This window comes from Grammomys surdaster, unplaced genomic scaffold, assembly GCF_004785775.1.
Source record: "Grammomys surdaster isolate TR1022 unplaced genomic scaffold, NIH_TR_1.0 126133, whole genome shotgun sequence".
NCBI classification, from domain to species: Eukaryota; Metazoa; Chordata; class Mammalia; order Rodentia; family Muridae; genus Grammomys; species Grammomys surdaster.
This window is the reverse complement of record NW_021620941.1, coordinates 1,694,755-1,763,736: the sequence shown is the minus strand read 5'-3', so window position 1 is coordinate 1,763,736 and position 68,982 is coordinate 1,694,755. Positions and strand designations below refer to the sequence as shown.

At 50.0% G+C, this 68,982-nt stretch overlaps 4 protein-coding genes across 8 annotated transcripts in view; all 4 read left to right on the top strand.

Moving 5' to 3' along the window:
* Nucleotides 1-14,534: 14,534 nt before the first annotated feature.
* On the top strand, nt 14,535-48,148 carry Fam102a (family with sequence similarity 102 member A). Its single transcript, XM_028757088.1, has 11 exons — nt 14,535-15,437; nt 37,156-37,276; nt 37,495-37,524; nt 39,277-39,393; nt 41,869-41,915; nt 42,054-42,211; nt 43,905-44,009; nt 44,096-44,312; nt 44,785-44,906; nt 45,000-45,069; nt 45,769-48,148. The coding sequence occupies exons 1-11, from the start codon at nt 15,292-15,294 to the stop codon at nt 45,812-45,814; spliced, it is 1,179 nt and encodes a 392-aa protein (XP_028612921.1). The 5' UTR covers nt 14,535-15,291; the 3' UTR covers nt 45,815-48,148.
* A 1,114-nt stretch (nt 48,149-49,262) lies between these two features.
* Dpm2 (dolichyl-phosphate mannosyltransferase subunit 2, regulatory) lies at nt 49,263-52,226 on the top strand. Of its 3 annotated transcripts, none has more exons than XM_028757086.1 (4): nt 49,263-49,327; nt 49,619-49,708; nt 50,875-50,977; nt 51,623-52,226. In XM_028757086.1, the coding sequence occupies exons 1-4, from the start codon at nt 49,325-49,327 to the stop codon at nt 51,679-51,681; spliced, it is 255 nt and encodes an 84-aa protein (XP_028612919.1). In that variant the 5' UTR covers nt 49,263-49,324; the 3' UTR covers nt 51,682-52,226. The 3 variants fall into 3 exon arrangements, with proteins under 3 accessions (XP_028612919.1, XP_028612918.1, XP_028612920.1); XM_028757085.1 differs by lacking the exon at nt 51,623-52,226 and adding an exon at nt 51,225-51,532; XM_028757087.1 differs by lacking the exon at nt 51,623-52,226 and adding an exon at nt 51,279-51,529.
* Nucleotides 52,227-54,438: 2,212 nt separating this feature from the next.
* Nucleotides 54,439-62,411, top strand: Pip5kl1 (phosphatidylinositol-4-phosphate 5-kinase like 1). Its single transcript, XM_028757188.1, has 10 exons — nt 54,439-54,609; nt 55,379-55,579; nt 56,622-56,675; nt 56,859-57,013; nt 57,213-57,337; nt 57,636-57,670; nt 57,759-57,814; nt 58,628-58,740; nt 58,967-59,117; nt 61,897-62,411. The coding sequence occupies exons 1-10, from the start codon at nt 54,469-54,471 to the stop codon at nt 62,153-62,155; spliced, it is 1,290 nt and encodes a 429-aa protein (XP_028613021.1). The 5' UTR covers nt 54,439-54,468; the 3' UTR covers nt 62,156-62,411.
* A 3,034-nt stretch (nt 62,412-65,445) lies between these two features.
* Nucleotides 65,446-68,982, top strand: part of St6galnac4 (ST6 N-acetylgalactosaminide alpha-2,6-sialyltransferase 4) — an 11,860-nt gene continuing 8,323 nt past the window's right edge. For 2 of the 3 annotated variants that reach the window (XR_003709940.1, XM_028757142.1), the window contains exons 1-2: nt 65,895-66,016; nt 67,951-68,136. Coding sequence is in view for 2 of the 3 variants with exons in the window: in XM_028757142.1 (XP_028612975.1) it covers nt 66,005-66,016; nt 67,951-68,136 (198 nt within the window). In the remaining variant the exon portion in view is untranslated. Of the gene's footprint in view, nt 65,568-65,894; nt 66,017-67,950; nt 68,137-68,982 lie in introns of those variants that run through there. The other variant, XM_028757144.1, reaches the window with a different exon arrangement.

Below are 68,982 nucleotides of genomic sequence, written 5' to 3'. Positions count from 1 at the left end.
CCATCTGTAACTCCAGTCTCAGGATATCTGATCCCCATTTCTGGCCTCCAAGAGCACCAGACATACACATGGTGCACATACACACAGGTAAAACCCCCATACACATAAAATAAAATGAAAATAGAAACAAAACCAATCTGACTACAAAACCACATCCATTAACCAAGAGTGTGACCAGGCTTAAAGACCAAGAGAACAGCAACCAGAACTCAGCTCAGCAGTCAGCCCTTGTGGGTGTGGCCAAATAATCTTGGCAAGTTGGTGAGATCCCACAGGAGGACACAGTCCTTCAAGGAGCAGTACTGTAAAACAATTTGCATCTAACACTGGTAACAAACATTAACTCAAAATGGATCAAAGACCTCAATGTTAGACCTGAAAACTATAAAACCCTCAGAAGAAAACAAAGGGCAGCAGCCTCATGACATTGGCTTTAGCAAGGACAACCTGGCTATGACATCAAAGGTAACAAGAAAAAAAGATCAATTTAGCCCAATGAATACTTTTTGAAATCATGCATTAACAGTGTAACAGTATCAGGGGGCTGGAGAGATGGCTTCCTGATTAAGAGCACTTGTTGCTTTTGCAAAGGACCTAGGTTCAGTTCTCAGCACCTGTATTATGGTCTCACACCACATGTAAATCCAGCTTTAAATACTTGTCAAAAATCCACTTCTAACATCACTTCTAACTTCATAGAGAACTGGGAATGTTCCACACAAGCCTTTGGAGGGAAGCCAGCCCCTGATTCCATCTCCCTGCCATTGCCTTCCTCTGTCAGACCTGATTTCCTTGACTCACCGTGACAAAGAGCCAGGAGAAAGCAAACGGCCGAATGGTCCTTTTAGATGGGCTCCTCAGAGGAGAGAAAACCACAGAAGCACGGTGTGAAACCGTGCTGGCCAGCCTGGCATGAAGCAGAATGGACGGTTAGTGTGGAATGTATGCATGCTTTCAGGATTTTTACTTTTTACATGTTATTTTTTTTTTTTATTTGTGGTGGTTTTAATATGCTTGGCCCAGGAAGTGGCACTATTAGGAGTTATGGCCTTGTTGGAGTAGGTGTGGCCCTGTTGGAGGAAGTGCTAGCCACCTTCAGATGAAGATGTAGAACTCTCAGTTCCTCCTGCACCACGCCTGCCTGGATGCTGCCATGCTCCCACCTTGATGATAATGGACTGAACCTCTGAACCTGTAAGCCAGCCTCAATGAAATGTTGTCTTATAAGAGTTGCCTTGGTCACGGTGTCTGCTCGCAGCAGTGAACCCTGACAATTATTTTTATTAATGTGCATGTGTACTCATTTGTGCATGTGTGGAGGTCAGAGGTCAGAGGATAGCTTTTTGGGGGTCAGTTCTCCACTTCTACTAAGTGGGACCTGAGGATAGAACTCACATCGTGAGACTCTGTGGCAAGTGCCTTTCCCCTGCTGAGCCATCCCACGGCCCAGTGCATTCTCTCTCTTCCCATCTGGCCTTGTTTAGAGATCAAATAATGGGATGTCGGGCAAAGGCTCTCTCACTGAGTTAGGTCCCTTATGGCTTTGGTCAAGAGTTCAGGCTCAGGCTTGGAAGGGCCTGGATTTGAAGCCAGTTGCATCAGGGACTCCTCAGGTGTGATGGGCACAATGCTGCCTCTTTGTACCTCAGTCTTCTCATCTTTCCTCCCCATGGGATTGCCAGAAGTAGGAAGGCTTCCATGGAGGGATGCCACGCTTAACCTCTGGGCAGCATCCTAAGTGGCCAGTGCGGTGCAAAGTCCAGTTACGCTAAAAGTAGGAGGAAAAGAAGAAGGCGGGCCCATTGCAAACTGGGTGCTTCTGCTAAGCCCCACAGCAGCCACAGACTATCTTAATAAGGAAAGCCCCTGCCCTCTGGGAGCTTCGGGGCTCCTGACTCTTGATTTAACAATTATCCCTTAATATCCTCAGGCTCCGTTTTGGTTACTTTCTGGTCCACACTGTAAGGCCCTAAGCAATGTGGGAGGTAAAGCCTCGCCCAGCCTTTATTCCTTCTGTGAAATAGAAAGATGAATCTGTAGCGGTAGCAGATCTTTTGCTGTTTTTTCATTATTATTTATTTACTTTACCCCCGATCCAGCCCCCACTCCTCCCAGTCTCCTTCTCATAAGACTCTTCCCCACCTCCTACGCCCTTCTCCTCTGAGGAGGAGGAGGCCCTCTTGGGTACCAACCCACAGTCTTGTGCCTTATGAAACAGTTGCAGGAAGGATTGCGGGGCCTGGAGGGGATAGAAACTCCAAGGGAAGACCAACAGAGTCCACTAACCTGGACCCTTGGAGCTCCCAGAGACTGAACCACCAACCAGAGAGCATTCAAGGGTTGGACTTAGGCCCCCTGCACATATGTAACAGATGTGCAGCTTGGTCTTCCTATGGGTCCCCCAACAACTGGAACTGGGGCTGTCCCTCACTCTGTTGCCTGCCTGTGCATCCTGTTCCCTTAACTAGACTGCCTTGTCTAGCCTCAGTGAGAGAGGGTATATTCAGTTACAGAAGATCTTAATTAGCCCAAGGCACAGTGTGCAGGCTGAGGCCAAAGCACAGAATCCATTGCTATTGTTTGTGATGAACATGGTGGGGAACATCAAGACTTTTAAATAAAGCAGAGTGGCCAACACCGTGCTGCCTTGGGGCTGTATCACAGGTGGTGATTTGAGTCTCTCTTGCCAGTAACAAACCTCAGGTCTATGGTTGACCTTTCTCTCCCAGTGCCTATAACAGTATTCAGCACACACAGTGTACTCCATTTTTTACATTTATTTTATTATAATTTATTTTTTATTATGCATAGGGTGTTTTGCCTGCAATTATATCTGTGCACCGTGTGTATATGGTATCTGTGGAAGCCAAAAGAATGTGTTTGATCCCCTGGAACTGGGGCTGCAGCCAGCTGTGATTGCCTACAGGGGTGCTGGGAACCGAACTTGGTTCCCCTGGAAGAGTACTCAGTGTTCCTAACTATCGAGCCATCTCTCCAGCCCTCCATTTTTAAATTCACTGCTCACAACACCTTCAAAATGGTCATTAGGATGATTTATATTTTTGAGCTCCAAAATGGGAGCAGAGAGAGGCTAAGCAACTTGCTCACTCAGTGGCAGAGGCAGGGTTTGAAGCTGAAAAGACCCTTGTTGGCTGAATGACTGGAGAGAGGAGGGAGCTAGGCACAGAGTTAGGACCTGAAAGATGGAATCAGAACACCGACTCTGGAACAAGCATCAACTTATCCATTCTACAGGGTCTCCCGAGTGGAGACAGAAATTTGGGGGAGGCAGCAGGGTTCTAAGGTTAAGCAGGACATTAAAAATTTAGGGCACTCAGATCCCAGGACCTGATCCCAGGCCGTTAGGAAGTTAGGATTCATGGGAAACCCCAGCAGTGTAAGTTCCCTACTATCCATGGGGAGGGTCAGATGAGTAGAAACGGTACATTATGCAGCAGTGAGGGCAGGGCTGGGGCTGTACCTCAGTTGGTAGAGTGCTTGCCTAGCATGCACAAAGCCTGGGGCTGGATCCTGAGCTCCTCATAAACCAGGTGCAGTGGTGCACATCTGGTGGCACACATCTGGTGCCACATATCTGCAACAGGAAAGCTGCAGAGGAGGGTCGGGGTCTCAGGGTCATCTTTGACTGTGTATCAAGTTTTAATTCAGTCTCAAATAAAGCTGAACCAACACCAGGCTGTTAACAGCCATGATCCGATGAATGCTTCCAGTTGCCAGGTAACTTGCAAAGCCCTTTATATATTCTACAATGCAGAGAGTATATCCTACATTATAGATGGTACAAGCTGTTTGAAAACTGTCAGATCCACACGGCTAGTATGGCCACAAAATCCATCTCATAAGTGAGAAAACTGAAGCTCAGGAATGCCACACCTGGCTCCAGGACCCAGAGTTGAGAGGCACAGAGTTTGCTAGCAATATCCTAAGTGGCTGTTCATCCCCAGGGCTCCTGGGTCCTGTCTATTCTCCATTATTCTTATCTTCTCAGTATTTCACCACTATACGCTACCACCAAGCTGTCAACATTTAAAACCGGTCTCAGTCTGAGGAGTATGACTAAGAACTTAGCAAATATGCAGAGCTCAGTGAAGGCCGCAAGGCTGTGTGTGTGCAGGTGTCTCAGGACAGGGCGGTGACCCTGGAGCACTTCTCCATGGTACACACAGCCCTCATCAGTGGGTGAAAGGTCCTGCCAGGTTATGTAAGCTCCATGCCCGCAGCCTGCATCTGGCCTCTGGGAGGGAGTTTAGAAAGATCCAGAAGACCCACTCTAGAATAAACAGGCCTCTTTGGAGGTAGCCTAGCCTTTGGATAGGCTGCCCAAGAGAGATCTCAACCAGCTCATCCTTCCCCATCTCTGGATGTCTCCTGGGTGTATGGGTATGTCTGGATGACTTCCTGGGTGTCTCTGTGGTGTTCCCTTTTTCTCTGGTGCCTTATGTAACTGTACAAAGAAGGTGTCCTTATCTTCCTTCTCCAGTGAGGACAGGGAAGGTGAAACAGGTTAATGATTTCCTTGAAGCTGTAGGGCCAAGGAATGGCTGGGCTGGTATCTGAACCCAGGGCATCTTAGAAAGAAGGCAGCTCCAGACAAGTGTATTCGGGAGGTATTTTGAGACCTGGCGACAGGTAGAGAGAGGAAGGGTGAATGAGGATACATTTCTGATTCCCACGGGAAGGCAAAGGCCACACGGATCTGGTTTGGGCTTACCATCTTTCCAGTGATATCTTCCACGACTCTCCACTGTAGAGATCAGAATGCAGCATCAGGCTGTGTTCCCTGCTGGCCGTGCCCATCCCTCCACAAGACTCTGGACTCTTACACTTTTTTTTCTCTCCTGTTATGAGCCAGCTGTCTCCTCTCCACCAATGGCGCCTCCCCTGGCTGACTTCTGCTACTTCCTCTGAGAAGCCTGCCTTGACTACCCATGCTATAGCAAGCTTCATTTTTGCCATATCAGACCTAGGCTTTTATGCATACTCACAAATCAAAACTGCTGTGAATGCTACTGAACAGATAAGGGGACCAAGGCTGAGGAAGCTGGAGTGAGCCCACCCAAGTCACGTAGGGGCTTCTGATCCCCTACCTGATATATTACTCTATTCTGTAAGTCCTTCAGAGGCACGGGCCCTCTACACCTGGCCTGTTCAATACTGTGGCCATCGGCACTTTGGGACTATTTATATTTTAAAGTTGAGCTAAATGAAATTGAAAACTTAGTTCTTCTTGGAAGGTGGGGGCAGGAGGCTTGTCTTGCATGTATGAAGCCTAGGGCTCCATCTCCAGCACCATGTAAAGCTGGGCATGGTGGCACATGCTTGGAATCGCCGTGTTCACATGGACGTTAGATGGCAGCATAAGACTATAATTTCCAGAATTTAGGAGACGGAGGCAGGAGGATTAGGAGTTCAAAGTTAGCCTCTTCTATATAGCAAGTTCAAGACCAGCCTGACCTATGGGTGAGACTGTTTAAAAACAACAACAACAACAACAAAACCAAAAACCAAATAGGAGCATGGTGGGGCACACCTTTAATCCTAGCATTTAGGAGGCAGAGGCAGGTGGATTTCTGTGAGTTCAAGACCAGGCTGTTCTATGACAGCCTGAGTTCTGTTCCTGGAATCCATGTGGTAGAAAGAGAGAACCAGCTTTTGAAAGCTGTCTTCTGCCCTCCACAGATGCTCTGTGGTGTGCTCTCCCGTGCGTGCTCTCCCGTGCACATACATGTAAGCAAATAGTAAAATGAACATAGTAAACAAACAAACAACAACAAAAAGACAGAGGTGAAAACCTATGCTCTTTGGCTGGGTGTGGTGGCACACAACTTTAATCCCAGCACTCCGGAGGCAGAGGCAGGCAGATCTCTGAGTTTGAGGTCAGCCTGGTTTACAGAGCTAGTTGCAGGCCAGCCAGGGCTACATAGTAAGACCCTGGCTCAAAAAAACAAAACATAAAACTAGTCTCTCAATCTCAATCCAGTGTCTGCTGAAGTCAAACGACTCCCGGGTCTTAGTTGAGGCTCGGTGCAGCATTCCCATGAGACAAAACAATACTAAACCAAGTCTAAAGATGGGTTACTACGTGAGAGCAATACTTTAATACATATATCACAGCGGTTGGCATTTATATATAAAAGCCACTACAGGTAAATTAAGAAAACATTACCTCAGTTTAGAAACAGACAACGGAAATAGACAGTTCATAGAAGGACTACAAGGAGATTAAAAAAAGTTCTATTCTTGTTTGTTTATTCCAACAGGTCAGAAAAGATCGAAGACATACGGGAATGTGCATGGTCTTGAACATTGGTGGGGCATGTCAATGGCATTGCGCCCTAGTTAGTGGGCAGCTTGGGGCATCGTTCAAGTGTCAATTTGCAAACATCCTTTGACTCAGTAAGCCTTGGGCCCAACACAGGATGGCTGACTCCAGGTCTCGTGCTATGAACCATGACTCCCCGGTGAGTGATGGTCAGGCTTGGGCTGGAAAAAGCAGAGTTGGCAGATTATCCAAAGGACTGTGGACTTGGCCGTGGGAGGCTTAAGTAGGATGGATTGCTGTGGGCGAGATCTTTGGAGTCTTTATCTTTCTGTGTGGCTGGCTCAGATGATAGCAAGGAGCCCAGGACAAATCAATATGCCCTTGGTCAGCTGCTTTTGTGGCTCCAGCGACATTCTGGTTCTACAAATAATTGGAGTCCAGTCACCAGTGAATCAGCACGGACAGCCCTTGGCAAGCCGGACCAGGAAGACTGCTTGGCATGGCATGACTGGGTGGAGGCGGCTCTGTGCTAGGGAGGGTCAGGTGACAGAGAGCCTGGGCCAGCTGGGTAGCTACCCTCAAGGGGATTTGGGCCACTGACATTCATCATGCCTACCTTAGTTTCTCCTGTGTCTGGTTCTCTCTTTTGATGATTCTCTTCCCACTCCAGGGCCTCCATTTATTTTCTTCAATGTGGCCAGATATTACTCTAACCCTGGGGTGGGAGGAGAGTAAACAGGATTCTAGGCTCTTGTTGCTGTGCATGTGGGTGTTTGCTATCATGAGGACAGAGAGTAAGGAGCAAGCATTGATTCAGAGGGGGAATGAGGAGGTTTGGAGACAGGAGCTAGTTCCAGACAGTGATATTATTAGATAGGCAGCAAGGGTCTGATGGAGGAGGGCAGAGGGTCAGAGCAGTTGAACTTGGCTTTTTATCCAGAGAAAGGCAGGAATATGGAGGGATTTTTGTTTATAATTAATACTGTTAAATGGCAAAAACTAATTCAGGTTTTGGGGTAGAGTGCTTGCTTATCATATGAAGTCATAGGTTCCATTCCCAGCACCAAATAAACTGGACCTGGTGGTACGTGCCTGTTATCTGAGTACTTGGGGGGCAGGGCTAGAGACAGGATGATCAGAAGTTCAAGATCATTTTTGGCTACATAGCAAGTTTGAGGGTAGCTGATGCAGTATGGGGATCCTGTCTCAAATAACAAATCTAACTCATTCTAATATTAAAAAAAATCAAATGAGGAGAGTATTTCTTCTAATAAACTGTGTGTGTGTGTCTTAGTAAATTCGAGGTAATGCTTTACCGCTGAGCCACACCCCCGCTCAGAAGAGCCAGGAAGGATCATTCAAGTAAACAGCTTTTCGAAACCTCTCCTCAGACGGAAGCTTCTGCTCACAACGCTTCTGGGTGTATCCCTCCAAGATTCTTTTCTATGCTCACATAAACAGCTCTTATTTTTCTTCACGAAAACAAGCTTGTCCTTTAACACACTGTTCTGTGAGACCATGGCCACCTTCCACTCCAGCACATACCCACCTCCTGGTCTCAGGTCTCTCAGGGGGCCATTAATGTCACCTGCCTTCACAGGACATCCTAAGTGTCCACGATGAAGCAGGGGACAAAACACAGTCCTTGTCCTGGAGGCCTCCCTCTTCCTCCCAGTATCTGCCTATACTACACAGTGTGCAGGGCTGTCTTGGTTTTTGTAGGCAGAGTCTCACTCTGTAGCACTGGCAGGCTTAGAACTCATTATGGAAGCCCGGCTGGTATGTGTACCTTCCCATGCATATGGAAGGATTACAGATGGGCCATTTGTGGAAAGGAATTTTGAGAGCTGGGTGTTGTGACACATGTTTATAATCCCAGCCCTTTGGATGCTGAGGCAGGGGGACTGCTATGAGTTAAGAAAACTCTGGGCTACATAGCAAGTACAAGGCCAACCAGGCTGCATAGTGTCTCAAACCAAAAAGAAAAAAAAAATGCAAGATTTTTTTTGACAGGGATACACCCAAAAAAAAATCTTGCATATTTTTTTTTCTGATGTGGGGCCGTTTGTTGGCTAGGCTGGTGTGGAACTCTCAGAGCAATTTCCTGCTTCAGCCTCCACGTGACTGGAACTATACACATTGAATTGTTAAAATTTTAAAAAGTTAAGTGTGTGTGCGTGTGTGCATGTCTGTGTGCTTGTGGAGGTCAAAAGTGTGTCTCTCTTATCACCATGGGGTCTGGGGATCAAACTCAGGTCTTCAGGCTTGTACAGTGAGCACTTTTACCCCTGAGCCATCTGTCTAGCCCAATGAATCCTTATCACTCTGTATTATTATTTCAAGGAGCAGAAGTATAGTCATTCATCCAACCACTCATGCACCTGTCTACACATCCACCTGTGCATATGCCCACCCATGCACCTGTCTACACATCCACCTGTGCATATGCCCACCCATGCACCTGTCTACACATCCACCTGTGCATATGCCCACCCATGCACCTGTCTACACATCCACCTGTGCATATGCCCACTCATGTATCTGTCTACTATGTAGCCATCTAGCTGTATCTCCACATATACATATGTTTGGTCAGAGTTTTGAAATATGTATTATGTAGCAGGCTTTGAGCTAGATAAAAGGAGCCCATGGGTGAAGTGAGTCTGTGCGGTTCCTGTTATAATGGGACAGAGCTGTTACCAGCATCACAGAGTATATCCATGGCCAGAGGCAGTGTATTAATTTGCTTTCTACTGCTGTGACAAAGACCATAACCAAAACCAATTTGGGGAGGAAAGGGTTTATTTGGCTTACACTTCACCACTGAGGGAAGCCATGACAGGAACTTGTGCAGAATAGGAACCTGGAGCAGAGACCATGGAAGAACCCTGCTTACTGGCTTGCTCCCCATGGCTCCCTCCTGCTTCCTTTTACAAGGCAGGACTACCTGCCCAGGGGTGGCACTGCCCACAGTGGACTGAGTCCTTCCATATCAATCATTATCAAGGAAAACGCCCTACAGACTCATCTCCAGGCCAATCTGACCGAGGCATTTGTCAACTGAGGTCTCTCCTCCCAGACGACTCTAACTTGTGCCAAGTTGACATAAATCTCATCAGCACAGAAGGTGAAGGTTCTCTGGGGTGCCCTGCTTCCTCTGGCTGCCCTTCTGTTCTGAAGGCTGTGATCATTTCTTCATTCTTGTCTACTCCCATGCAAAGTCTGAACCTTTGCCAACTTTCACTTAACTCTAATCAAGAACACCTCAGAAGGCATGCAATCAAATTAAAGACATCAAAGCTGTTCAATCGGTGGGAAGTCCTTCTTGGACTCTCTAGTCTTAACTGGGACTTTGAGTAACTTTAAAAATGTTTATTTGGGGGACTGAAGAGATGGCTCAGTGGTCAAGAGTACTGGCTGTTCCTCTTCCAGAGGACCCAGGTTTAACTCTTAGCACCCACATGGTAGCTCACAACCATCTGTAGTTTCATTTCTACTTCAGGTGATCTGATATGCTCTACTGGTCTCCTCAGGCATGAATGTGAAACACAGATATACATGCAGGTAAAACACACATACATATAAAGAGAAAATGTATTTGATAGTCACTTATAGAGGGCAGCCATGCAGCTCTGTAAGTCTGCCTACCTGGTCCTTCTCTTCATGTGATCTTTTCTCTAGACATCCTTTTCCTAACACAGGGGCTTCACTGCCTGTCTAAAGTTACTCTTTCTACCCTGTGGCTGCTTGTAGACCATGTGGCTGACCTCCATGTCAGCCTAACTCAAGGCAGGGTACTGTCTCTCTCTTCCACTGCAGCTTGTCACTTCTGGTTTTCCTTTTAAACACTAATAGGAGAACTTGTAGGAGTCAGTTTTGTTTCTCCATGATGGGTCCTGGGGATCAAACTCAGGTTGTCAGGTCTACATACAGCAAGTGTTTCTCCAGCTAGAGCACTTCTCCAGCTGCTGCCAGCACAACTCCCCAGTGAATAGTAATATAAGATCGCAAGAACTGTGTATCGGTGCTTCCTGTGAAGTGTGTCCTCTCTCTTCCCATCATTCTGTCTCTATCCATAGGACCGGCTTCAGCCTCCTGTGTGTGTCCCTGGGGCTTGCTATATAACCCCAGCCAGCCTGGAAACTGCTATGTAGATCAGGATGACCTGTGGAAATGCTCGTGCCCCTCTGTGCTGGGATAACAGAAGTATGTCACCACTATCTGGGTCCCCTTTGGAACTACAGTGAAATCTAAAGTTTTAGCCCCTCAAGGGGCCTTGTAATTAGTGGCCTGCCTGCCTCAACCCTTTTTCTACTCCTTCTTACTCCAGTTCAGTCACAGAGTTCCCTAAATATACAAACTTATGCCTCTGTTCCCAGTGCTTCACATTCCTGGGGTCCCTGAATAAATAAAGCCTCAGTTGAGATGACAGCTCTGAGAGGTGTCCCTTAGCCACTGTACCTGAACAGAGCCCCCAGCTCAATCTCCCTGCATCTTTTCTCCAAGACTGTCTGCCTGAGATGGTCCTGCCAGGTTCCTTATTCATCTGAAGGAGGCCTCAGCAAGATGGAGCAGTAAAGGGCTGGGAACTTGGGCTTTGGAGGAATGTGAACTGCTGGCTGGAGATTGCCACAGACACTTGTTCAGCTCCCTTTGTCTTTCTAGGCACAACACTCTAGAAAAGTGAAGTGGAAACTTCTAGTTTGTTTAAAAAGTCAGTTATGTCAAATGATGTTTTGCTGGGGCACACAGGTAAAAGGATGTCTTGCTGAAGCAGACACGGGAAAAATGTTTTCCTGAAGCAGACAGAGGTGAAAGAATGTTTTGCTATAGCAGACAGGTGAAAGGATGTGTGGTGAAGGAGTATAAATATGACCCCACAGACAGTGGGAGAGGTATACTGGTTCAGGATTGAACTACAGCTGCTGGTTAGTGTGTGGTGTTTGCTATAGGACTGAACTGCTGACAAAGAAGATTGAGCTCGCCCCCAGAGAACTGTTGCTAGCAGGTCCACTTCCCCCATATCCTCAGGACTTTTCTCTTCCACTGCCTCTGGTGGGTGGTGGGCTAGAAGAGAGGTTGAACATTTATTAAAATAGGCTGCAAAAAAAAAAAAAAACTTTGCCTACAGAAAAGTCTCAAGGGGAAAAATGACAGCTTAGAGGTACAAAAGTTCTAAGGTGTCTCCTTTGAGGTTCCCTTCCTGCTCTGCCCCTTCCTTTCTGAGATAGGATTGGCCTTGCTAGGATCCTCTAGCTTCAGCCTCTTGAGTCTTGGGATTATAGTCATATATTACCATCCTTGGCTCATAACCATCCTGGCAGGAGTGAAGGGACCCCATTACCTATACTGCCTACCCTCTATTTAAACCTAACCCTCACATTAGTAGCCTGGTGACTTCGGGAGGTCATTGGACTTACTCGTTCCTTTCCCCAGTGTGACCACATTGAATAACCCTACTCTCCACGCTTGTCTCTTTTGCTGGAGTATTGAGGAGGGGCAGCCAAGGCTAGCCTCTCTTAGAAGCTTTTGAACATTCTTTCCTGTGCATGCATAGCTTCACCCAAGCTTGTGTGCCACAAAGAGCCAATAGTATGTTGCTAGCTTTTGAGCTCAGTACTGTTGACCCCAAAGCACTTAGTCCTCACTATACTATACTATTCTATACTATACTATTCTATACTATTCTATACTATTCTATACTATACTATTCTATACTATTATATTCTATACTATTCTATACTATATTATTCTATACTTTACTATTCTATACTATACTATTCTATACTATACTATTCTATACTATACTATTCTATACTATTCTATACTATACTATTCTATACTATACTATTATATTCTATACTATTCTATACTATATTATTCTATACTTTACTATTCTATACTATACTATACTATTCTATACTATACTATTCTATTCTATACTATTCTATACTATACTATTCTATTCTATACTATACACAATACCTCATCGCTATCTGTGGATCCTATGCCTTGGGGTTACAAACTGAGCCCCCATGTTGGTTCTTTTTTCTTTTGTTTTTCAAGACAGGGTTTCTCTGTGTAGTCCTGACTGTCCGGGAACTCACTCTGTAGACCAGGCTGGCCTCAGAACAGCCAGTATTCTGTCTCACACCAACTCTTGTACCATGTCCTGTTACCACACTTCTTGCACTGTCTGGGAAGTGAGAAGGGACACTTCCAGGGTTCCTATCTTTAGACTGCACAGAATCACATGGAACCCAGCCTGATGACAAATCTGTTGGAGTGGCCTAAGATTACACAGCTGAAACTGAGGATCCAGTCAGGCATGCAGACATCTTGGCTGACTTCTTGATATCTCACTAGGGGCCACAGGCTCCTCCTCTAGGGAGCATGCCTTGCAGGGAAAGGTTGAGAGTCCAGCCAAAGAATTTAAACCCTCTAGGCCAAGTCTGGTGTAGAAGTACAAGCCTGTAATCCTAAGGCTTAATCAGTAAAGGCAGAAGGATCATCCCCAGCCACACTCAGTTTGAGGCCAACCTGGGCTAAAGACATGAAGATACCAACTCTAAAAAACAAATAAACAAAACAAAAACTAAACACAGCCAGAGCTGGCAAGAAGACTCAGTTGGTAAGTGTTTGCTGCCAAGTCTGATGACCTGAATTTAATCTCTAGGACCCATGTGGTAGGAGAGAACTTAAGTTATTCTCTGTCCTTCACTGTACTGTGTCCCATGTGCCCAATCACATCAATAAATGTAACTTATTTTTAAAAGATGAAGCCTTCAGGCCTCTACTTCCTCATCTTTAAAAGGAGAGCTCTAGTTACATCAGGGAGGACTGGATAGATTGGTTTGTTTTTCTCCGATCTGACTGAGTTTTCTACATTATTGGACAATTAAGAGAAGCAGAGATTGCCACCCATGCTTCTGAAATGTAAGCTCAGAAATGAAGTCTTCATTCACATATTCAAACATGATGTCATGCATGGTATCAAATATGATGTCCTGCAGAGAATTTACATCTCAAATCCCAATCAGCCCAACTCTCTTTAATCTTCCACAGGGAAGTCCATGAGGCCTTATCTCCTGCCTGGATCAAAAAATGACCTCTCACTCACTCATTCCCCATTTTCTTTCCTCCAAGTTATCTGATGTCAGAACAATCAAGTCACTATCTAGCTCAAAAAAACAGGTAATGGCTCCTTCTTTGCTCTAGTCTACAAGATTGGGCCAGCCAGATTCTAGCCTGATCTGCTTTTCTCTCAAATTAGAATGTGTCCAGGGGTACTCCAAACTTTTTGAGTACCATGCTGTCTGGCCAGCAGGTCTCTAGTGGTTGCCACTGCCTGTACCCTGATGCTTGGACTACTTTGTGTCAGAACCCTTTGAGTTTCCGTCCCAATCCAAAAGCACACGCCTCCTCTGACCTCCCCTACTTGAGCTCTTCAGCAGACTGTAGCTACTTCTGTGATCCAGTCTTTCCACAGGGTGCCCGCCTGACTCAGGACAGAGTCTCTAAACACTGGTGGATTGGATAAAAAGAATTACAAAATGCCGATGGCTTGGAGACTACGAGGTCCCCAAGGTGTCCTTTGTCATAACTATCCGCGAAACTGAAAACAAAAGCCTTAGATAACAGCCTGGAACGAGGCAGGCTGAGTCACAAGGCTGCCGAGTTCCAGTGGATCTTCATAAGCGGCAAGGCAAGACGCCAAGGCAGACGCTTGTCACTTTCAGAGGCGAGAAAGACCTGCGTAGGTCTTGAGACACCTCTGCGGTTGTTTCCCTGAGAAATGGGGGTGCTGCCTCCTCAGCCTGTTTCATTGCTCACTGAGCTCAGGTCTTTGCGGGATCCAGGCAGGCCGTTCCAGTTTCCAGATTGTTTGCCCTAGTCATTGTTTCTCTTTTTCTTGGGCTCGTGCTCTCTCCTCCCGTTCTTTCCAGCGCGGGCCCCCACACCCCGCGACCTCCCACCGCCTCTCCGTCCACCCCACCCCCTACCGCGCTTCTCAAGGAGGCGGGTCCAGCTCCGCGAGGACTCCAATCCGAGCGCCCTCAACTGGCTCTGCCTCCGCGAGCCCCGCCCCACGCCACCGCCAGCCAATAGAAATTCGTGTTCGTACATTCGGGCCGTCCAATCGCAGGTTGGCTGTGAGCCTCGCGCGCCCCTCCCCTGCTGCTCTCGGCCGCGGCACCGCGGGCGGTCGCGCCGGGGCTTCGGCATTCTCCGAACAGCGCCGAGCTGCGTCGGGCTCAGCCAGCTGCGTCCGGAGGTGCGGGCGACGGCGCCGCTGTGCTCCTGCGGTGCTAGCCGAGGCAGAAGCCATCCGGCCGGGTCGGAAGGCGCCTCAGACTCGGTCAGGGCAGGCGCGGCGTGGGTCCCAGGACTGAGCGGGAGGCAGAGCGGCACACGTTTCCCGCCCGGCATAGCCTCCCAGAGCGGTTCCTGCAGAGCCCGGGCGGTCGCTGAGGTGGCTTCCGCTTCCCGCGGCCTCACCTGCGCAGGCCGCGGTGCGCCAGGTGCGGAGGCGTGTGCGTCGCCTGGGCGCCTCCCCCCGCAGCCAGCAGGGCGGAGGCGGGGCCGCAGCCCGGGCCTCCAGCGGCTCGCCCTGCCGTCTCAGTCAGTCTCACCGGTCCGCCGGGCCCCGCGGCTCGGGATGCTGCTCCCCGCTCGCGAGCTGCCCTCCACGCCAGCCCCCGCTGCCGGGGCCGCACCTCGCTGTTTACATGCCAGTGGAGCCCGGGTCCCCCGCGGGTGAAAGCAGCCAGCTCACGGGACTGATCCCTCGGACCTGGGGCTCCGTACTCAGATCCTCTCCTGCCCGCAGCCTCCGCCGCCATCTGGACTGGATCCGGCTCTGGTGTTTTTGAGGAGGGGGGGTGTGGTGTCAGGAAAGGAATCCTAGGGTCTTTTTGTATCCCCCTCTATTTTTTTCTTCTTTTTTCTTTTTCTTTTTCTTTTTTTTCTTTTTGGCCCTACGGGCTTCAGACTCAGGGAACTCGCTCATGGCTTTTTTGATGAAGAAGAAGAAATTCAAATTCCAAACCACTTTCACCTTGGAGGAGCTGACTGCGGTCCCCTTCGTGAACGGGGTCCTTTTTTGCAAGGTCCGGCTGCTGGATGGCGGGGATTTTGTCAGCTTGTCGTCCAGGTAGGCATTGAGGCTTTCGCGTTTGCAGGGGAGGGTGGGGAGTGCTGATGAGTGAGATCTAGCTACTTGGCAAGTGTGGAAGACTCAGCTAGGGACGGACGGACAGACAAGGGATCCGCCTGGGGAAAGACTTGGGTTTGAGTGAGCTGGCAGAGTGCCTGGCACATGTCTGCAGGTGACCAGCCGGAAACATTTTAGGGCCCCGCATGCATTCTTCAAGCTGTCTGTTTGCAGACTAGTATGAAGAGAGCTGAATTAGACTTGCACTTCTGAGGGATTAAGTAGGGGTGTCCCAGGCCACCTTGCCACCAAGCTGGCCCTTGTGGCTGTCATTCGATTGAGAGCTTGAGCCAGCCACAGGTTCTCTCCTTCTGGTTGGGAAAGCCCAGTCCCAGGCACTCCTTGGATTTGATTGAGGGAGGTGGCTGGATTTTGGGTTGCCCAGCCCCCTCTTGAGTGACTGCCCTCCACTGGCTGAAGCTGGACTGCTTTGCATTGCAAATACCCTTGCCAGGAGACTGCCTTCCCCTTTGAAAGAAGCCCTCGGGTTTGATTTTGTGTGGTTCACTATCCTGGTTGGTCCAGCTTCCCAGTTTATGGCTGAATGAAATCTGAATTCCCAGTCGTTTTTTTCCAGATTGAGCTCATGGGGGTCACATAGTCCTGGCCTGCCCGCAGAGGTCCGTAGAGTCCAACTGATGGGGAAAGGGAGTCAAGTTCTGGCTCCTTCTGAGTTCCTGTTCCTTCTTCGGCACACTGGTCCTAATACAGGTTTCTCCATCGGTGTTGTAGAGGGAAGTTGCAGTAGATAAGCCCCTGGCCCAGCTCCCTAGATGCTTCTTCTTCCCAGCTTATCCCTTGCTCCTTAGGTCTTGTGGGCCTAGTTAGCTCAAACTGCTCTATTCAGAGATCTCAGAGGTGTCTTATACAGATCAGGATAATGAGCCCCAGAAAGAGGAAGTAAATGTGTAGCCTGAGACTTTCCTGGAGGCAGTTGTCAACTAGACTTGGCCAGTTGGGAGACCTGTTGGGTGAATCTGTTGGGAGAAGATCAGCTATGTGGTCTGATTCAGATTTTGGAATCTGTAGATAGAGTGAGGTGCCTGCTCTATGCGCTGGGCCTCCTGTTCTGCTCAGAGCTGCTTATCTGAGGAATTTAGACAAGGGCTGCCCTTTGTGGTGGGGGTGGCTGCAATCCGATGCCTGTGAAGTCTGTAATCCCTGCAGTTACCCCTCCTGAGGCTCAGTGTCAGAGGGTTGTGCTCAGATGGGTCTGGAGTCTGCCACTTTTAGGCTAACTCCAGGCTTTGGGTGAATTACCCAGCCTCCCTGATCTCAAGTGCTAGCAATTACTGGTGCTCTGCTCACTGCTTCGCTAGCACCTCTCAATACCACCGAGCAGGAGTAGAGGTGGGGGCCCTGACCGGGGTGGGGGGGCATTCTTACAGAGGTGAGAACAGAGGCTCAGAGAGAGTGGCTTCAGCTGCCTACACTGTGCCTTTGCCCCTCTGTTTCCTCTCACTATAAAACGGGGAAGTAATACTCACCTTTCAGTTGTGAGGGAAATGGAGAGTGTACCACACATGACCAGGGGAGTTGCTACAGCAGTTGTGATTACTGTATTGTAAGGGACCCAGGCCCCAGCCTTTCCCAACCCCAGGTCATGGGAGGGGGGACACCCCTTAATCAGCAGAGATCCTTTATGTTATCTGGGATTGAGTACAGTACCAAGGGATTTGTACCAAGTCCAGGCTAAAGTTTCACCTGTCTACCTAGACCCTTAGCCAGCCACTGTGACCCTACCTGTCAGCTTTTCTCTTGCCTCAGCTTGCCCCCACATCCTGGAAAGTCTGGAAAGTTCCAGGGCTTAGCACACATACTCTGGATTTCACCTCTGATTCCCTTCTTCCACCTGGCAAGAGACCACAGAACCCAGCCAAGCCCATGCAGCCCTTCCTGGTTCCCTTCCTGAATAAAGTCTCGTTTGGGTGGGTGGCTGGGGTACTAAAGAGGAAAGAGCTGGCATTGAGGCCCAAATCTGAGTGCGTAGATCCTGGACACCTGGGTACTGCTGGGCAGGTGTGGCTGCAGAGAGCAGTGATGTTGGAACCCAAGCCACTTTAAGGTGGCTTTGGCTTCTGTGGACTTTTACCCAGGAGATGGGGGTTCCTAGGCTGCTGTTCCCTCTGCCAACACTCCTCCCACATTAATCCTGTACCCTAGAAGCCTCAGCCATCTCTCTGCTACTATGACCCTGTTGTTTATAAGTTGGGGTAGGTACTGAGATGACTGGACCTGTTTAGATCTCCTGGGGCTAGATGTAGCAGCACAACTTCCCAACCCTAGGGACCTCTGGATGGCTTTTTTGTGCTGTTGGCAACATGGGTGGTGTCAGACTGACCCCACCCCTGCAACAACCTGTTTTCTAGCTGGTATTTCCCAGTGTGTTGAGTGCCATGGCAACAGTTAGTATTCAGCTCCATCTGACCCAGTTGGAACAGGTGCAACAGGTGATCCCTGGACTGTTCCTTAGCCTTATCTTTTGACACTGCCTTAGGAACAACAGTTCCCACAGCAACCAGACTCCTAGTGCCCAGATTGTGCTAGGCATCACGCTGAATGTTTTGAGCAGGGTATTCCCACTAATCCTCCCAGCCATCTGGAGAGGAACTGAGGCCAAAGTGGTGAAACCACACGCTAGAGGTTACCAGGTAGTAAATGGCGCTGGGGAAGCATTCTTTTCTTATAGATGGTTTCTTCAATTGTATGCTTGCCGATGCCAGGGACTTTGAGCTACTCAAATACCTGACTATCTGCTGTACTTGTGGGTGAAGACACTGAGACAGGAGGATGAAGTGACTGGACCCATGCCACTGAGCCAGAGAGTAGCAGAGATAGAACTTGATTGCAGCAGGTCCAATGCAAACCCTGCCTTGGTGGTATATGTTAGAGGCAACTACAGATCCATGTGACATTCCAGACTCTACAAAGGCTTCTTTCAGTGGGTTGGGTGGTACAGCAGAGTCTGGAGCTGGACAGTTTTGAGGCACTGAACTGGGTTTTGTGAAGCCCAAGGTAAATATGGAGTCTCCATGACTATAAGGTGAGGGTGGTACTAAAGGAATCACTGTGTATTTGTGGTTGGGCATAGGCAGTCACTCAGCACAGTGGGCATTTGCTATGTTGCCTGGGGCCTTCCAGGAGGATAATGCAAGTGGTGCCTGGGAGGGTGTCCAGGAGGATACAGAGGTCACATCTAAGTGTGGTGATTCTGGCAGAAGCTAACGTGTCCAAGTGGCTGTCAGGTCAGAAGAATGGTCCTCCCTGTCATTGGTCCCTTGGCTTGCCACATGGATGTGGGAACTGTGTCATCGGAGAGGAGAGCAAGGAAACACTGAATTACCTCACAGGATGGAGAAGAGAGAAGAGTCTGTTTCCTTAGCCAGTGGATGGGGAAACCAAAGTCTGGGGCCGAAAAGTGTCTTGCCAGGGTTACTTCATAGGAGGAATAAATGACACAGTTGGCCAGACTGTAGTCTAGCTCTTACCTCTGTCCCCTGGGATTCAGTCCTCCTCTTTACACTAAGAAAGTAGGTAGAGCCAAGAGGAGAAGAAAGATCTCTTTCAAGGCCACCTCCTGCTCTGTACTTGAGTGCTAGGTTGTCTGAGAAGCTATGACTTGGAGCAGGCCTTCACTCAACCCTTGTCCTTTCTTCTTGGCCAACTTTGAGTCCTCAGTGGGGTTTTATTTTTGTAAGTAGAGCCTGGCCACTATTACACAGGCACTGCCAGCTTTCCCTGACACAAACATGTGCCCATCATTCAGGGGTACTCAGGAGCTTTTGGGATCTTGAGTTAGCTCTGCATCTGGAGGTCTTGTGTCCAAGCCCAGACTCTAACCCAGGGGACAGGCAGACAGGCTTGATTGTCTCTTACCCAAGCCACATATTTGGCCAGGGTTCCATCCCTCAGCCTTTCACACTCTCTACGAAAAAAGCTGTAGAATGTCTCTGGGTTTACAGCCATGCAAGGCATACTCTGGGATAGCTTGGTATGGGGCTCTGAGAAAGCAGAATGGAGATTCCTAAGGGGGCAGCAGTGTGAAGGTACAAGAGGACTACCAAACTGGGTGAGGCATTTATTGTCCTGCTCAGAACTGGGTCACTGTGGGTTGAATGAATTGGAAAGGTAGGGAGTTAGTAAACATGGATCTTTTCTTCCTCCTTGACTGAGACTCCTTTCTACTGGCTTCCAGAGTGAGCAGGACTAGGCAGTCCTGTTCCTTGGAGCTCCCAGTTTGGTGGTGACAGTATGCCTGGTAGGTCAAGCTAATCCTTGTGGATCCCAGTGGACCCTGGCAGACCAACCAGTGAAAAATGTTTCTGTTAAGACATCTGTCCATCTTTGTTTTCTCTAGCTAATAATTCTTTTCACCCCTTTCCCCAAGCTTACTGTCACCTCAGGAAGGAACATTTTATGGGAGTCTTAAAAGCTGAGAGAGATTGAGCTGAAGATGAAGAAGGCCCTGTAAAGAAGCCTCTGGCTTGAAGGCATGTCTGCCTAGGCAAGGTGGGATGGGGTGTGAAAAGAGTTGTGAGGGGCTAGAGAAAACAAAAATGGAAGGTTGCCTGACTGGAACTGTTTAGTCTTGGGCCCAGGGAGCAGGGGAAGAATGTATCATTAACCCATTAAGATGATGGTTCTTGGGTGCTAGAAAGAGACAGCAGGCAGTGCTGACCTAGCCTGGCAGAGAGGTGGCACACAGAAAAGGAACAGACTGGAGAGGATAGCAGGCAAAGTGGGTAGGAGGGTTCCCCATTCTAAAGGCACACATGGCATCATACTTTGAAGGTGCTAGGTGATAGATATTCAAAAGGTGCATAGTGGTCAAAGGTGTCCTGGAAAATAAGACTCATGTAAAAGTCCAAATTTTCAGTTTCCTTTAAGTGGAAAATCAGACAATGCTATGAGGCAGCATTCAACACTTGGGACTTTGAAATTGTCTCCTCACCTGTGTTTTGAGGGCTCTTCCTCCTCTCACGGCTTACTCTGAGATCCTTGGCATGTTCTGAGTGTCTCTTATTGTCAGTTTGTTTCCTGAGACCCCTGTGGAAGATCTTTCCTGTGCCAGCCCAGTGGCCAGGGAACCTATGGTAAGAAACCCAACTGTCAGGAGGAGATGGGGAGGAGTGGGCCTTAAAGATCAGCTGGGCCGTGGTAACACCTTACCTGGCTCTCTTTAAAGTCAGATCATACTACAGTGGCCTTGGTAAGAAGCTTCCCAACCTGGTCTCATGCCTTAGTGGCTACTGCTTGGACCTGGCCTTTGCTGCCAATTGGCTACACTGTTGGCATGTGCCACTTTGGCTGTGCCTTCGCCTGCCTGGTAGCTTGGCAGTAGCCCTGACCTGAGATGATCTGGTTGTACAGAGCCAAGGCCCCTTAGGCCTGCTCTTTGCTTGGAAATCCTGGTTGGCTGGGGCTTCTTGGCAGCAATAACATTGTTGCCTTTAGGTCCTGCTTACCTGAGAGTACCTGGGAGGCCCCTGAGTGGCCTGGAAACCCTGACTGGCTTTCAAGAGGCCATGCCTGTGCATCCAGGTGCCGGCTAGTAAGCCTGCCTCTAGGTCTGAGGGACTGAGGGTCTTGGTATGTGGGATATAAGGGCTGGGAAGTAAACCAGTTTAAAAAGGAGCCATGGAGAAGTGTGAGCATGGAGAAGTGTGAGCAAGGGAGAGACATCAGGAAGAGACCTGGAGCTAAGGTGTGCTGGGAGGGCACATAGCCAGCTCTGCTTTACCTACCACTCTTGGCTAATGCTTTGAATTGTGGAGACATTAGATTTGTCCCAGGTTCTAGTGATATTCTGGACCTGCTGGCTCCCCAAAGATCAGACTGCATTTTTGTAGGTTTGAAACTGCCAAACTTGTACCTAGTGTCATCAGAGGGTTGTGGTTGCAAACTTGTGGTCTGTTTGCTTTGAATTTCTTGGCACCCGGGCTTAGAAGAAAGAGCTCTTGAATATAGACCTGAAACTGCTTTTACCCCGTTTTGCCCAGGTGTTGACTGGCAACCCTCAGCTCTGTAACCACCTTGTTTCAGGGGTGGGCAGAAGGAGCGCTGCTGATAGGAAATGACTCTCTGCTGGTTAGTTTCTATTTTACTGCCCCACCCCACCCCAGCCTGTTGTTCACTGCCTCTGATTTCAACAACCGACTTAAAGCCCAGCCTCTCCCATCTCCCTTGAAGCAGGACTACTGCTGCTGGAAGATGTAGTAATGGTGCTTGTTGGGATGCCAGCTTGGCTCCTGGTCCACAGTGGAGACACTGTTACACTGTATCTTATTCCCTCTGGGCCAAGGGGTGTACCTCTTAGTAGCTGGTACTTCCCTGGGGGTCCGGACCACTGGTGCTGACGAGAGGGTACCTATTGCTCAGGTTTGCTCCTTTGCCTTCAGCAGGGGTGGGAGACAGTAAGGAGTACCCTAGTGTCTGAGCTGAGCGCCTAGTGGGGTTTGCTGCTGTGTCCACATGCCTTCTCTATTGGCTAGTCCTGCTGAAACACTGCTCAGGTACCTAACAGACAAGCAGACAGCCCCTTACAGAGGTGCAGGCACTGGCTTTAAATCTGGTAGAGATAGATGAGAGAACCCAAGGCTTTTCAATGGCCTGTACCCTGCCCCTTGTTTTTCCGATTACTCTGCTTTCTCTCAACCCCTTACCAGCTTTTTCACATGGAATTACTGCCTAGCCCAATGCCCATCCTAGGTAGGATGCTCCCTACCGCAGGCCTACTGGCCTTGTTACCTGCTATATGCCCTGCATTTCAAAGTATTACAGTCTCTATTCGTTGTATCCAGCTCCTTCCCAGACTATGGCCCTTCAAGGCCAGAAAAGCATCCATTGCATAGTAGTCCTTGGGCCTCATGCTGTGTGTTGGCATTGCCCCAGGCTGGGACTTCTCTCTCCTGGCTCTAAACCAGTGTAGTTGTTGATGTTGACTATGTGGTGGCTACTGCCAGCTGCTAAGCCCAAGCCTACCCTCCACCCAGTGCCTGAAGTATCAGTCTGTGCCAGGAGGAACCCTTATCCATATACTAGGCAGCTGGGTACCACTGTGGACTTAAAGACTGCAATTGAGAGGCAGCCAAGGGCCCACTAGCTGAGTTGAGTGTATCACTTGCCGAGAATATTGGTGTCTGTATAGGGATGGGAGGAAGAGTGAACTCAGGCATTCATTGGTATTCTCGGGCATCCCATTGGATCTTGCTGTTGAATTGCTTTGGACTATGGCCAAGGGCTTTATCCCTGCAGACTGTTTCTTCTTCTAATGGGGAGTCACTTAAGGCAGCAGAAGGTCGAAAAGGGCAAGATCAAGGTTACCTGCTCAGCACACAACCAGGCCCAGGCAGCTATCATAGACTAAACCTGCCAAGAGAGGAAGTATACACCTGGTATCAGGAGGACAGAGGCGAGCCCTGTTCACATGGGAAGTGTTCTCTTCTTCCACCACTTCTTGGTTACAGGGGTGGTCTCTGCAGACATGTGCAGGCAAGCACCCGTGGCTTATACTTTCCTGGGTTGTTCCATGACAGTTTTCTGGTCACCTTATGTTTGGGTCCATGAAACTGTGGAATAGAGTCTACCTCTAAGATCCCACCTGTCTTCACCTGTCCTAGTCTGTGCTGGACAGGCCTTGAGGAAGTGATGTGGATTTGGGGTGGGTAGGTAGAGCTTGGTTGTGGGAGAAGAGCAGGAAAGAACCGTGGTTTGGGAGGGTCTTAGAGAGGGGAGGTGTTCGGGGACGGACCTGACAATGTGCTGATGAAGCTAGGGTGGGTTTGGATCAGTCAGGCTTGGATTGTATTCATTTCTTAGTTCACTACTATTTTTATGTACATGAGTGTTTTGCCTTCCCGTAAATCTGTACACTCAAGTGAAAACTTAGGGGTTCTTTGGAGAGTCAGTTTTGTTGGATGGTGTTTTGTTGGGGCAAACATGTGAAGGACTGTTTCCCTGAAGCAGACACAGGGGAGAGGTTGTTCTGCTAAAGCAAGCATGTGAAAGGACATGTGATGAAGGATTCTTTGCTAACAACACACATGTATTGGTCCACCTTACGTTGTGTAGTTGAGCTGCATTTGTCAGGACTCCATAGAGAGAAACACACCAAAAAACTTCTGGTGTGCTGCAGTTCCTTGCTGCTTCCATGGACTCGTGCTGATAGGCAGAGTGATGTCAGCTGAGACAGACTCACATGCTGAGGCAAGACTGGTGGAGGACACATGATGTTTGGAGGGTATAAATAGGACTGGACAGACAATGGTGTGGCTGAGCTTGGCTTGCTTCAAGAGCTAGCTGTGCAATGTCTGTCTTCGATGATCTTCACTTTGCTGAGAGAGGCATAGTTGAGAACTTCTCCTGGTGTCTCTCTGGATCCTTCCTGCTGACTTGTTCCAAGGCTGAGGTCTGGCTGTTTCTGCTAGTACCACCACTGCTGATTCGGGTTTGCTATTCTGACTCTACTGAACTAGACTGCTGGTGTGTCTGTGAGGTGTTTGCAAATAGATTGAGCTGCTACTGTGAACTTATGGGCTGAATTGCTGATTTCCAGACAACACAGACAGAAGTTGCTTCAAAGAACCATTTCTAAACAGGTCCACTACCCCCGTATCCTTTCTTTTCCACCACTTCTGGTGAGTGGAGGGCTAAAAAGGGAGGTTAAAGTGTTTAAGAACTAAAATTAAAAGTAGGATTTGAGAAAAATCCTAAAGTTACATTACACAATGTGTGTACAGTGCCCACGGAGATCAAAAAAGGGTGTCAAGATCCCCTGAAACTAGTTACAGATGGGTGTCAGTCTCCACATGGATCCTGGGAATTGAACCCTGGTCCTTTGGAAGAGCAACCAATGCTCTTAACTGTTGAGCCATTTCTCTAGCCCCTAGACGTGTACTTTAGAACTACTATGCTTACGGCTGCCAGTTACAGGAGGGCAATTGTGTTAGGCCAAGAAGGGTGTCTTCCCAGCCATTGTCATGGACCATCTGGAGACACTCTGCAACAGGTAAAGTGAACATGTACTACAGACAAAAGGCCTAAGGCAGATGTGATGGTTTGAATATGCCTGGCCCAAGGAGTGGCACTATTAGGAGGTGTGGCCTTGTAGGAGTGGGTGTGGCCTTGTCAGATGAAGTGTGTCATTGTGGGGGTGGGCAATGAGACCCTCTCTTAACCACATGAGAGCCAGTCTTTCCCTAGCAGCCTTCAGATGAAGATGTAGAACTCTCAGCTCTGCCTGCACCATGGCTGCCTGGATGCTGCCATGCTCCCACCTTGGTAATGGACTGAACCTCTGAACCTGTAAGGCAGCCCCAATTAAATGTTGTCCTTGTAAGAGTTGCCTTGGTCATGGTGTCTGCTCGCAGCAGTGAAACTCTGACTAAGACAGCAAGAGTTCATGATAATACTTATATAGAGTTCTAAAACAGTCTGGTTAAGAAAAGATGAGGTTATATGTGTTGGAGTGGGGCCATGTATGGAAGGGGCTTTTAGGCCTGCAGAATTCTGCTTGGGCTTAGTTATGCAGTATGTTTTTTCTTGAGGACTTGTAAGCTGCACACCTCTGCTGCAGAAACAGACTTTGAGTTGTCCATACCTCTGGGCTCTAGGTGGACACCAAAACTTTTAAGACAAACACAAGAGTGCCTGGAAGTCTGAAGTTGATCTTTGGGGCTTTTCCTGGGTCTTTCTGGTAAGTCAGCCTGAACCATTCCAACCCGATGAGCATTGCTCTTGTTTACAAGGCAGTGGCTCATCTTGGCAATTGCAGGCAGTCTTCCTGATCTGGGGATTTTCCTTCTACCACTTAAAACCCCAACAGAGCAGGGCTTTCTGGGCTCTGGATGGAGCTTAGCAGTTTGAAAGCTCTGTGGGCTCCTGAGGTTACCACCAGACCACTGGATGTCAGAAAGTTGGCTGTGATGGGATAATGAATTCTTCCTTGGTACCTGGATGCTATGGTGAACCTATTACTTACCCATCTATCATAGCCTGTAGCTCAGAACAGATGCTCAAGAAAAGCTGGAATGGTTCCAGAGCAGTAGTTGGAGGGAACCTGGGGCTGGAAGCATAGAAAGAAGGGTGCCTATTTCTTCATTTCTTCTTTTAGTTGCTGTTCTTCTCTTTTCCTGAAGCTCACCTGTTGAAACACAGGTAATTAGAGCTGAGCCACTCACTGCCCTGGCCTTGATACCTAGGGTCTGTAAGCAGGCAGAAACCATTATACATATTGTCTTCAGGGAAGTGCAGAGCATAGAGGGGGATGGGGTTTTGCTACTAAGCTTACAGCAACTCCAAAACCTCCCCTTTTGTTTTTCTGATTTTTCTTACTTTGCTTTTCTTTTTTTTTTACTTATTCTTTTCTTTTCCTTTTTGAGACAGGGTTTCTTTCTGTAGCCTTAGCTATCCTAGAACTCACTCTGTAGACCAGGTTGACCTCAGACTCACAGAGATCCACCTGCCTCTGTCTCCCAAGTGCTGGGATCAAAGGTATGAGCACCACTGCTGCCCAGTTCCCTCACCTTTTGTTGTTAGTTTTGAGTCAAGGTCTCACTTTGTCGTCCTGTTCCTAGAGCTCACCATATAGACCGGGCTGGCCTGCTTCTTATTTATATGAGTACACTGCAGCTGTCTAGTGTGTCTTCAGACACACACCAGAAGAGGGCATTGGATCCCATTATGGATGGGGTTGTGAGCTACCATGTGGTTGCTGGGAACTGAACTCAGGACCTCTGGAAGAACAGTCAGTGCTCTTTCTTAACCGCTGAGCCACCCTCCAGCCCCTGCCTCTATCTCTTAAGCGCTGGGGTAAATGATGTGTACTACTCTACTTGGCTCCAAACCCTGTCTTTGGGACGAGCCTTTGACTGGTGGGCCCCACTAAGTCCCAAGAGGAGACAGCCTAGGCTCAGCAGTTCTTACAGGGTTTGGGTTTGCTGAAAGGATAACAGGGAAAAATTGAACCGCGCTGTGAAGCTGACCCTGCCCGTATTGGATGTCGGCAAGACAGCCTTTCTGTTTGGGGCTTTGGGTTGCAGAAGGCATCCTCTGTAGCAGCCATTATTACAGACCTATCACATGACCACTGTTGAACAAAAAAGGCCTAAGGCAAGATCCACCATGGCATTTGAGTAGAGATGAAAGGCATTGTGGTTCAAGAAGAGATGGGATTATCCTTGTTGTGTGGGGCCTGTGTCTGGACTGTGCCCACTCAGCCTGACTCCTAGTAAGTGCTCAGTAAATGTGAGTGAAGTTAGTGGCAGTGGCAATGGTTGGCCCAGGATTGGTCTTGAGTCTGCAGTCTCAGGTGTCTTTGGAGGAGGTGGAGTCCTGTGAGTCAGGGCCTCATGGTGGTGTCTGACCCTGAGCCCTCTGTCCTGTGATTGGAATCTTGGGTAGCTGCTGAGCACAGCTAGGCAAACAGATCTGAGTCATTGCCAGGCTGTGAAGAGAGGTGACTCTGGCTAAACAACTCCTGATTATCTTGTCACCTTAAGAAGTTCAAAGGGCCATGGGGAATCCTATGTGCAGCAGGAGCACCTGGGTAGCAGATGCAGTAATGATGATGGTCCCTGACTCCACAGACTGTAGAGAACAAGGTGCAGCCACATCTGGGAAGCCCCTACCTGGAAGTAGTATGAGAAAGCTTGAGTTTATGGAAATAGACTACAGAGACCTCTCATTCAGTTAGATCCTCAGCACCGTCTTTGAGGACAGGAGACAATTGTTAACGTACATGGACACCCTGCCTCTACTTGGCTCTGGGAGACAAGGGCCTTGCTTGATTCCAACCACACCTATAGACCCAGTTCTGTCTGCACAGATAGGGAGTGCCCTTAGGATGGGCCTGGGTGAAGGTGTCCCCATGACCCGAGTCCAGTCACTTTAGGAACCAGGCCCCAGGGATGGGAATCTCTCCTTCCTCTCACTCCTTCCTCTTTGGGTGATTCAAATACCACCCAGGCCTGAGTCACTGGTCACACATTCCTGGCCACCTGCCACACCTCAGAACATGACAGCTGAGTTTCATTCAGGACTGGGGAAATAGCCAGATCCAATATCCAGGGCAAGGAAAAGGGCTGGGTTAGTGCTTTTTTGCATGCTTCCAGGACCACTTGCCTCTGAGGCCCCTCTCTGCAGGTACTTTTAAAGGGCTAGGCCATGTCCGTAGTTCAGCAGAGGTGCCTATTGTGTTTCATTCAAGCACTAGCAATTCCATGAGCAACAAAGTGACTGAGACCCAATGAGCTCTAGTATTCATGAGTGACAGAGGCTTGCTTGGACCCATCTTTGCCTCCCTATGCCACTCAAGTGAGCCTGCTGGGTATATAGGAAGGGAAGTCCTCTGAGCAGATCCAGCTCAACAGCTCTGTGTGTGCTAATAGTCTTGGTCTTAGGAATTGAAATTGGTACCACATCCCAGTGTAACATCTATTGTGTCTTCTTCCTTAGAATTCCTAGGGCCTCTGTTTTTCAGCACTAACATGGAAAAATGGGTTCAAATCACAGACCTTGGGCAGGTAAATTCTTGTGCCTTGTGTTCCTAGCCTGTGACCTAGGCTATGGATTCTGTGACCATCTCTCCCTTGGTATGAACCCAGATGCAATAGCATCTCTTTCTTCCCTTGTGTGGAATATTCATGGTAAAGGATGAGGTCACAGAGCCTAGGGTTCTGCCATGACAGAGAACCATGCGGTCATTGAGACCTGAGAAGGGTTCTCCTATGTTGACAGATTTCCCAGGGATCCTGGGAATGCAGAGTTGTATCTAGGACTATAGACTACCCCTCAATTCCTGTAAGACCTGCCTCAAGTCCCTCCCTGAGAATCAGTGTCCTGATCTGTGAAGTATGAAGTGAACATATGAAAGCACTTGGCACTCAGGAGGACTCCAGGAGACAGGAACCACAAGACACCTTTGTTTAGTTAGTACATGGAACTGGACCTGCGCTTGGTTCAAAGCTACCAGCTTACTATAGATCCCTTCACTTAAGAGCAAGATCCAGGAACTAGGGCCTGAAGGTACAGCCCAGTGTTAGAACTTTCACCTAGCATGCACACAGCTCTCTTGGTTTCAACCCTAGCACAAGAGGAGGGAGAGGGGCGTGAGTTCAAGCAACTCCTAGCACATTTCAGATTGTGGTTTACAGACATTTGCCTGGGTGGTAACATGAGCTGTTTGCATATCCTGGCCATGGAGCAGAAGGTAGAACAGGACAGCTACATGCCTGCGACTGCAAACAAAGGATGCCAACACCTACCTGTCTTGGGTTTTTTTGAAGGTCAGTCTCCAGATTACATGACTGAAGAGCACTAGGATTCAAACTCAGGTGTGTCTAAATCTGATGCTCCTAAACCAGCCAGCTTGAGTGCCCGTTGATAATTTCACCCTTCTCTGTTGTGCAGTTTCTAAAGCTGCAGTATGCTTACAGTGTGCTTGATGGGGTCAGTTGCCAATGTCAGCTTGTACTCCCAGCCTTTCTGTCAACCCCTGAGCCATTTTTAGGGTTCTTACCAGCAGGGAGCAGAGAAGGCAGCATGGGGCTCATAAGGAGCTTCTGTAAACTCTCCAAGTTGAACACCAAGTGGCTTGGCTTCTAGGAACTTCTTGCTGCCTCACCACAGGAGGAGGGGCGAGCCAGAACTGTAGGGAATGCTTCCCCTGCACGTGGCCCTCAACTCCTGGCAGGAGCCAAACACTGTTGGGCTGCCACGTTGGCCCTCCTGGCCTGCAGCCCCTGGATGGATGCCTTGGCTGGTCCCTGGGGTGGGCCCCTCCCCAGGCAGCTGTGCTGTTCTCTTCGGGAAAGCACTGGCAGATGTTGTCGATTTAAATTGTTTCCTTATATTATTTCCTCATTCAGGCTAGGGCTGCCTCTCATCAACCTAGATTCTAGCTTGCATCACTAGGACCGCTTGTACAAGGAGTCAGGGAAAGCTTGTGGTTCAGGCTGTGCTGGGCAAAGCCAGGGAGGGGCAGGTGGACGGCAGGAGTGGGCACCAAGTCATGGAATTTGTTCTGGTGCCTGTGGGCCGAATCTGAGGATTAGGTCTCTCAGGACCCAGGAGCACAGCTAGGACTGGGAGGTTCTCGGGTCTCCTTGTACCAGAGTTACCTGAAAGATGGATGAAGAGTGGCTTTCAAGGCCCCTGACAGAGCATCTCAACTGGAGCTGATTTGGTTAAGTCCCAAAACAGCTTGTCACATCTGGAGTTATTCTACTCTGCAGGGTGCAGCTAAATGTGCCACAGTGCACAGGACAACTCTCACAAAGAAAATCCCTGTCCTACAGAGCAGGTCCTGGTAGACCTGCTGACAATCTTATTGGTGGTGGGCTAGTAGACATTGTATGCTCACTTGTGTCTGGAAATGCCTGTCATGCTGGGCCTCACACTTTTTTGCTCAGAAGATTTAAGTACCTAACTCTGCCAGTCTAATGTCCCCTACTGAGTATGCCAGTGATGTACTGATGGACATTTATATATTCATCCTCTCTCTCTCTCTCTCTCTCTCTCTCTCTCTCTCTCTCTCTCTCTCTCTCTCTCTGTGTGTGTGTGTGTGTGTGTGTGTTTGCATCATGTGATCACATGTATTGGAGGGATAGAACTTAGGTTGCTAGGCTTGTGTACCAAGTGCCTTTTCCTGGTAAGCCTTTTTTTTCCCCCTAGTGAGACCCAAGGTCACCTTGGAGCCTTATCTCAGGACTGACCTCATATTATTCCCTGAGGCTCACTTTTCCTTGTTTTCTGCTCCTGTAGTAACTGCCAGTCCTGCTTGAACCTTAGCAGCAACTCTAGGGAAAAGTCTCCTTGGGCTTCTTGGTTCCTAGCAACCTATGGCTGGGAGGGAGCTCACATAGCAGCTTGTCACCTCTGTGGTGGAGATCTAGGGCCACCAAGACTCTAGGACCCTATTGCACCTTGTAAACAGTGATGCTGCTAGGTACAGAGACTGTTGCAGTGTGCTTATTCCTGGGGACTATGAAGCCTGACTCTGGGGGACTCCTGATGGGACCGTTGCATTTCTGTCAGAGAAACTGTTGGAAGTAGCTCATATCAGCCTGAACTGCAACCCTCCTCACCCTCTGGGAGCCTCTTTCATCTTGTTTATTGTAAACCAAGAGAGGCAGTAGAGTAGCCTTTCCTTCCTCTTCAGTATCTGTTTACCTTCCTCATTTATCAGGAAACTGAAATGATAGTGAACTAGTGCATCTCACGGCAGGCTGCTGCAGGGAGACCTGGTGTTCTGGGACTTTGTTCCACCCTCCTGGACATCAGTTTCTTTACATGAGAACAGGGATGGCATTTATACAGGCTTCAGGACAGAGGAGGCTTCTTTCAGTTTGAACCATAAACCCCATAGAATTAGCTCAAGGTATGGGTGATGTAATGCACTAGAAGGGCCAGAGAACAGAGTAGAGACCCCACTCTGCCAGCTCTGTCCTAGGCTTTTAGGGAGAGAAGCCATGGTAACAGACAGATGTGGTGCCCATTAGCATGCGGCTCTGCAGGAACTAGGTTGATGGTCTTCTCTACATTCCACTTGAGCTGGCAGTGAGGAAGGAGTCGCCACGACAGCACCATGCAGTGGCATGCCTTTCAGGCTTTCCTTGTATTGCTCCTATTGCTAGAGGCTTTTCTTTCATCTTTACCTAGCTGACCTCAGCTTTGAAACCCTGCCTGTGGCATCAGTGTCCCTAGATTCTGTCCTACTCTGTAGAGTGCGCTTGTAGCCCTTCTTCAGAGATACTGGCAGCCGCCAGCTGGTTCTTGTCTAACACGTTTCCCACTCTGTTCCAGGACACTTTAAGAGGCTCATTCCACATCTGTAGCCTGAGCTGGTGCCTGCAGCCTGCAGTTCTCCATGGGTACCTCACAGAGGTCTGCTTGACAGTTGGATATAGGTCCAAGGGTCTTGCTAAACCAGTCTACATGGCTGCATGGGATAGGTAGAGCCAGTTAGGGAAACATACTGTGAGGTTCCTGTCAGATCCAGAAAAGATCCAGAAAGTCCAGAGCTGAGACCATTGTTTTGTGGGGCACTTACTCTATTTTAGGACAGTTCAAAAATAACTACATGCTGGCCACAGAGACCACAGTGGGTAAAGGGCTTGCCCTGTTTCTCTGGGATTTGCACGTCTAATTATATGTCTTAAAGCTAAAAGCAAAACCTGTCTCTTTAATTACCTGTCCCTGGCAGTGGCAGCAGGGATGCACACCCTAAAACCCCAAGCTGGGAGAGCTGACTGCCAGCCTTCCAGCCCTGATAGCAAATGCCCATGTCACAGTGTGTCCCCACTTGGCAGTGCCTCAGGAGTAGTCATGGACCCCGATGACCTTGAATCATATACTTGCGGCTCAAATCCCTTTGCTTGTAACCACCCATCCTAATTCCCCTTTCCTTTAAAGTTAAAATTTTAATTAGTAGAACTACTCTTAGACAAAACAAAGTACCCCAACAACCCCTCATCTGCAGGTTTGTCAGGCTTGCCGGAGCTATCCCCTTCCTTCTGGCTATTGTCCCTTCGTATCAGTATGAATAGGCCAGGTGTCCAGGGGGTTGGCAGTTCAGAGTTCTGGTCTTCTTAGGGCTAGGATGATCTCTTTGAGGCTTGGTTGTTGCCGTTTTTTTTTTTTTTTTTTTTTAAGTGAGTTATCTGGGGCTGAGAATGCTAAAGATTTGTGATCTTATGTTTGCTGTTGTCTAGCTTCATCCTGAGCCTTGACATCAAGGGAGTGGGTTGCATGCTGTTTACATTTTAGCTATAATTTGTCTTTTCACACTTTCCTGCTTTCTGTGGTTATGGCCCACTGTGCTGATGAATGGGGAGAGATACTGGGTACTGCTATGCATGGGCCTGTGGTGCCCTTGCAGGCCCAGTCTCTGCTTCCTAGCACCTCCCAGCCCATTGAGGTTACAGATGGTATAAGGTGATGCTGAGCTCTCAGCATCCTAGATGCTCTGGGGTCTTTCAGTGTCAGAGGGGCTTCTGCTCTTCCCTAGAGCGGCTGTTTTGTTTTGTTTCAAGACAGTTTCTCTGTTTAATAGCCCTGGCTATCACTTTGTAGACTAGGCTAGCCTCAAACTCACAGAGATCTGCCTGCCTCTGTCTTCTGGTGACTGGGATTAAAGGCATGTGCTGCACTGCACCACAGAGTTAGAAAGACTTCTAACTCTGACCATATTGTATACTCTTAAGACTTCTAGACTCGAAGAGGATTTAGTTCGCTTTACACAGCCATTGTGAAAATTTACAACTGATATTAACAGTTCAGTGAAAACAAAAGGAGCTGGGCATTTAATTCAATGGTCTGTGCTTGCTTAACATGTGCAAAGCCTTAGGGTCAGTCCCTAGGACCACCAGCAGTGAGTGAGAAAAGGAAGAAGGCGAGTGTCAGTGCTAGAATGCTTGTCTGACACTCATAAGTTCCCGAGTCCATCCCTAGAGGGGAAACAATGACACAGTATCTCTCTCTTCCCATCCTCATCTGCAATCTCCAGACACTCACATGCCAGTGGTGGTCCATGTCTGATATCGTGGGCACCTTTGAATTTTCTGTGCATACCATCATGCACGTGTTCTTTTGAAACTAACGAAGATGATATATTGTAGAAGCCCTTCTGGCTTTTTCTGCTGCCCTGCTTGCTGATGAGCAAGAGTACCCCTCCTTCCTTCCCTTCTCTTTGTTTCTTTACTTTTTGTTGTTTTGGTTTTGGTTTTGGTTTTGGTTTATTTGTTTGTTTGTTTGTTTGTTTGTTTCAAAGACAGAATCTCTTGTGTAACCTTAGCTGGTCTCAACTCCGAGATCCATCTGCCTCTGCCTCAGGAGTGCTGGGATTACAGGCCTGTACTATCAAGCCCTACTCCCTTTTCCTTTCCCACCTCCTCCATCCCTCTCAGACATGGCTCCTCTATGTAGCCCTGGCTGTCCTGAAACTAGCTCTGTAGACCAGGCTGGCCTCAAAACCAGAGATCCGATCTGCCTTCCCCTGCCTACTAAGTGCTGGATTAAAGGTGTGTGCCACTGCGCCCAGCTTTCTTTCTCCTCTTGCTACCAGTTTCCTACTTGATGTCCCTAAGTAGTCTGTTACATGGAGGTGTCTCTATTTTTGTGTAACTATGAAGGCATTGGCTACACACCCTATTTCAGCACCCCCATGTGGTCCCTTTGTAATTTGGGGCCAAGACTCCCTCTCTCCCTACCACTCTGCCCCCTTTGTTTCTCCGCACACACATTGGCCACATTCCTAGCACATGTCCCCACAGCTCAGGTTGCTACTCCTAATGTCTTCATCTGGGTCCGTGTGGCTCACTCACTGCTTCAGTGCTTTGGCTTGATGTTTCTTTCTTGCTAAGACCTTCCCTGGCCACTTTTCCCTCACATCTGGGGAATGTGACTAGCCCCTTCACTAGCCCCTGCCCACCTCCTCTCATTTCCTTTCTACCACCTAGGACATACATTGCCTAGGCTTAATGCCAAAGTAGCGTCCCCTCAAAAGCAGGGATTTATTTCTCCACCCAGAAGTTGTACAAGTGCATAGCATACTGAGGATTTGAAGTGAATCCAGTCTGATAATCCTAAACCCAACCTGGCCAGCTCTTGCACCAGGGCTCATGGCTACCTTTTTGACAGCCTTAGTCCTGCCTCTGGGTCTGAGTTCTTGTCTGTCTCATCTCTGCTCTGTCTGGAACCTTGTTCCTTGATAGGGCCTGGGTCTGGTGGAACACCTAGTCTCTATCATCCTGCATGGCCCAGGCCTTGGCCTGGAGTTAACAGTACATCTTTAGAACTTGGGTAAGCTTTGCAGCATTTTCTTTTTCTTCATGTGAAAAGGAGACATGGAAACAGCCACTTTGTGTTGAACACTGTGGGGTGAGGATATGACAGGTACTCAGAAGTGATCTCTTCTGTAATGTTTAGTACACCCTCACTCTGACTCCCTGGGGTCAGACCTGATAAGGCTGCCTGCTGCTGCTTTTCTTCAGAAGTGGGGACATGTAATGCTGATTGTTCAGAGCCTTTAGGCAACAGGAGGGAGGCCCAGGGCTGATCCCAGAAACTCTACCCTGCTCAACTTCCTGTAGAAGGAGGGAACAGGCCTGTCACCTGAGAGCCTGGGAAAGAAGGCTTCACGTGATTTACTCTCCCTGGCACAGCAGGGCTGACCAGAACCACATTTGAGCCTCAGGCTTCCTAGCTGGTATTCCCAAGACAGACTCAAAGGAGGGCAGGCAGTTTGCTGTCAGCCTTTGTTCCCAGACTCTAACCCTAATTCCTCCAGGTGTTTCAAGTGTCCTAGCCTTCCTGCTTCTGCAGGTCTCAAGCAGCTGCTCCTACTCCTAGGTGTGTGTGTTGGGGGGGGGGGAAGCTGAGGGTTTGCATAGAGTGGTTCCCAGTCCTGTCCTCTTTTAGGCTCAGGCCTCAGTTGCTCAAGAGTGACTCTTCTTTGCCCTTCTACTCCCTGCCTATGTGTCTGCTCTCTGCTTCCATCTATGGCACATCCATGGGGGCAAGGCAGCCATGAGCAGACACAGACATCTGACTCCCTGCCCTTCACTGATGTCATACCCTCCTCTCCCCACTGCCAGTCCTCATTGATGTTTCTGTTTACCAAGCATATTCTCATGCTGGGGCCTTTGCTGGTCACCCTTAGCTCATTCCACTCTGAGTTTTGCTGAGGTATCACTGCTATAAATTCTAGACACCTACCTCAAGTAGCAGCTCTGCCTTATCTCTCTCCCAACTCTCACCTTCCCTGCCCTGCCTTTCCTGTTTCTATTTATCAGATGTTCTGTACGTTTTCTGTTCTACTGACAAATTTACCATGTAATCAATTTACTTGAGATGTATAGTTCAGAGTTTGGGTTTTGTTTTTTATTTTTGTGTTTTGGTGCTTGGTATGGAGCCTAGGGCCTTGCATATGATTGGCAAGTGTTCTTTCCCACAGACAGTGGGTCTTCAGTTTCACAAGGCTGTATTCTCCTTGCTACAGTTATCTGCAGACCGTTTTCATTACTGCACCAAGAAACCCCCCCCCACACACACACACATTAGCTGTCACTATTTTCCTAACCCCTGACCCCTGGTAGCCACCAGACTACTTTCTGTCTTTCTGGGCATTTCTTACAAATAAAATCTACACTAGACTCTCTTGTATCCCTGGCTGAATTTAGCAGTAATGTGTTCAAGGTTAGTAGCACTCTTGGGTTACTAACTCAAGGTTAGTAGTGAATGCCTCCTTCCTTTTATTACCAAAGGGCACTACACCTCAGGAGCAGACCACACGTGTTTATCTTCACCACTGGGGTGTTTGGGTTGCTTTTGCTTTTTAACTATTGTGAACAGTGCTCCTTGGCACATTTATATGCAGGTTTTGGTATCCATGTAGATTCTGTTTTTGTTGGGTGTGGACCTGAGAGTAGAATTACTGGGTCACATGGTAATGTGGAACTGCTGGGCTCACAAGCCCAATAAGACTTCAACTGCCAGGTTTTCCTGCCTTTTGAGCCCCTGAGCCAATGTGGCAGCCTGGGGCTGTCTCTCAGCTAGGCAGCCTGGATTGCAGCCTGCTTTGTATGTCCTGGGCTCTGAATCCTGTTGGAGGCCCAGTGTCACCAACTTTAAAAAAGGGTGGCACAGATTCACAACCACTGAGGTGTGAAGCAGGCAATGCCTGACTATAGTCCTCTTTGACCCTCACCCCAAAGGAGGAATCTGGCAGGTATCCCATGTTTCTTGGGTCCCTCAGGGTATGGGAAGGTCCTGTCTTGGCTCTCTGCATGACTGTCCATCCAGGTAGTGGGGTGCACTGGATGGAGATGCTGTCACACACCTCCTTCTTCCCGTGCCTGGCCCTTCCTGAGCACCAGTTTTGCCAGGGTGGGAGTGAGCAGGGACTGTGCACTGCTGTCACCCCACATCTTGCTGAGCCCCCCCACAGCAACTGGATGAAGATTGAATGAGCTGCTATCAGAGTTCACATCCCATAATGGCCACCTTGTTTACAAGTGCTGGGTCGTTGATGTGGTCTCATTCCAGGGCAGGAAGGTTGGAATCTTACCTGGTACCAAAGAACCTTCATTTTCCCATAGACAGTGGCTGTCAGGCTTTTGCCAGCACTCTGAACAGGCTGTGGTGACTACTAACTCTGCAGTTCTTTGAATGGTGCCTGGCACTTGGGAAGCAACATGTAGCATTAGCTGTTGTGGTTATTGTCGTTAGAGGAGTCTGGCTGAACCCAGCTGTGGGCCCAGTAGACTGGTGGGAGATCTGGGGAGCTGACCTAGCCCTGGCCTCTTACCTGTACAGTGAGTTGAGTGAGTCCATCCTGGGAAGACTGAAGTGGGAGTCACATAAAATGGGCAGCAGGAACTTGGGAGTATAGGAACAGCCAAGGTCAAGGAGCGAGGAGTAGAGGCTCAGCACACCAGTGCTCCTGAAAGGCTAGCTGCCTTAGCCTTTCCTCGCCTGGGAGCTGCTTTTTGATGTTTCATTTCTCATTTCATCCTTTTTGCGCGTTGACGATCATGCTAGTGTGGTCTTACGGGAACACTGGCAGTTGGGCCTGTGCTCTGTCTGTGACAGGACTGGAGTGGGGGGGTCCACATTAACCGCACGCTCACCTGTCCCATGTTCACCTGTCGTGTCTCTGCAGGGAGGAGGTGCAGGAGAACTGTGTGCGGTGGCGGAAGAGGTTCACCTTTGTGTGTAAAATGAGTGCCAACCCAGCCACAGGCCTGCTGGACCCCTGCATCTTTCGAGTGTCTGTGCGCAAGGTGAGGTGGGTTCATGTCACTGAGCCTAGGGACTGTGAGCTCAGAGCGGAGGGTGCATGGGGGCCTGATGACCTGTGGTTTTAGCCCCCTTTCCTACCATGTCCGCTTCAAGGAGAATTGTGGGTTGTTTTTGTGTTCTTTTCTCATGGTGCTTTTGGGAGATTTGTGAGAGCCTAGGGTTCCTTAGTCATACTCTATGTGTCTCTGTCTTTCTACAGGAGCTGAAAGGTGGGAAGGCCTATTCCAAGGTAAGAGGGCCGTGCGGGAGCCTTATTTCATACCACTCCCTTCTTCCTTTTCCTAGGATTTCACTAGTTAGGCTAGGGATTGAGTAAGGACTTAATAAGATCTCCCAGCCTCTGCCTCCGAAAGGTTAAAAGGGTGTGCAACAAACAACACCCAGCTTCTATACTTTGTGCGTTTTGCTGGAGATTGAACCCAGGGCCTCACACATGCTAGGCAAGTTTTCTACCACTGCCTCTGATTTTCTAAGGAAAAAAGAAACATGCATACAAAACTGAATGTAGTATGCATATGACTTAGAGAAATGGAAATAGGGTGCTATGTGTACATGTGTGTTTAAAAGTGGCAGTTGTTCAGATTGATGTACACATTCTGCAGCTTGAGCTCTTTACTTACCCAGTGCATCCTGGGCATCTTTTCAGGTCACCTCAGGCCTCTATTCTTTCTAATGGCAGCAGCATCTCTCTGTGTGCTGGTGATAGTCAGCCGTTCACTGCTATTGTAGAGCTGTTGATCCCAGGTCTTCATTAGTGCCTGTCTTCCACAGCCACCTCCTCCCCTGGCTTCAGCCCCTATGATTAAAAGCTTCTCTATGGGAACAAGTGGGAGAAGATGACCTGGCTTTAAGTGAGCCTGTTCTGTCCTCCATCTCTGTTCTCTGGAGTACTCCTGGTCAGCCCAGCTCAAATGGGATGTACCTTCACCCTGTGGGAGATACCTGAGATAAGGGGAGTATGGGCTCAGATATCCCCACTGCTAGGGCTCCAGAAGCCCATAGCTCTTCATGCCCTGGCTCAGAATTAGAGGGGCCTGTCAGAGGGTAAGTGTCTCCTGTTTACTCGTGAGTAAGGACCGCCAGTGTATAGCCAATGAGCCTCCAGCCCACATCAGATGCTGCCAGACCTTTCCCTGCTGTTCCATAGCAGAATCTCACCATGGAATTTATCCCATTATGCAGACAAGGAAACCAATACACTCAGAAGGACTAAACTGTAAAATGGGGTCCATCTGAGTCATTACAAGGGCTTGAGTCAAAACCTACTTTTCTTACCCTGAAGCTTGTGCCCCTGAAATCAAGACTTGGATGTAACTGGCGCACAATAAATATCCAGTTAGTTTGCTACCCTGGTGCTCCCCAAGCCTGGCACTCCCTCTATTCCTCTTTCTATTCAGGTAGATGTGGAGTCTGTCTGACTCTCCAGTGCTGCTGCTCTTGCCCTTTCTCTGTCTCACGTACACACATCCTAGGAGGAGCAGCTCAGCTCCTGGGTTCATGTCCTTACTCTAGCCCTTCACTCTTCCCTCCACTGGGACTTCATGGTGATTCTGCCCGCTCTGTAGTATCTCATCCCCCTACCGTGACACCAAGTTCCCACGGGCCTTCCTTCTCCTATGCCTGCTCTTCTGTCAGCTCCCTACAGGATGGCCTTGTTTCCCTGGGAACAATGTGTCTGTGTCACAGACAACAATGTCCTTTCATCTCAGGCATACTGGCCGTAGTGCACCCTGGGACTGCACACAAAGGGTGCTTTGTGCCACATGTGAGCTTCTTGCTTTGCCACATTGGTGCTGCTGACCCAGGATCCTGTCCTTGAGTCCTGGTTATACAACAGTCAGTGGGGCTGTGGTGTGAGCCTGCTCTCCCCTGCCCTCCCCAAGTTAACCCTTCTGTTGCATCTGTTGCCCAGCAGCCGTCCTCCCTGCAGCCTTCCACTTTTTTTTTCTCTCTCTCTCTCTCTCTCTTTTTCTCCTCTCAGCTGGGCTTCACTGACTTGAACCTGGCCGAGTTTGCAGGCTCAGGCTCTACTGTGCGCTGCTGCCTGTTGGAAGGATACGACACCAAGAATACCCGGCAGGACAACTCCATCCTCAAGGTACCAGGGCTCTACCAACTCTTCTGCCTTAACAAGGGGTAGGGGCAAACATATCTCCTCATCAGAAACACAAGTTCTCTGTGAGGATGCTGGCTATGAGTCATGGCCTCAGTTTTCTCATGCATGGTTGGGTGTGACCCCAACCTTCCGTAAGGGGCTTGATTAGCACCTTTGTCAGTCCTTTTTTATCTCATGACCCTAACAGCAAGCACAGCCTATGCATGTAGTGTCTGTTATTACATCCAAGTTTGAATACAGGGAGTGGTGACAGCATAAATTCCATCATTTGCCCTAGGTCATAAGCAGAGCTGGCATTAACCCACCAGTCATTTAACCACATAGCCTAGGTTCTAATTGTTGCCCATCATGATCTGAGACCTCCTGGCTCCTGGTGAGGTATCAGTGAGCAGAACTCATGTTCTGGACCTGTGCACACCATGTAGGGAGAGCACTCTTAAGGGCTGCAAGGTCTCCAGGAGCCCAGGTAGCTTCTTCCCTCAGGCAGCTGCCAATTTGTCTTCTTAGGAAAGGAAATATTCAGCTATCTGTACTAGCACACCTCTTCATCCCTTTCCACAACCTCTTACAGGCTGACCAAGAAAACAGGGTTGCCTAAACACCATGTCTGAGCTGACCTAGGAGTGCCAGCTGTGCCTGGCACAGAGCTGGCCATGATGTAATCAACAGGACCTGAGAAACGTCCAAATAGATTTAGGCTGGTAATGTGGCATGCTGTGTAATCCCAGAATTTGAGGCGATCATGAGTTGAGCCAGCCTGAACTATATACAGCAAGAGCCATATACATCTGTCTTTAAAAAAAATGCTGATACATGCCCTTAATGCCTGTACTCAGGAGTCAGAGGCAGGTGGATCTACATGAGTTCTAGGGCAGTTAGAACTACACAAGTCCATGGAGGGGTGGGGGAGAGGGAGGGAGGGAAGGAAGGAAGGAGGAAGGAGGGAGAGAGGGAAGGGAAGGAAGGAAGGAGGAAATGAATTGGAAGGTCCAGACTGGTTGGTGGAAAGTCTTCCCCAGTAGGCCTGTGCACTCAGGACAGTTGAAGAGGCCTGGGGCCAGGTGGCCTCAGGTTCAAGACTTGCTCCCCTATATCCTGTCTGCTGAGTTTTGGGAAGTCAGTTGTCCTCTTAGTCTTTCTTGGTACCCTGAACTTGCAACTGGGGTGTCAGCTACTTTGTAGGCTGCTGTCATGGCTGAGTGATCTATAAAAAAGACCAAGCCCTGAGGCTGTGGTGATGCTCACACTGAGGTCCTAGGTGGTCTGGGATCTGAACTCTCCTTTCCATCTTGCTATTCTCTGCCTCCACTCCATCTGAGCCGTATTTGGGGACTCATACTTGACCATGTTTAGACCATTGGCAGAGTCGTTGCAGGTGGGTGTTAAGTTCCATACCAGCAGCATATTTTACTTCATTTTCCAAAAACTTTTGCCTGGTGATGGTGGCGCACACCTTTAATCCCAGCACCTGGGAGGCAGAGGCAGGCAGATCTCTGAGTTTAAGGCCAGCCTGGTCTATAGAGTGAGTACCAGGACAGCCAGGGCTACACAGAGAAACCTTGTCTCTAAAAACCTAAAAAAGGAAAAAACCTTTTCCCCAGCCCCTGCTTGCCATGATGGGCCCTGTGGGGCTCCTTGAGTCCTGTTCCCCAACTCAAGGTTCTGTTCTCACACACGTGGGCAAAGCAAATGTGAGGGAATGTGGTCCCTGAAGCTCACAGTCCAGTTGTAATTTATAATTGCAGGAGCCAACTTGCTCCCCTCAGGTGCAAGATGTCCGGCAAGTGACCCTTGTCTGTCAGCGGTCTGTCTGTCTGTCTGTCTGTCTATCTATGTTTTTCAAAGCAGAGTTTCTCTGTGTAGTCCTAGCTGTCTTGTAGCTCATTTTATAGATCACACTGGCCTTGAATTCACAGAGATCCACCTGCCTCTACCTCCAGAGTGCTAGGATTCAAGACATGGGCCACACTCCCAGCTTCTTCCACTGGGCTCCCCGTTCTGTCCTCCACACAAGATACAGGCTTCACTGTGGACAGGTGTCTTAGGGTTTCACTGCTGAGAACACACACCATGTCCAAGTCAAGTCTTATAAGGACAACATTTAATTGGGGTTGGCTTATAGGTTCAGAGGTTCAGTCCATTATCATCAAGGCAGGGACATGGTAGCATCTAGGCAAGCTTGGTGCAGGAGAGTCTGAGAGTTCTACATTTTCATCTGAGGGCTGCTAGTGGATGACTGACTTCCCTGCAGCTAGGATGAGGGTCTTAAGCCCATGCCCACAGTGACACACCTACTCTTACAAGGCCACACCTCCTAATAGTGCCATTCCCTGGGCCAAGCATATACAAATCATCACAGCAAGTGACATGGGAAAGGACAGAGTTGGGATTAGAACTCAGAGGCTGCCCTGAGCTGGGTGTTAGTAGCTAGTGATAATTTCTACCTTCTATCCATAGGTCACCATTGGCATGTTCCTGCTCTCTGGAGACCCCTGTTTCAAGACGTGAGTGTCATCCTGGCTATAGGTGGGGACAGGGGTCATGAGATAGATTCTTCCTTTCTCCAGGTTCTGGGGTACCTCTGTCTCTATTTGATCCTGAGATTCGGGCACCCCAGTCACATACCCCTCTGTCTTCCCAAGGCCACCATCCACTGCCAAGTCCATCTCCATCCCGGGTCAGGATTCCTCCCTGCAGCTGACGTGTAAAGGTGGTGGGACCAGCAGTGGTGGCAGCAGCAGCACCAATTCCCTAACTGGGTCCCGGCCCCCCAAGGCCCGGCCCACTATCCTGGGCTCAGGTACCAATCCTCATCTGCCTATCTCTCCCCTGCCTGTGACCTCAGCTTCTCCCCTGAACATCCTGTCCCGGGAAGATGCTTATCAAGAGGTGGGTGCAGGCATGGTAGCTCACAGCTTTAATTCTTTCACTCAGAAGATAGAGGCAAAAGGATCTGTGAGTTCCAGGCTAGCCTGGGCTATCAGTGAGACATTGTCTCAAAAAAGAGGGTGATGGGGCAGTGAAGAAGCAGCATGCTTCTGCTAGTGCCGCCATTGCTCATGTGTGAGTACCGTGATAGCCTCAACCCCACATTCCCTCCCAGAGGTACTCAGCACTGGGAGGCAGAGAAGCCCCAAGATGATTAGTGAGCAGCTAGCACATATGGCCTCCAGACCTGAGACCTAGGATGGACTTAAGTACCAGGGCTTGGCTTTTCCTTACGGCTCTTCCCTATGTCTAGCTTTCTTGTAGACCCAGCAAACCAGGTGAGGTCCAGAGCAGAAAGCTGCTGTTCTCGCCTGCCTTGACTTGGTCTGTACAGGAATAGGGGCTTCCCGGGACCACTGTGGTCTCTAGCTTATGGAGGCTGGTGAGCAGAGGAGACAGCCATCTAGACAAGGTTATCTCAGCACAATGTTGCCCTTGAGGGGACTAAAAGGAGCAGTTCTCTTCAGGCAGAGTGGTACTTGAAGACCAATGTGTGTTAGCAGCTGGTTCCCCTGCCACATGCACAAAACATGTTGAGAACCTGAACCGGTTGGCATGTGCATGTCATCCCAGAGTGAAAAGGTGGAGGCAAGAGAATCCGAAGTTGATTTTGCATCTACATAGTAAATTCAAAGCTGTCCGGGACTGCGTAGGAGTGTATCTTAAAATAAAAAACGGGCATGGTAATCCACGTCTTTCATCCCCAAAGTCAGAGGCGGGTAGATCTTTTGAGTTACAGGCAGCTTGCTCTTTATAATGAATTTAGGCCATTTGCCTATTGAGACCCTATCTCAAACAAACAAACAAAACCCTGCCTGCCTGGCCTTGGTGGGGGTCTGGGCAGATCTGAGTTCAGCCAGTAGCCTGGTTATATATGCTCATCTCTGGAGTGGAGGAGGAAAGGGTGAGTCCAGTTCTTCCCTCCTGTGTTGGTTGGCAGGACTGGGATGTATGTATCCTAGGTCCCCCCCCGCCCCCCAGGCCCACCTAGTTCTCTGTGTTTCGAGTGCTAGGGAGGTTTGCTTTGAAGTGACCTGGAGCATCCTCCACCGGATTTCCTAGATTTGTCCATGAGCCCAAGTTCATGCCAGTTTCAGGCCTTTATATGCCATCCCTGTGTCTGGAAGGCCCTGTGCTTGCTGCCTTCTCTGTCTCCCCTCCTTGATGTCCTAAAATGGCATTAGGTGATCTGGGAAGAGCCTTCCCTGATCCACAGACTGACCAGGCCCTCCCTGCATGTATGCTGCCTTTGCTTCACACCACTCACCATGGTTGTGGATAACCAGCTAAGATTTTGTCCTCAGAGGTCTTTGACAGATGTTCCCAACAGCTGTTTGTAGAATGGGTAACCTGGGTACCGAGGGTAGCATGTGGCTTGCCGAAAATTGTTGTTCCTCTAGCCCTTGGTTGTCAGTATGCAGAATGGAGTCACAGTGCCCCGTGGAAGGCTTGTTGAGAGTTGCAAATGAGGTGGCTCCTTACTGTAGCTTTGATCCTCTCCCCAGGACTACCAGAGGAGCCAGACCAGAGTCTGTCCAGTCCTGAGGAAGTGTTCCATTCTGGCCACTCCCGCAACTCCAGCTATGCCAGCCAGCAGTCCAAGCTATCTGGTGAGTGGTCAGGACTTACACTTGGGACCTCCCACAGCCCTGGGCCCTTGTAATCACCTTCCCAATATTGTCTACACCCCTCCCAGGCTACAGCACCGAGCACTCTCGTTCCTCTAGCCTGTCTGACTTGACACACCGCAGAAATACGTCCACTAGCAGCAGCGCCTCTGGTGGTCTCAGCATGGCTGTAGAGGGTCCTGAGGGCATCGAGAGGGAGCATCGGCCCTCTGAAAAGCCACCTCGGCCTCCTGAGAAGCCACCACGCCCCCCACGTCCCTTGCATCTGTCAGACCGCTCTTTTCGGTGAGTCCCATTGTTTGGGGCTCCCTGGTAAACAGAATCCTTCCAGTGCTCCCTCTAGTTCTTCTTTGCATCTGACCATACAGAGTTAGAATAGATTCGCCATCTCAGAGTGCTGAGTGGTGATTTAACCAACTGCTAAATGTAAAAGCGCAGCCCTGGGCTAGGCGTGTGTACCCTTGCTTAGACAGTGCTGCCGTTTGTGGTTTTGTGTATTAGTCTGTAGAACTGACAGACCTTGTTTGAGCCGTAGATCTACTGCACACGTGTCGTTAGGCTTGTGGCAGGCTCCTTAGCCTCTTAGTCCTAGTCAGTTGTCTGTCAGCACCTGCCCTGAGGGTGGATGGGATGGCTAAGTGAAGTGCATAATGGGGTGTGCATAGAACGTTCTAGAGCTGTAGGTGTTGGAGTTTTATCCTTGTCTTGTTGCTGAAGCTGTCACTGTGCTGTCATAATTTTGTTCCTCTCCCCCAAGGAGAAAGAAGGACTCAGTGGAGAGCCACCCAACCTGGGTGGATGACACTCGCATTGACGCCGACGACATCGTGGAGAAGATAATGCAGAGCCAGGACTTCACCGAGGGCAGCAATACCGAGGGTGAGCTGCCCGCGCCCAGCCAGCCGGGGCGATGGTGGCCTCCAGACCTGTCCCTGTCCCTCTCAGCCGCTGTCCTCCCTTATGTCCCCACAGACAGTAACCTTCGGCTGTTCGTGAGCCGTGATGGCTCCACCACACTGAGCGGCATTCAGCTGGCCAACAGGTAGGGGCTAGGGACAGGGAGGTGTGGTAAGGCAGCCATGGGATCCTAGGCCTTGCTGAGCTCCAATAGGCAGGGGTGTCCTGGGAGCTGGGAACATGTCTTTGGAACTTCTGGATCCAGAGCCCAAAAACTTTAGGAAGGGTGTGTCTTGTGGTGCTCTGCTGACCCCTGTTGGCTGAGGCTAGAAATTACACGCACCCTCTCCCAGCATTCCTGGGCTGCAGTGGGTGGAAGAGCAAGAAACCAGGGGGACCTCCTTACAAAGGTGATAAAGACCCTCCTTAGACCATTTGCAAAATGAGAAGCCAACTCAGAGACTGCAGGAGGGAAACTAACCTGGTTTCTGCAAGAGCTAAGCAGTGAGAAGAGTAGGTGTGGCTCCTCCCCTTTCTCATGCCTTCTTAACAAATCTTAACAGTCCTCCAAACCAGTTTTCATTTGTCAAATGACACAGGGAACAGTTTCTCCCTGCCAGGGTTACTGTGAGAGGACTGTGCATAGCAGGTGTCCAGAGGGGACCAGGCACAGCTGTGGACCCCAGGGACTCTAATGTTATTTCTGTTACCCTGACCAAATGACTGAACACCTCAGTTTTTGCCAGTATGTAAGAGATTGGCAGAGTAATTGCATGTGAAGTACCCATAAGGGCTGGCCAGCGGGTTGCTCAGTAACTACAGCTCACCTTTCTCCATCCTGCAGAGTCTCCTCAGGAGTCTACGAGCCAGTCGTGATTGAGAGCCACTGAGGGACCCAGGTGTCCAGCTGAAGATGGGTCCTGGCGTCTCTGGCACCCGGCCCAGTGGCATTTTGGAGGAGCCAGAACCTGCCCTCCGGGTCTGCTCTGCATTGCGCCTGCGCCTCCTCTTACTCTAGCCACACCAGCCCCCAAAGCATCATTCCGTCGTCCTCCCATCCACCCTGGAACCACTGTGAATATTGTCCTCTGAACCACTAGAAATAGGGCAAGATGGAGCTGGCCAGGACTGCCCTGATGGAGAGGACCTGGGCCCAGCAAAGGACACACAGCCATTCCATGTCGGGGTGCTTGTGGCTTGCCCCATCCCTCTATCCCCCATGACCCACTTCAGGAGCAGCAGCCTGAGCTAGGCTGACAGGGCCCTTGCTCCTTTGTCCTTGCCCTTCAGGAGCTGGGCCACCCCAGATTCCTGCCACCTGTGACCCTCTGCTTACTGCTTCACTGTCTTTTCTCTGTGGCCTGAGGAGACCTGCGGGCAGCTTTCTCCTGGGAGCCAAGACCTCACACCCCACACTCTGGGTTGAGACCCCCACCTCCTTAAATGTTCTGCTGCCCTGCAGCCTGCACTTTGCACATGCTTGTCCCCAGCACAGCCACTGGCCCTTGCCCTCCTCCAGGACTCCTGGGTGCTGTCTGCTGTGCAACCAGACCTAGGGTACAGTAGCCCGGCTGGAACGTGGCACTACCCCTTCCCTCTATCCTCAGCTCAGACCCAAGACCAGAGCCTAGAAAGGCCTGAGCATCATGGTGCCATCTGCCCAGGGCTGGGTCCTGAGCAGCTGGCCTTCCTGCAGGAAAGGAAGGGTGAGGCCCAGCTGTGCTGGGTAAGCAAAGGCCTTTTCCTCTGCTCTCATGTCAGCAGACCTGGGCTGGGTTCCAGGCTAGAGTCAGCCAGGTGGGCTGTGACTGAGTGGGCTGGAGCTGGCTTACTGCCAGACAAGCCTCGGCCCTCCTGGCCAAGGGGCACGCTTCCCCTTGGGAGTCTGGCCTGTGCCCTGCCTAGGCTCCCCTTACTACCCACCCTCTTAGTACCTCCCCAACCCCCAGCACTTTCTGTCTGTCCTGTAATTTGCCTAAAGGAGGGTACTGGCTGCCAGCTCAGCCCTGGATAAACTCCCACCCCCTGTAAGTTTCATTCACTTTGTATCAACCCAGCAGGCTGGCGTTTCCTTGGCCCCGACAGTGTTTTTCTTTTCCTCCTGAGTTCACAGTTCTTGTATTCCTTCCACCCCAACAAGGGGAGATGGGTGCCTCTGTTCCCCACTCCACCTGCATCCCAGCAGGGCTGGGGATAGGTGGGTATGTGACATTGTTTCTGTGGGTGGGGATGGCTGGACTCCCCAGGTTGGGAGCTTCCTTGCCTAGTTTGTGTCTTTCTCGGCTGGCAAAAGTTGGGACTATCATCTTGGAGCTGCCTGGTGTCGGGACCAGTTCATTTCTGTGGATTCTGTTGCTGTTTTTGTAATCAGCAGATGAATGTTAGAAGATGCTGCCAAGGCAGAGCATGGCTAGAGAAGGCTCTGGCAGCTCAGATTCCTTCCTGTCCAGGCAGTTTAAGGGACTCTGGCAGCTCTGTTCCTAGGTGAGGTGACACCCCCCCCCCAACCCCCAGAAGATGAAGAGAGCACTATTTGTGCTTGTCTATGACCTTTCCCTGACAGGGCATTAATTTGGTCTAGTTCTAAATTCCAATGCTCCAAACACAAAGCAGTTGGTACACTGTCAGGAAGTCTGCTCCAAACCAAGAGTCCCTGCCTAACCGAAGCCAGGGTCTGGACTGGATGGTCACTCCAGAAGTAGACAAGAGCTGCCACATCCTCCACTTCCAGACACTGGGCCAGGATAACATGGCCACAACCAAATGAACACTGGTGGGAGCTAGAGGCTAAGAGCCTTTCCTCGTGTGCTCAGTGATTCCCACAGGTGCTCAGAGCACCTGGACTTCAAATTCTGTATACAAAGATAGGCTATATTAGAGATATTTTTGGAAAGGAATTGGTCTATGCAATGCCTGTTTGGGACCTGAAAGAGTTTAATGTTTCTATTTGAGAGATATAAAGATCTGCAATATTTTTAGGGTTCTTTTCTGGTTACCCACACTTCATGGTCTGGCAGGATGAGCAGGCCTGTCTTCCTCTATGGGGAGGAATGTTGGCTTTTGTGTTATTCCTTTCTAATCAGGTGACCACTACTCCCCATTCCATGGCCTGTTTGTATCTCTGTCTCAGCTTATAATAGAAAATTATGTCATACGGGGGAAATCAGCCTAGTGTTGATGTTTGGTTTGGGGGGGAATTAAATGTTGATGTTTTTGTTACTGCTTTTTGTTGGTGTTTCTTTTAATATCATTATCATGTTGACTTGGGGGCTGCTAACAACAGAAACTAGTCATGTATGTGTAAGATGACATGCTGGCGAAGGGGAGGTCAGGGTTCTCCAGTCTACCTCATACATACATACACACATATTACATGTGTCCACATGCATTTGTATGAATATGAATGGGCCCTTGACAAAGGTCAGAGAACATCTGCCACCCCTGCATATCTTTTTGTTTGAGATCGTGCCTCACTCTGGGGAAAAGAATAAAATGTTTTTATTTTGGTATTTACAAGGTTTCTTTTAGCCATGTGGTTTAAGACCTGCTACACATGCCTCCAGAGCGTTGGGACTACAAACATGCACCACCATGCCCAGCATGAATTAGGGGATCTTAAAGCTGGTTGGTTCAGTCAAAGCCCCTGCTTTGGGATAGAGCTCCACTCTTGGTGCTAGGGATTTAGCCACTCTGCATGTGGTGCTAATCATCGAGGAAACTGATTAGAAATACCTGGGGTTGTCAGGTCACAAAGAGAGAGCTGCTGCCTTTGGTTGAAGAAATCTGTACCCTGGATGATGTAGCATCTGGAGCAGCCATATGCCATGGGAAGAGTGTTCCAGGTGGGAAACAGAAGAAAAGCATGAAAGATAATTTGGGCCAACACCCCTTGGTTCTAAGAGGGCCATTCTGAAACTTTTGGCAGTGAACAATAAAGGAAAGTTCCCTAGGAAGCCAGCCAATGGAAATCCTCATATCCCAGGCCAGTGGTGGCCAGTCTACACAGCCTCTTCCATTAACAGTTTCAAGGCCAGGAAGTCGAGCCTTTGAATTCTGATGTCTGCTTCACCACTGACTCAGATTATGATCTGTCCCACTCTGGGACTTCCAACTCTGGGGTGCATCTCTGGCTTGGGACTGTATGATAATGTTTAAAGGATTATTGGTTGGGAAGGGTCTAACAACCACCACCCCCCCCCCCCAGGGGGGAAAAAAAAGACCCAGAACGCTGAGTTTCCAGCCCCACAGTTCCCTTCAGAAACTACATTTCCCGACATGCAATGGAGGGCGGGGAAACGTGCCTAGTCCTCGGAGCTCGGAGTGTCACGTGACTTACAAGCCGGAAAGGCCTGAACTAGGAACCGGATGTATTTTGTTGCTCCGGCAAAAACGCTGGAGAGATGGTGAGCCTGGGGTGCAGTACCTGTGTTATTTGAGGGTACCAGGGGTCGGGGCCATGAGTAAGAGTCTTCTTGGGAGATAGGGTTGGGCTTTCCAAACCTGGATCGCTCTCCCCACAGCTTGCGGACAGGTGACACGAGGCCTGACGTGGTTTTCTAAACCCGAGAGCCACTTTTAGCCCCCCCCGTGATGCTGAGTGAATGAGAGGCTTGGAGTGTAAACCAGTTGTTCCGACCCTCTGTTAGTGCATTTACACGAGCCATCTTGCCTGCTGAACCATTATTTTTCTCCAGGCCACCGGGACAGACCAAGCGGTAGGATTTGGCCTCGTCGCCGTTAGCTTGATCATCTTCACCTACTACACCACTTGGGTGATTCTTTTGGTATGTGTGTCCCACCCCGACCCCGCTCACCTTCATTCTGCCCTGAATCTCCAAGCCAATAACTAACAGGACTTGAGCAGCGCTTGTGTGCCAGGCACTGTGCTGGATGCTTAGCTTGCTCTAATTTCACGACATCTATGATGGATTTGATGGAAAAGATGATTGCTGATGGTGTCTACATTTTATAAATGAGGAAGCTAAGACTCAGGGAGAAGGATATTTCTCAGCCTCTGAACTACTGCACAGGAAGGCTGTTTTGGGTTTGTCCTGGTTAGCCAGCAGGTTCCTGGGTTTAGCAATCGCCAGTGGATTTTATTGAGTCAGGACCCCACCCCCCACCCAGGAAATTTTGTTAGTTATTGCTTAAACGTACATTGAGCTTGGAAAAGGAAATCTTGCAGTACTTGATATCCTTTAGAGAGAAAAGTTAGGTGGGATGAAGAGATGGCTCAGTGGTTAAGAGCACTGGCTGCACCTCCAGAGGACTGGGTTTAAGTCCCAGCACTCACATGACCAGCTACAACTAGCTCTAGCTCTAGCTCCAGGAGACCCAGCAAAAGTGCCTGGCACACCAATGCTGCTTAAATTGTGTTAGTTAGATTGGAGATCCAGGGCTTGAATGAAGGTACAGCTACACTCACATGCACATATGCATAGTCAAAAAATGCCTAGAGTTCTTGCATTCAGAAGGCAGAGGAAGGTGAGGCTCTGTGAAGTCAGCCAGGGCTATGTGTGAGACCCTGCCTCAGAAAACAAAAAGCCGGGTGGTGGTGGCACACGCCTTTGATCCCAGCACTTGAGTGGCAGAGGCAGGCGGATCTGAGTTCGAGGTCAGCCTGTTCTACACAGTGAGTTCCAGGACAGCCAGGACTACACAGAGAAACCCTGTCTCAAAAAAAAAAACAAAAAAAGAAAAAGAAAACAAAAAGAATGGTTTCCAGCACTCAAAAGGCTCAGGCAGTATTCAAGGCTTGGGTCTCTTGTTATGATACATATCCACACCCAGAGGAGCCCAGCCTGGGAACCTCTTGGAGATTTTATCAAGGTGGGTCCTCAGAACCCAGTGCTGTCAATGAGCTCAAGCCCTTTGAACAGAGGGAGGCAGGATGGTTTTGCCTTGGAGCTGGATAAGCAGTACTCACCAGAGCTCTTGCCCTTGGTGCCAGCCATTCATAGACAGCCAGCATGTCATCCATAAGTACTTCCTGCCCCGCGCCTACGCTGTCCTCCTCCCATTGGCCGCAGGCCTCCTGCTGCTCCTGTTTGTGGGTAAGTCTTCTGTTCTCCAAAGGTCTCCTGATCTGAGGCAGGGTGTCGGGAGGGGTGGCACCTTCACTTGGAGCATGCTTCCACACTTTGACACTTGCCGTACATCTGCTTAGAGTCCTTGTCTCCACCTCTTCCTGGGGCTTTCCTGTTCCTCCTTAAAGACCACAGGCAGAAGCCCCTGTGGTGGTGTTCCCAGTGCTTCAGGTTCTTGGGGCAAAGAGAATATGTCTCCCCTTTCCTGTTCCAGCCTTATCTTCATCTTCACTGTCCATGCCTCACGTCACCCTGGCATCTCTTACAGCTCTGTGGGTTGGGGACTGTGTCTTTGTTGTTACGGTGTTCTAAGATGTAGCCCAGGAGCCTGGAAGAATGCTTAGGGTGACTGGGTAACTCCACGGCTGGATGTTCACACAGGGGTCGATAGAAGGGCAGGTCAGTTCCTGTGAGTCTGGAGGTCCCAACAGAGTGTCTTGCACCATTCCCTTGGTTGACTGACCCTGAGTGGCTGTGTGGCCTGATGAATGACTGGGAAGATAGGCCCTCAGGGTGGTTGGTTGGGAGCCTGACCTTGCATGTGGGTCATTGTGCCTGGCCACCTAGCTTTCACTTGGGTCCTCCCAGTCCTTCCTGTTCTGTCTATTTCAGGATTGTTCATCACCTATGTGATGCTGAAGAGCCAGAAGTTGACCAAGAAGGCTCAGTGAAGGTCCAGTGGGGATGAGACTGCAGGACTCTTCTCCGTATCTCCCCTAGGGAAGGGACCAAGGGTCACAGCCTACAAGACAATAAAGCTGACTGCACTGAAGCCCTCTTTGGGACATGGGGCTGCTTCCAACAAACTGTAGCCCTCTTTCTCTTGGTCATCCTTTTAGAAGCCAAGAGGAAGGTGGATTGGGAACCCTCTCCCTCATTTCCTTTGGGCTCCGGGGTCCTGTCCACCTCACAGTCAAAGCTCCCTGTCCCTTCTAGAGAGTTCTATTCTCTCACCTCTGCCCCTCCTGCTGTGTGATGGACTGAGCAGCTTCTAGGATGTGTACAGCCTTCCCACCTTCCTGTACAAACCTGTCCCTTCACAAGGCAGCTCTTCTGAATCTGACACTTCCAGGCTCCATGAGGACTTCTGGACCCAGAAAGCCCTGGGGAAAGAAGACTGACAAACCCCAGGACCACAGGGATACATCCAGGCAGCCACACTGGACCCCAGCTGGCCTGTTTGGGAAAACTTACAAATAAATGTTAATCATGTTGGTGTTTGTCTCTCTGTCATCCTTGCTCTGGGGAGACTGGCTAGAGGAGTCTCAGACTTTGCCTAGTTGTGCAGTGAGGGTACCTTTGCAATGTCTCTACATCAGACAAGGTAAAGCGGGAACTAGGACAGAGATGTTCTTACGTGGTAAACGTCACAGCCAGGCAGTCAGAAGCCTGGCACATCTGCTAAGGTCTAGTGTAGCCCAGTCTGACATTAAACTATGTAGCTGAGGATGACCTTGAACTGTGATTTTTTTTTTTTACTCCGTTTCCCTAAGGTTGGGATACCACATGTGAGGAGGGCTTCGTGCTTGTAAGGCAAGTACTCTTCCCGAGACATCCCCAGCCTCTCGATTAGTATTTAAGGGGCCCCTGGGATTCCCTTCTCCCCTGGGATGCCCCTCTAGAAACTTAAGCTCTTGTCCCTCACCCTGGCTGTCTTCCCCCATCTCGAATATACACAACCTGAAATTGTATCAATTCTCAGACCCTCTCCAGCCCCTTCTCAGATAGAAAGCCACCCACCTTCTCTTCTCGCTGACTATCCCCTTCCACTCTGGGTTCCTTCATCCTGATGGCTTCCCAAAAATACATGTCGGGCTGTCTGGATTAGTGCACGCCTTTAATCCCAGCATTCAGAAGGTGGAGGTAGGGGGATTACTGTGAGTTCAAGGCCACCCTGATCTATAGAAGGAGTACCAGGACAACCAGATCTACCTAGAGGAACATGCACACACACAAAGAAAAGAAAAAAAGACATGGGCCTGGAAGGATGTCTCAACAGATATTCCTGAGGGCCAGAGTCCAGTCAGAGGTCACATTAAGTGACCACTACCCATAACTCTGGCACCAGAGGACCTGACACTCTCTTCTGGATGTCACACATACGTTCCCAGACACATATATGCATCATTTTAAAGACGAATAGCCTTTCTTAAGGCAGCATATCTGAGCATCTTTCTCATGTTCGTTTCTAGTTCTCCTCTGGGTTGTCACTGTCCCAAGGTCCTGCATGCTAAGGACTATCTCTAATGACTACAACCACTGTGGTCTCTTACTTGGGACTCTGCCCCCCCACATCACTCCAGTCTATACAGTTCCCAAGTTTGTGCTGGGGCACTGAGGCAGGAAATGAGGTCCATGTAGTTCCTGCCCTGGTGGCACTCCCAATTCAGGGGGTTTGATGTAATAAACCAATACATCAGCAAGACAATCTCTGCTCATGCCAAGGGTGATGGGAATAAAGGTCATGTGATCCAGTGTGTGGAGGAAGTGCATAGAGTCCTGAAAGGTGGTACGAAGGATCAAGGCAAGTAAAACTTCAGACGGGACTAATACCTGGGAGCCCAGGAACGGGGAAACCCTGGGGGTGGAAGCTTGTAGCTTGGGTTGAGGGCAAGGAGGGTGTTTGGAGTCAAGTCTAGGGTGGGGCAGATGGCCCATGCCATGGTGAGGAGTTTGAATTCTGTTCCACTGCCAAGGGTAGGCACGGGATACTTAAAGTACGAGGGTGACATCATCCCATCTATGCTTTTAAAAGATGACGCTAGAAGTGTCCTAGCTAGCTCACCACAAAAATGTCCAGTGTCTGGCCCCGCTATGGCCTCCAGGGGGCGCTTCAATCACACAGAAGGATGTTCTGACATCTGTAGGACCTGGAGATGGTCACTTCTTTCTCTGCTTTTAGTTTCTTTACCTGAGAGACAGTCAATGGGAATTTCATGTCTAAAAAGACCCGGAAAACACGATTTAAGCTACCTGACTCCACAGCTAGTCCTGAAGACGTACGTCCTCGGTTCGGAAGGAAATTGAGAAAATCACTTCTCCAGCACCCCAACCAAAGCCCAGCGACCCAGCCCAGCCAGAACCAGGATTCAGAGGATGCTGCATCCTCGGTGGTGGGACCCAAGGACAAAGGCCAGCGTTCCCCTCGCGGACTGAGTGCAAAGCGTGCAACCGTGACAAGAAGGCCTTTTCTCCGGAACCTCAGCCAACGCCGGGAGGCTCAGTCTGTCCAGGACCAGGATTCAGAGGATCCTGCATCCTCGGAGGTGCCACCCGCAGGCAAAGGCCCGCGTTTCCCTCTTGGATTGAGTGCAGCCGTGACAAGAAGGCCTTTCCCCCGACACCTCAGCCAACGCCAGGCAGCCCTGAAGGACCAGGACCAGAGTTCAGAGGATGCCGCATCCTTGGAGGTGGGATCTGCAGGCAAAGGCAAGCGCCCCTCTAGAAGATTGGGCACAATGGTGACAGGAGCATCGCGATTGGTCGTCCGCAATGCAGAGGCGGAGCCTGATTCCTGCAACTGGGCCTCAGAGACACCACCAAAGCGAGAGAAGCTGCACCTGGGGGCGATGGCTACATCAAGCCTTGGGTCCCACGAGGTAGGTGCGGACCAGAAATGGGACAAGAGGGAAGAGTGAGTGAAAGTCCGGCCTTCATCTTGGCCAGAGGCGCGAACACGGCCACCCCCCCCCACCGTCTCTGCTAGGGAGGGACTCTGCTCTGGGAAGATCAGGACACGCCCCACATGGGCGCAGGTATGAAAGGGGGTAGCGATCTGGTGGGTGTCCCCCGGAGGTCTTCCTAGGTTTCCTCATCAGGAAAATTGGGATGATGAGATAACTCCGTAAGGACCTCAAGCTCAGCTTTGTACACGAGATGGGTCTCCACTAGGAATGGGTGAGCTGGTATGACTTCAGCATCCATTTGACCCTTCTTGCTGGCACAGAGGAACACAGCACAGAGGAAACAAGGAGGTCTCTGAATCTCCCAGCATCCTAGCATCTGCTAACAAGACTTCTTGTGAAGGCAGCTCAGACGCAACAGTAGCAGACCAAAACATGTAACAGACCATACAGAGGAGAAAATAAGGCTGGGTCTGACCTAAGGTTATGCACCCGATGGGAGCCATCAGATGAGCCTGGAATTGACTGCAGAAGGATGTCTCCATTCTATTTGCATACCACATGCCAGGTGCTTTTTGGCCCCTCAATCACTGGGAACATGCTATAGAGTTATCCCTGTGTTTTATGGCCAAGGAAAACGAAGCAGAGAAAGATAAGGGGAAGATCTTAGGATTTGAACCTGTGCACGTCCCTTCTGAGATACCACCACATGCTCTTTGTTTCTTGTCCCTTTTCCCTTTGTCAGATCCTGGCCCACTCCCTGGAGACTGGACACAAGTCCATTTCCTCAGTGAGCCGCCGTGGTCTTCTTTGGCACCTCCGACCCAGGCAGTCTAGAGTTGGCTTGTTTGAGATCGGTCCAGGACATGAACTGCATAGAATGACACGGATGATGCAGGAAGGGCTGTGGGCTGCCACTCAAGTCTCCAGGAACAACCCACCCAAGGTGAATGGCCCATCCTGCCTCATACACCTGAAACCTAGCTAGTAGTCTATCTTGCTAATACTTTGACACTGGGAATCAGAGGGGCCCACCAAAAAGAGGGAGGCAGGGATTTGTGTCAGGAAGCAGAAATTCTGGGTTGAGAAGCTTGTATGAGGGACACCGTGCTTAAATTGGTGGAAGTATGGCCTCTGTCTCTCTGGGCCTCAAGTACCCCTATCTGTATAATGGGTGGAGGGGTTAATACGCCTTGCTTCTGAGGCCCCTAGGCCCTATCACCTTGAATGGTTAAAAAAGGACCCACCCCCACCCAACCCAATCCAGTCCATCCTCCCTGGAGCCTGTCAGACTGGGGCCAAGCTGGCTCAGCAGAAAACATCACTCAGCTGCCAACTCAGCAACCCAGTAGGCTGGTGAGCCTGTATGTTGTTTGTGTGTGTGCACATATGCACAGTTCAAACACAAGATCTGGAGGAGATTCTCTAAAACACAGCCTGACCCTCATCACCTGCAGGAAATCTATGGTTCCTCAGTACTGAACACAGACTGAAGATACTGCTGCCTGCAGGGCTGGCTATGGTAGCCTGCCTCTGGCTGCCAGGGCTGTTCCCTGTACCCCATTTCCTCTCTCCACACCCCTTCAGATTTCTGTTCAGAGGTCACCTGCCCCAGGAATTCTTCTCCAGTCAGACTCTCCTTCCAGGCTCTCCCCAGGAATCACTTGGCTACAGGGCCAGTTCCTTTTAGGGAGATGCAATCTGGCTGTACACAAACATGAGTTCTTGAAAGCATGCACCAGGCTTGAACTTGGAGCCTGGTCCTGAAGATCCAGATGTGGATAATACCCATGAGGCCCTGCCTTAGGTCATTCCCATCCTTCCTCCAGCCCTGGGTGAACCAGAAGCTCAACTGCCCAATTCAGACTAACAAGACTTGTCAGGTCCCTGTTTGCTAAGGGAAAGGCAAGCCCCAAGGCTGAACTCACAATCTAGATAGGCCATAGCAGACCCAGACTTTCTCTGAAACCCTCTACCAACCCCTGCAGGGACCTCCTACTCAGAAGGATTTCCTGGAAGTCATGACCCAAGTTCACCAAGAGGTAGGAAGTCCATAAGAGGCGGAGAGTCTTGTCTTTAGCTCCTCCCTCCTCAGCTGTGAGTGGGAATGATGTCCAGTTCCCAGGACCTTGTTGGGTTGACACTCCCTTAACCAGACCCAGCTGCATAAACCTGGACCCTAGAACCACAAGGGTGGACTCGCTTGGGCCGCTTTCTCCCCATAGGGCTTCGAGCTGGGCACTCTGGCTGGCCCAGCTTTTGCACGGCTGAGGCAATCCATTGGCCTGACTGAAGAGGACTACCAGGCTACTCTTGGCCCTGGGGACCCCTACCTTCAATTCTTCAGCACCTCCAAGAGCAAGGCCAGCTTCTTCCTGACGTGAGCTTGCAGAAGGGGTGGGGTGGGATTGGGGCTCGGTTCCAGATTGGCCAGATAGGCCTTGGACAGAGAGGGTCAGGGCCAGAGGAAGGTGGGATGAAGCAAGGGAGGGTGGCCAGACACACTCATCCTGTGCAAAAGCTGGAGTGGAACCACTCCGGCCAAGCCTGGGCATCGAGCTCTCTGTTCCCGCCTGCAGCCACGACCAGCGCTTCTTTGTGAAGACCCAACGGCGGCAGGAAGTGCAAGTGCTGCTCGCCCACCTGCCACGCTACGTGCAGCACCTGCAGAAGCACCCACACTCCCTGCTGGCACGGTTGCTGGGTAGGCGCCTTGGGGGCAGGTCCTAAACTGCAAAGTGCCTGAGGAGGGCGGGTCCTGGGGCGGGGCCCAAAGGGACCGAGTTATTGGATCGTCTCTGGCCCTGTTTCAGGCTGGGCTGGGACTTCACCTCGGCGAGGCCTGCGGTGCACACAGATTGATAAGGGAGTCTGGGGGTGGGCCCTGGAGTGACAGGCTCAGGTATGCGGTGGGTCTTGAGAAAGATGCAAGACTTGGAGCAGGGAACTCCAGTCATATGGATCCGGGATTGTGGAGTTAGAGGTACCTTCTCCTCTTTCAGGAGTATACAGTCTGCGGGTGGCTCGGGGGAAAAAGGTGAGTGTAGCGGAGGTGAGGAGGCTCAGCAGCGGGGGCTGCTGGAGGGTGAGCTCGGGCTTCCCTCACTCCCGACCCCTGTCCCCAGAAGTACTTCATCATCATGCAGTGCATCTTCTACCCTACCAGCCGCATCTCTGAGAGGTGAGTCCATCTGGAGTGCGTACAGGGTTCCAATTTCACAGGATAGGTGCTGTCTGAGACAGCGATATTTATCCACTAGATTGCCAACAAACAGACCCAAGAAGAACTGATCTTTTCTTTTAAGGGGCCGACTGGTACTTGGGATAGAACCAGTGCTTTTGTACAGGCTAGGCTCGCCACTGAGCTATATCTCCCTCCAGGTCTTTATTTTATTTTAGTTTGAAATAGTCCCCGTAGTGCAGATTGATTAGACTGCATCCTGGTGTCTTACCTCCCCAGTTATGGGTCATCACACTGGACTAGCCACCCTCATTTCATAGTTGAGAAACTGAGGAAGGCTAACGGGGCAGGTGGGATGGTTCAGTCAGAAAAGGTGCTTGCAGCCAAGCCCGAGGACCCAAGTTCAGTCCCCAGGACCTACATGATGAATCAAAAGAACCAGCTCTTTCAAGTCATCTACAGGAATAGTGCTCTCACACAGAAATAAATAAATATAGCTAAAATCGGAGAACAAACCCAACCTGCTGGTGGGATCCTCTCCTGGCAGACAAGATACTGAGAGACAGGCAAGCAGGGCTGACCCCCGGGTTGGGTTTTCGAAGGCCTGAGTTTGGATCCTTGCTTTGTTCTTTGCATACCCTGGGACACAGACAAGTTAGTGCTTGAGCCTGTTTCTCCATCTCTAACACAAGGACACAGTCTAGAAGGGTGCTGAGGTTGGATGTAAATCCATAGTGATTTAGCCCATACAGGAACAATCACATCCGGGAAGCCCTTGAATCCGATGATGACTGTGTGTACCCTACCTCCCAGGTACGACATCAAAGGCTGCGAGGTAAGCCGCTGGGTGGATCCAGCCCCTGAGGGCAGCCCCCTTGTCTTGGTGCTAAAGGACCTCAACTTTCAAGAAAGAACCATAAGACTGGGTGAGTCACACGGTCACTGTCTATTTGTCCATTCAGGGTGAGGTTTGGAAGAAGGGTCCCCTCTGCCCAAATTCTTAGCAGCCCAGGACTCAAATCCTGCCTCTAGACTTATGAAACTGGGGATGCAAGGCAGATTATAGAATGGGGGTGGTCATGGCATTCACACTTCTGGGGCAAGCACAGGCACGTAGTGAGGACTCAGGTGGGTTCTGGTGCCCCCCCACAGGAGCCCAGCGGAGCTGGTTCCTCCGACAGATGGAGCTAGACACCGCCTTCCTTCGGGAACTAAACGTGCTGGATTACAGCCTCCTGGTGGCCATCCAGTTTCTCCACAAAGAGGAGACGGACAATTACAACTGCATCTTCAGCACATTCAGGTGAGCTTTGCCTCAGATGTAATGGCAAGGATGATGGGGGTGAGGTAGGCATGAGGTGTGAGACCACCTTCCCTCTTGTGGCATGGCCCATGCTTAAAGGCTGAGAAGAGCTCTCTCTCTCTCTCTCTCTCTCTCTCTCTCTCTCTCTCTCTCTCTCGTGTGTGTGTGTGTGTGTGTGTGTGTGTGTGTGTGTACACAAATCCAAGCATGGCTGCTAGAGGTAAGGGACCCAGAGGAGTCAGGAGACCACAGAACTGAAGGAGTCTAACCGGACAAGGCCTTTTAATGATGGATTGAACCCTCTGCCTATTCTCTGGCAGGACATATGGGGCCACCAGAGGTTTCTGTGCAGAGACAAAACCCATTTAGTTTTATGCCCTCTGACCCCTGATGTCATCACCAGCACCACCACCATGGTGGACTCTGTTATGTAGAAGTAACTGTCACTCCCTCTATGTTGGCCCTCACTGAGATCATGCACTGATTCCTGACCATGAAGGCTCAGCAAAGGGAAGGGATGCCAAAGGACTCTGCTCTAACTGTAGTCCTCCAAGGCTCACCCCTAGGGTTGACCAGTAAGCTCATTTGAGACTTCAAGCCTGCCAGAAGTGCCCTTTAAAGCACACCTATAATCCCAGTACCCAGGAGACAAAGGCAGGTAGATCTCTTAAGTTCAAGGTCAGCCAGAGCTACATATAGTGAGGCCCTGCTCAAACAACACCAAATCAAAGCTCAAGCCCATTGGTCTCCTGTAGGACAGGGGAAGCAAAGGATGAAGGTGGCCTCGGTTCTCATGCAGCTTGTACTCCTGCCCCGTCTATGGAAGAGGTCCTTGGCGTGGAGGAGATTGAGTAGGATACAGAATATGTCTCTCCACACAGTCACAGCCCAACTATGTCTGGATCAGATGATTAAGTGTCTGTCATGGTACAGGGCTGCTGAACCTCAGCTCTTTCCTGCTGCTGACACAGTGCAGAGCACTGCTCTCACTGATCCGGTAATTTCCAGTTTGCATAGGATCATCATTATGTTGAAATATTTCCCAACAGGCTCTTCATCACTGGCTGCCCCACACTTCCTCTGGAAGAATTAAGCTTCCAGGTTAATTCTTCCCAGGCTCTTCTGCCACGGTTTTGATTAGTCGGGACTGTGGCAGGGATTGTCTCTCACTGGCTGACTTATTTCCCCCCCCTCCAGAGACCACCCCTCCCATGATAGACATAAAGAAAGCCTTATAGCAGTAGTTCTCAACCTGTGGCTCCCGATCCCTTGGGGGGGGGTTGTATATACACGCAAATATTTACATACTCAGAACAGTAGCAAAATCACAGTTATGAAGTAGCTGGGAAACAATTCTATGGTTGGGGGTTACGACAACAGGAAGAACTGTAGCTGCCCCCTGCAGGACAAGGTAGGGAAATTCAACCTGCTTCTGCTAGGATTTGGTGGTCAGGAACCTGCCCCCAAGAATACATTTGAGGGAAATCACAGCTCTACAAACTGGGATTGTTAGACTTCTCATCCTCAGTTCTTCAGCTCTGTGGTCAGGCTTCTAGGATGAGACTGTCTCACAAACCTAACTGAGGCCAGGTCCGCATGACCCAAATGCTCTAGATCGGCCCTCCCCAACAGAAATAAAACTCAATTCAGAATATCCAGAGTTCTGTGTCCCATTCACAGGCATTGGCCACAAGTGGCTGCTGAGTCTTTGAAATATAAAATTACTACCCCTGCCACCCCATACCCTCCTTTACAAAGGTTAAAAAAAAAAAAAAAAGAGGGCTGGAGTTGTAGATCAGTTGTTAGCGTGCTTACCCAGCATGCATCATGGCCTGGGTTCTATGGAACTACATAAATTGCCCTGGGTGTGCCATACCTGTAATCCTTGAACTATTAAAAAAAAAAAAAAAAAAAGGGACCAGTGTGAGCTACTTGTATTGAAACCTTGTCTCAAAAGCAAACAATAGCCAGGAAGGTGGCTCACATCTTTAATCTCAGCACTTGGGAGGCAGAAGCAGAGCTCTGTGAGTTCGAAGCCAGCCTGGTCTACAAAGTAAGTTTCAGAATAGCCAAGACTGTTGTTACCCAGAAAAACAATGTCTCAAAAAACCAAACCAAACCAACGACAACAAAAGCAAATTAATAATAATAATGATGAAAATAATTTTTTTTTTTTTTTGGTTTTTCGAGACAGGGTATTTCTGTGTAGCCCTGGCTGTCCTGGAACTCACTGTGTAGACCAGGCTGGCCTCGAACTCAGAAATCCGCCTGCCTCTGCCTCCCACGTGCTGGGATTAAAGGCATGCGCCACCACTGCCCGGCGAAAATAATCTTGAGTCAATACATTTGATTATTTTATCTTACCAACCTAGCAGTTGATGAGATTGTTTGCTTTATCTTCAATACCACCCTTTTAAAAGATTTTATTTTTAAATTACATGTGCATGCACATGAGGACACTGCCTGCACTCAAGACCAAAGATGGCGCTGAGTTACATGCAGTTTTGAGGTCTCTCTGCTGGGAGCCAACTCTGGTCCTCTACAAGAGCTAGAAGATGGCGGAGCAATCTATCTCTTCAGCCTCTCTGTACTGACTTTGAATTCAGTTTCTATTGGAGCCTGCTATTTCCCGTAACACTGACTATATTTCCAGGGCTCAGCGGCCACTTGTGGCCAGTGTCTGTGAAAGGGCGCCGCAGCTCGAGACCATCAGCTTCCTTACTCCTCAGCCCCCTAGCATACCTAGCTCACTTGTACTTTATCCTATTCCCATACCTAGGTCCTTAAAAGGTGCGCCGGAAACGGAAGGCCAAAACCGCCGGATGCTGCCCAACCTCCCCAATGCCCTCCATATCTTGGACGGGCCAGACCAACGCTATTTTTTGGGCTTGGTGGATCTGACTACCGTCTATGGATTTCGAAAACGGCTGGAACATCTGTGGAAGATGATGCGCTATCCAGGCCAGAGCATCTCCACTGTCAGCCCGGCTCACTACGCCCGCCGCCTCTGTCGGTGGGCGGAGGCGCACACTGAGTGACTCTCACCTCTCTGCCTTCTTCCCATCTGGACAAAGCGCTCGCAACAAGTTTCCAGCTGTACCCAGGGAGCTAGCCTGCAGTTCATCCTATCAGCCACAAGAGGGCAGCACCCTCATAACTAATGCTGTGAAGACTCACCCCCCCCCCATTCGGTGACGGTGCTGTACCCTGCCTAGAGCAAGTACCCCGACCCCAATCCCTACCCTTAACTCGATTACTATTAAAAAATGTTGATATTCTCTTTTTACAGACCACAAAATGGAGGTTCACGAGATGAAGCACGACCACTCAGCAATAAATGCTGGAACCAGCCTACACCATGACTTGGGCTTGGGAACTTAAGAGTTTTGGTCACCCAGTTCCTATAGTGCTACCTCACATTCTGAAGAAGGGAGAGGGGGAGAAGGCCCTGACCCCTTGTTCCAATGGGGAAACAAACCCAGAGGTTTTAAGGTTCAGGTTAAGAGCAAGACCAGCCCCAGATACTAGGCCTTCCAATTCCTAGCTCTGGAATGGCTTCACCATGCCCCTCTGAGAGACAAGTGAGTAAAGATGAGGCAGAAGCAGGTTTCCTGGGGTTGGTCTACAGGGGTATCCTCAAGGCTCACTGTTGACTCATCTTGAGTTACCTCTCAGTCAAATGAGGAAGCCTCAGTGGCCAACCCAAGGGTTCTGGCTAGCCTCTAGCATTCCTGCCCATCTCTTTTCCTTCCTCTGGGAAACCAGTATGGCCTCTGTCTCCAGTGTGATCTAACTGTGCTTGATGACCTTTTCTTTCAAAGTGTTATAGAGCCTGGCTATGTTTCCAGGGCATGGTGCTACCACCGCCCCTCTCTCCTCGATGTAATGTGTAAAATGGGAAGGCGACAGGCCTCAGGGACACAGTAGATGCTGACGGAGCAGATTCCCTGTAGCAGGCTATCAGCTGAGATGACACAGCTGATCCTGTCAAGTCCTGGCAAAAGGAGTCATTCCCACCATCACCAAAGCATCTCACCAGCCAGTCACGGCAGGAGGGAAGGCGCCTGACTTTCTGAGACCAGAAGGGTCATTCATGTTTTTGTTGGGTCCCAGGCCAAGGGCACAATGAAGGACGTTCAATTTGGAGAAAGGGAATATCTTAGCAAGAAGTAATATTGTGGGGCTAGGAGGGGTGAGGGATATCCCCCAAGAGTGGTCAGCCAGGATCCTGGAAAAGCATCTTAGGAACTCTATTCTACTGACCCACCAGATGTGGCCAGACTTTGAAAAGTGGCCAGTAGGATGTGGACTTGGGGGGGATGGGGTGAGGGCAGGGGAGGGGGTGCAGAAGAGGCTGCCCAGGAACTGGTATTTTCCAGAGACATACAGCCTGTTCTGGGTATTCTTGGGCAATTACTACAGAGTAATTGCAGCTTGCAGGAATTTCTCCTTGGTTGGCAAAATGGTGTTCATCTTCTGATGTCACCCAGAGGTGTCCAGCCAGGGACGTAGGAAGGTAGCAGGGTGACAGAGTAGGAACTGGGATCTGCTGTCATATCTTCTGGGGTCTTGTTCTCACAGGACTGGTCCTGAACTCAGAGCCCTGAGGTGCCCACGAAGGTGACAACTCTCCCTGCTACCAGGACCTTGGTAGGGCCTGGGGCTGTGAGGGAAGTCACCTGAGATCCCGGGCTCTCCCTCATTTCATTTTGTCCATCTGGTTCCATGTGGATTCTTTAGGCGACTTAGCTGTCACCAGATGGAGATGAGTCTAATAGACACGTGGGCATGAGGACCAGGGAAGTGACTCAGAGTGATTTCACAGTGCTCCGAGGGTGTGGCCAATGCCTGTAACCCTGGCATAGGGTCATACGAGTCGAGGAAGCTTCAGTTGAAGAGATGACTGTATCATTAACCTAAAGTGTGTCTTTGGAGCACTTTCCTTCTCTTTTCTTTTCTATCAATGACGTGGGAGAGTGCAGCCTTCTGTGGGCAGTGTGATCTAGGTGGTGATAAGATAGGTAGTTGAATGTAAGGCTGAGAAATAAGCCAGTAACAGCATTCTGCCACGGCCCCCTCCCCCATGGCCTCTGCTCTAGTTCCTGTCTCTAGGCTCCTGCCCTGACTTACCTCAGTGACGACTGGAAGCCAAAATAAAATCTTTCCCTCATGTTGCATTTGGCCATGGAGTCTGTCACGGAAACGGAAAGCAAACGGGGACGGCTACATAGCTCCTGTCTGAAATAATAACTTCTGTTCCTTGGCAAAGGTCTTTGAGGGGTTGAGGTTTGCCTGAGAGAGAAGAAGCCCCACTAGGAACATGACTGGAGAATGCAGCCAGTGGAAAGTCCTGGGGTAGGAATGACTTTGATGTCATAGGTCAGAAGGTAGCCACAAGAGAGGGATGCCATTTGACTCCTCAGAGGATCACAGGCAGTGGGAACACCACAAGAACCAAGAGGAGGAAGTACAATTTTCTGGTAGTGCCCTGAGCCGTCTCTGCGCCCTTCCTCACTGGGACAGGGTTATTTTTTCCACTTAACAGAGAAGAAGGGGGGGGAGGGTGGCCTGCCTCAGGCATAGGCCTCACTGACATAATTGACACAAAATGGCTGTATTTTAACAGCCTGCCAGGCAGTGGTGGTGTACACCTTGAAATCCAGTACTTGGGAGGCAGAGGCAGGCTGATATCTGTGAACTCAAGGCCAGGCTGGTCTACAGAGCAAGTTCCAGGCCAGCCAGGGCTACACAGAGAAACCCTGTCTTGAGAAACCAAAACCAAACCAAACCAACAACAAAACAACCTGAGCCATTAATCCCAGCTCTTGATCCTCTAGCAGAGGTAGCTGGATCTCGGTGAGTTTGAAGCCTGTCTGAAATACGTGGTCCTGTCTCAAAAACAGGTCTCCTCATTGCCTATTTGAAATTCATACTCAAGTTCACATCCTGCACTTCATTTGAGCGGACAACCCAACCAGCCTGAAACCCAGGGCCGCTTAATTCAAAGCCCTTGCTTCATTTCCTGTCCCCTGTTACTTCCCGGGCAATTTCAGAAACGGAGAACCCCAAGTGTCCACGGCCAGTAGCCATTACTCGGGTGGCTCAGACTTTCTGGACATCTCTTGTAGTCTTCCTTCCAACCACACGAGGACTAGAGTGGGAAGCCAAACTAGACAGGCCCCGCCCTCGACGTCGAGACCTCGCCCCCAGCCCGGAGGTCTCAGAGACAGCCACGCACGGCCCGCCAGCGCTGCGCAGGCCCCGCCCCCTGAGCGCAAAGCCTCCGCCCCTCCCGGAGGCCCCTCCCACGCCCCCGGCTGCGCTGCTCCAGCTTCCAGGCTTCCGAAGCTGCGGCCGCAGCACCGCCTCCTACCCAGGGCCGGGTTCCAGCCCCTCTGGCCGGGCCCACTGGACATGGAGCTCCGAGCAGCGCATCAACGTACTCGTTCGGTTAGCGGCTTGGGGAGGGATGGAGGAAACTAGCAGGGTGAAAACCCCACATCCTGTCCGCCCCAGGCCTCTCCATCACCCCGCGGTAGAGAGTTGGGATGGATGGGGACGATGTTCTTCTGGCTCCCGGCTTTCTTTGCCTGCCTCCGACCGAATGGATGACCTTGAGCCGAGAGCGCCTCCTCTTTGCCTCTCCTTCCCCATCTGCACAATGGGGACTGGTTTAGCAAGGTCTCTGAACCCACTGGCTTTATGATGGGGCACGTTGTCACATGCTTGGAGACTTTAAGGCTTTTGGTTCCTGGGCCCATTTTCCTTGACTTGGATTTGTCTCTTCCCTCGCCTCAGTTTCCCTCATATCCTGGGATCAACTTCCAGCCTTTCTCGTCCCAAGCTCTGGAGACAGCAGCCTCCAGACTGCTGAGGGCAGAGACAGCATGAAGGCCCCGGTAAGTGACAGGGAAGAACGAAAGTTGCCTGGGGATTTGGGGGCAACCTGGACAGAGCTTTGCAGCCGCCTTCCTACGCCCAGAGTTACAGTGACCCCCCCAACCCCTTTTGGTGTTGGGGGTATGAAGCTTAGAGCCGTGCATATGCTAAACACATGCCCTCGCACGGAGCCCCTCCCACAGCCCTTGCTCCTGTGCCCTAGGCTGTGTGACCCCAGGCCAGTGTATTCCCCCTTTTGGTTTCGGTTTGTTCTTCTCACCTAGAAATGGAAGTCACCCAAGTGTCACCCAGTTGAGAGGAGGGTGTGAGACTGAGTCTGAAGGCTCAGGTCAGCTACTCCGGTCTTTACTCTGAGCTCCCTGAATGCTGGGATGGGGAGATTAATTACCACTGCCTGATTGAGGGTCTCTGGTCCCTTGTGTGCAGCAGACCAGTTGTTGTGCAGAGCCGGAGGCCTTAGGAGCTGTGAACCCCGTCTCCTGGACAGCTGGCCACACAGAGAAGACTTATTTTTAGAAACTGATGTGGCTTATGGACAGAAAAGGAAGGGTGGGCCCCTGGCAGGATATGCTGGGGGCTGTTCTGCACCTCTAGCTTTCTGGGCATACTGACCAGCTCCTAGTGTTTTCTTTGAAATGGCCTTGGACCTAGAAAACTGGAGTTCTGAGATGGCCCAGCACACAGTGGCAGACACCTTGCTGGGTGCTTTCAGTGAGTGTGCAGGAGGCCACCCCCAGGTGACTTCTTCAGTGGCTTTTGGTGTATCTTTTCTAGAAGTGGGAGTGGCTGAGCTGAAGCTTCCCAACTATTGAAAGCATTTGCTATTTATTCGTGTTAGTTTTTAAAACAGTATCTCAGTCTGTAGCCCAGGTTAGCCTGGAACTCACTGTGTAAATTGTAGCCCAGGTTGTCCTCAAACTTGTAACAGTTCTGCCTCAGGCAAGGGATGAGTTACCATATTTATTATTAAATTTGATATTTAGATTATTATTAGATTAGATAGACATATCTGTCTAATATATTTTGTGTACCTGTCTAAATAGTGAGTGGTTGTGAGTCAGCCTACCTGGGTTCCTGGAGCCTGGCTCCTTTGCAAGCAAAGAAAGCTCACCACTACCACCAAGTTGGTCCTTGAAGGCATTCTTAAAAAAGATTTATTTATTTATTTTATGTATGTGAGTACACTGTACTACACTGTCACTGTCTTCAGACACACCAGAAGAGGGCATCTGATCCATTACAGACGGTTGTGAGCCACCATGTGGTGGCTGGGAATTGAATTCAGGATCTCTGGAAGAGCAGTCAGTGCTTTTAACCTCTGAGCCATCTCTCCAGCCCCTGAAGGCTTTTTTTTTTTTTTTTTTTTTTTTTGGTTTTTCAAGACAGGGTTCTCTATGTAGCCTTGGCTGTCCTGGAACTCACTCTGTAGACCAGGCTGGCCTCGAACTCAGAAATCCACCTGCCTCTGCCTCCCAAATGCTGGGATTAAAGGTGTGCACCACCACCGCCTGGCCCTGAAGGCATTTCTTAAGTGATGCTTTCAAGTCCCCTTCCACCTCCTGGACTGGCCAGCCAACCAAGGGGACACACTGGGTCAGTTGAGGGTTGGGAGATGGAGGTAGGGCCATGGGGGAGGGGGTAGCAGTGGCCTGAGGTGAAGGCCATTGAAACCCCAGACTGTATAGTGTATCTACTGGTTGTAGGTGAGAATTTGGGTTCTGCAATGTGGAATTTGTACCCTTGCTGTGTGGCTCTGAGTGACTCATCTCAACTGAGTGTCCTGACCTGGAAGAGGGGATTTGGGGGGCTTGTCTCTAGATTCGAGGTCCAAGAGCTAGACATCCCTGAAGAAAGTCTAGCCAGTGGAGCTATAGAGGTTCTACACGGGGAGGCCGCAAGTACCCCGCAGGCACGTGACCACTGTCTCCTTCAGGGCCGCCTTCTGTTCCTCACATTGTGCACCTTGACGCTGTCTGCTGTCTTTGTCTTCCTGTGCTGCTGGGCCTGCCTGCCCCTCTGCCTGGCAGCCTGCCTGGACCGCCACCTCCCTGCAGCCCCCAGATCCACTGTGCCAGGGCCCCTGCACTTCAGTGGCTACAGCAGTGTACCAGACGGGAAGGTGAGTCAGCCAAGGGTTGCTTAGGGAGCCAACAGGGAAACAGCTCTAGAGAGCAGAGCTGGTGGCAGCCAGCCTGGACTCTAAGCTTAGCATCGCTGCTCACCAGCTGTGTGACTCTGCCAGTTGTCATCTCTCAGCACTCAAGGTCTAAGAGGATAGGGCTTGCACTAAGCAGGTATTGCCTGGGTACCCCCCAACTACATGCTAGGAATGAAGAAGGGGGAGTGCCCACTGGGGATAACCTGGGAAGACAAGAAGTCTTTAGACTTCTATGTCTCCATACCATATGCTCAACAAACATGGCTTATTTCCCGCAGTAAGTCTGTCGCTGTGTGGCAGCATAGGTCAAGGTTATTATATGACCCCAGGAGTCATGAGACAGGGACACCGAGAGTGACAAGACAGCCATTACTCCTGTCCATGGTGTCCACCTCTCCATATCTGCTCCACCTACTGTGGTGCAGGGACATTCATAACTTTGACCCTAATAGCAGAGGCCCCATGTGTCACGGTTCACAGTGACCCGCTCTCGAAAGCCATCCTGTATAGTTATTGGCGCTACAATTTTGATTCTTAGTTTGGTGGCCCTAGGGCCATGCTCAGAAGCCCTGGCTTGCTGGAGACTTGCCATGTCCCCATCTCTGCCTATGTTGGTCTGTGCCAAGGATTCAAAGGGTGGCTGTCAGAGAGCACATGGTTTCCAGTGCCCAGCTGTGCTGTGAGGATTTGATGGAGGAATGAAAACATCTTGGCTGGGCTGACCTCGGGACTTTAGCTCAGTCGGTGTGAAGCAAGGACGAGTGCTAAGTTCAATCCCCAGGACCAACACCAAACCAAAACGAAGGC

Bases quoted from the DNA above. Each gene is read 5' to 3' on its own strand.
- Fam102a (XM_028757088.1), top strand. From the start codon at position 15,292: ATGGCTTTTTTGATGAAGAAGAAGAAATTCAAATTCCAAACCACTTTC. The intron at 37,277-37,494 runs GTGAGGTGGGTT...GTCTTTCTACAG, and splicing joins TTCGAGTGTCTGTGCGCAAG to GAGCTGAAAGGTGGGAAGGC. The intron at 44,907-44,999 runs GTGAGCTGCCCG...ATGTCCCCACAG, and splicing joins CGAGGGCAGCAATACCGAGG to ACAGTAACCTTCGGCTGTTC.
- Dpm2 (XM_028757085.1), top strand. The intron at 49,709-50,874 runs GTATGTGTGTCC...CCTTGGTGCCAG, and splicing joins CCACTTGGGTGATTCTTTTG to CCATTCATAGACAGCCAGCA. The intron at 50,978-51,224 runs GTAAGTCTTCTG...TTCCTGTTCCAG, and splicing joins CCTGCTGCTCCTGTTTGTGG to CCTTATCTTCATCTTCACTG.
- Pip5kl1 (XM_028757188.1), top strand. From the start codon at position 54,469: ATGGTGACAGGAGCATCGCGATTGGTCGTCCGCAATGCAGAGGCGGAG. The intron at 57,671-57,758 runs GTGAGTGTAGCG...CCCTGTCCCCAG, and splicing joins GGGTGGCTCGGGGGAAAAAG to AAGTACTTCATCATCATGCA. The intron at 57,815-58,627 runs GTGAGTCCATCT...CCTACCTCCCAG, and splicing joins ACCAGCCGCATCTCTGAGAG to GTACGACATCAAAGGCTGCG.